This window comes from Chiloscyllium punctatum, chromosome 25, assembly GCF_047496795.1.
Source record: "Chiloscyllium punctatum isolate Juve2018m chromosome 25, sChiPun1.3, whole genome shotgun sequence".
Lineage (NCBI taxonomy): Eukaryota > Metazoa > Chordata > Chondrichthyes > Orectolobiformes > Hemiscylliidae > Chiloscyllium > Chiloscyllium punctatum.
In genome coordinates, this window is record NC_092763.1 from 8,768,272 (window position 1) to 8,840,360 (window position 72,089).

Here is a 72,089-nt window from a genome sequence, read left to right on the forward strand (position 1 = left end):
AAGGCCGAGAATTCTGGTTGATTCAGATGAGGCCTTTACAAAGGCCTTTCAAACCATTAGAATTTAGTTGCACTAATTTTGGATTTCAGCTGTTTTTGCCAATTTTTGTGAGCACAATAATGTCAAGAAGAAATATTCTTGAAGTGATTAACAAGATGCTTTTTACATTTATATTTTGTTAGACATGCATACGAAACATAAAGTAAGTACCACTTATGCTTTGATATTTCGTGGATGTGACAGTTATTTGATTGCTGTGGTACGACAGGACTCTCAATCAATCTTGAATTGAGTTAAACCTTCAGTTTGTAGTGGCTCTCAGCACCTCTGAGCAATTTGTCTTGATATCAGTGTGTTCGAGAATATATACCATAATACTCTGTCTATTGACTCACTGTGTGTGTGTGGAATCTAAGTACAAAAAGATCCCAATAATATCACATCTGTTTTTTTAGAAAAGTAATGTTTTAGATGTCATTGCCTTCAATAATACAAACAAAATGGATGGTATTTTGAGGCCTGAATGACACAGGCCAATCAACTGGGAAAATGGGGGAACATAAACAGAAATGACTTCCTTGATGTTGAAAGGAAAAAAGGTTTGATTTGATTCTGCACAGCATGATTTCTGACTAGCGAGATGAGAATTGATATACCATTTCCCATTTCTTCAACCCATTGGACAGAAACTAGACAGTGCCAATTCCTGACATGAATGTCTGAGCAGGTTTCTGATGTTAATCAGTGTTAACAATGCTTTCTTCCCACCGACGCTGCCAGACCTGGAGTTTCGTCAGCAGTTTCTGTTTTTGTCCCGGTTTCTCTCCGTCTTGAACAGCAGTCAACAACATGCCAAGGAATATTCCAAGAGCAGTTAGTACCTGAGCACACCATCCACATTGGACATGTATCAGCTACTTCAAACCCTCATGGCACATCCCTGGCCCACTGACAATACAGTTCTGCATGTCAATATTGCGCTTTGGAGGGCAGAATCTCTCATTGTAGTACTGGTGCCAGGACATTTTGCACACAGGGACATGAACTTGCTTCATGGATTCAACCAAAGTTGATTTCACGGCTCTTCCCATGCCCACTTAGCACTCATCCACTTGGATGCTCACAGCATTGCTACCTTGCCTTGTCATGCCTTTTTGAGCTTTGGTTCCTCAGCCAAAATTTAAAAGTACAGTGAACCTATGTCTGCATTAAATGTCAGTGCAAGACATAAAGCCAGGCAGATTGCCATGTTGGTCAACATTCATCAGTCAAGGTCCTAGACATTTGCTGTTAGAGACTGTGCCCTATGTCAATTTCAGAAATGTACTGTATTATGCGTAAGCAGCCTTTGTGGGAAATGTACTGCATGTACTTCAACTGATGACCATGTCCCAGCACTATTTAGGAGAATACATTGATTATCACAGGTTTGTTGACGGTGGTTGATGACTTCTGGTTAGGTTTCAACAGTAGGTTAAGTGAAGAGGCATATCCAGCCACACCCTAAAAAGAGCATACTTTATGACAGGAAATCCCCTAATTAGCATCTAAACAAAACGCACAACGGAAAACAATAACACATCAAGTTTATCCCACTCGTGGGAAAATGTTTGTCCAACGTGATCATCATTTCAACATTTAAAATATTGATTGTACTCCCACAGTCAAAGAAAGAGAAAGTTGTATTATTTATCAAGGGCATTTATCCTCTATTAATATAGGAGGAGGAAAATAGCATTTCTCGTGCAATTCTCTGAAGCACATCTCATTTCCTTTATAGACCATAACTCCATGATGCCTCATTAACAGGCATTTAATAGATGTCTCACAAAAAGGAGAACAAGCAGCAACTGCAAATCCCATATCATTTTACACAACCAGATTCACAATTGAATAAACTGTATTGCACAGATGGCTGTAATAAATACAGAAACAACTTCTATGTTGCTAGATTTTAATTTGTTCAGGCAATATTGTGTAAGTTATTTTAACCAACACTGTACCTCTGTCATTGTTCACTTGCTTGATGACAGTAACCTGGAAGTTGGACTTCTAATATTCACAAACAAATATACATTGCAATTTTGAAAATTCCTCTGGCTTTTTTTTCTTAAATTGACTTAACATCAAAGTTAAAGTCATGTGGATAGAAATGTCTTTGAGAACCCATTGGGCAAAATTTTACCAGTAAATCAACCAAGTGTCTAAGTTAACTGCATTTCATTCCATGAGCCTTTTCAAATTTTTAAAATTTATTCATGGGACGCGAGCATCATTGGCTGGCCAGCATTTATTGCCTGTCACTTGTTGCCCTCAAGAAGGTGGTGGTGAGCTGACTTCTTAATCCACTGCAGTCCTCCTGACCCACAACGTCATTAGGAAGGGAATTCCAGGATTTGACCCAGTGACAGTGAAGGAATGGCGATATATTTCTAAGTCAGGATGGTGAGTAGTTTGGAGGGGATCCTGCAGGTGTTGTACTTCCCATGTATCTACTGCCCTTGTCCTTTTAGGAAAATAGGATTTCTCATGCTATTGTCTGAAACACGTCTCATTTCCTTATATATCATAACTCCATGATGCCTCACTAACAGGCATTTAATAGGTGTCTCACAAAAGGGTAATACCCCAAATTAAGTACTTGTGCTATAGTAACATTTCAGAGAGGATTATTTAAACAGACAGGAAGAATAGAGGAGTATGGATAAATAAAGCACAAAAGGTTCTACAAAAAAGGGAAATAATGAATATTGATTAGGTTCCTAGGAAGAGTAAGCTTCTCACAATCAAGAAGGGAGATTACATCCAGAGAGTGAGAGACAGACTGTGGGAGTATATAGTTCAGAGAATGTGGAGATAATAAGGGAATGATGCACAAGGGATCAAAGCAACCTTAGCTTCCTTAGTTTTGGTTTATAGTCTGTAATTTTTTTTAAAAAACAGGATAATTTGAAGCCCAGAGTTGGGGGCCAGCACAAAAGAGTGATAACTCAGGGAAATTGTATGTTCATTGCATGGTGATAGCTACTAATTTGACTATCTATTCCAAGTTACTTTCAGATTGAAGGGTAAATATTTACAGGTTACAAACTAAAACACCGGTGCAAAAGTTTTAAAATCAAATTAAGAACCAAGTTATTAATATAGAGATGCCAGGCCAGGCAGTTTGTTGTACCTACATGATGTGGTAGCTGGTGGAACCAATTGTGGTCATTGTGACCACATCTGTTACAAGTGTTGGTTGCTTGAGGATCTGTGGCTCAGAGTTGATGAGCTGGACCCTGAGCTTCGAACACTGCAATACATCAGGGAGGGGAAAGAGTTACTTGGATGCTATGTTTCAGGAGGCAGTCATGCCCCTTAGAGTAACTGCTTCAAATTTGGTCAGTGGTTAGTGACAAGAGGGTGTGACTAAAAGTGAGGCAGGTACAGAGATTCAGGAGGTAGTGCTGAAGGAACTTCAGCACTTGAGCTTGTCTAAGGGGTTTGAGATTCTTCCTCCCTGTTTGAATGAGAACTTGGGCTGTAGGGATGACAAGAAAACTGACCAGAGCACTGTCGTACAGGCAGCCATTCAGAAGAGTAGGAGAAAAGAGGAATGTAGTTGTAATTGGTGATAGCATAGTCAGGGAAATAGACACTGTTCCCGGTGGTCAGGATCAAGAATCCCAAAGACGTGTCTGGTGCCCAGCTTCAGGATATCTCATCTGGGTTGCAGACACACCTGGAGTGGGAGGGGAAGATCCAGTTCTCTTGGTCCACCAGTTACAACATTATAGGTAGAAAGATGAAAGAGGTTCTGCTGAAGGAATATGAGCAGCTAAATTAAAAAGTAGAACCAACAAAAATATAATAGTCTCTGGATTACTGTCTAAGCAATGAACAAATTGGCACAGGGTAAACAAGACTAAAAATTAACTGTGTGGGTCAAAGACTGGTGTGAGAGAAACCTATTCGAATTCACGGGACATTGGCACCTGTACTGGGGAAGGAGGGAGCTGTTCCAATGGGATGGGCTCCAGCTGAATGATGCTGGCACCAGAGTCCTGACAAAATCACACAACTGGGCTTTGGACAAGGCTTCAAACAGAATGAAAATTGTGGAAAAAAGTTAAAAACAAGGAGGACTCAAACAGAAGTTGAAGCTCCCAGAAAAAGTAATTAGGACCAAGAGTGTTGAAAAGCTCAGGAATCTAACTTCAGGCACAGCAGATGAGGGAACTTCTATGAGAACGTGGTGGCAGTCAATGTAGGACTGAAGGTACTGTACTTCAATACATGCAGCATATGGAGCAAGGTAAATGAGCTTACAGCACAGATTGAAGTTAGCTGGACATTACCGAGACAGGGCTGTAAGGGGATCAAGGCTTGGAATTAAATATCAAGGATACATGTCCTATTGAAAGTTAAAGCAGATGGGCAGAGAGGGCAGGGGTGGTTTTTTAGTAAATGAAATGAAATCAATAGTAAGAAGCGATATAGAGTCAGAAGGCTTAGAATCTGTGTGTGGATAGAATAGAGGAACCACAAAAAACCCTGGTAGGAGTTATGTGCAGGCCTCCTGGCAATAGTCAGGATGTGGGGATGAATATAAAAAACTAGGGGACACAAATTGCACCTAAGGAAAAAGCACTATTATAACAATCGTGGCGTCTTTGACGTGCAGGTGGATTGCGAAAATCAGGTTGGTCACGGATCTCAAGGAAAGGAATTTTTGGAATGCCTTGGAGATGGTTTTTGGGAACAGCTAGAGAGAGAGAGGTAATATTGGATTTAATGATATATAAGGCAGATTAGGGAGTTTATGGGGAAGGAAACCCTCAGTAGAGACTGTAGTATACAGAGCAGTAATATGCTTGAATTCACCCTTTAGTTTGAGAGGGAGAGAGAAGCTGGAATCAGATGTAACTGTATTAGAATTAAGTAAAGGTAATGATAAAGACATGAGAGAGGAGCTGGCCAGAGTTGATTGGAAGGGGAGTCAAGCAGGGAAGACAGTGAAGCAGCAATGGCAGGGATTTCTTGGGGTTATTCAGAAGGCAGGGCAGAAATACACCTCAAAACAAAGCAGCATATTAAAGGGGAGGATGAGGCAACTATGGTTGACAAGGGAAGTCAGGGACAGTATAAAAACAAAAGAAAAGCATCCAGTGCAGTGAAGATGAATGGGAATCCAAAGGATTGGAAAGCCTTTAAAAAGCCAGCAGAGGCTAACTTTAAAAAGTAGCAATAAAGGGGAGAGATGATGAAACAGTACAGTAATTTATCTAGTAATATAAAAGGAAGATTGCAAAAATGTTTTTTTAGGTATCTAAAGAGTTAACAGAGGGAACTGAGTAGACATTGGAGAATTAGTAATGGAGAACATGGTGGAGCAATGGGATAGTTACTTTGCATTCGTTTTCACAGTGGAAGACAAGCAGCATATCAGAACGTCAAGAGAGTCAAGGTGCAGAGGCGAGTGTTGTGGCTATTGCTAAGGAGAAGGTGTTGGGAAGCTGAAAGGTTTGAAGGTGGATATATCACCCAGACTAGATAGACTACATGCCAGAGTTCTGAAGGAGGTAGCTGATGAGATTGCAGATGCATTGGCCGGCCCTGTTTTAGAAAGGTGGGAAGCAGAGGACAGGATACTATAGGTCAGTTAGCCTAATTGTAGTTGTTGGTAAGATTTTGTGTCCACTGAGGATGCGATTGCAGAGTACTTGGAAATGCATGGAAAAAAAAAAATAGGGCTGAGTCAGCACAGCTTTGTCAATGGGAAGTCATGCTTGACAAGTCTGTTCAAATTCTTTGAGGAAACAATGAGCAAGGTAAACAAAGGACAGCCAGTGGATGGGGTCTATTTGATAAAGGCCTTTTATCAAAAGGTGCCTTATAGATGCCTAAATCAGATAAGAGCCCATTGTGCTAGAGGCGAGGTACTGGCAACGGATGAGGGATTGGCTGACAGACAAGGCAGAAAGTGGGAGTAAATGGTCATTATCAGGGTGGTAGCCAGTGACGAGTGGAGCTTCACAGGGGTGAGTGTTGGGACCACAACTATTCGTGGCATACATTAACGGTCTTGTTACATTTGCAGATGGCACAAAAATAGATGGAGGGAAGAAGTATTCAGGATGCAGGAAGGCTGCAGAAGCATTTGGACAGGCTAGGAGAATGGGCAACGTAGTGACAGAAAGAATACAATATGGGAATGTATAAAGGTTATGCAATTTACTTGGAAGAATATAGGCATAAACTTTTTGAAAAAAGGGAAAGGTTTCTGATATCTGAAGCACAAATCTTTCCTGCTGTGCTACATGCACTTTCTTCTTAGCTGAAGATTTTGATAGCAACAGTTCATGTTTTGTTCATTTTCATACCCATTAAGAAATTTGGCCAATCTCCTTCTGAAGTTGTTAACCAAGAATTTGAGCATATTCTGGTCTGTGTTCTGTTCCTTGTATTGTTTTTAGTTCTCATCTGATTTGTTGCGCAAAAGAAAAATCACTACCCTCACCACCAACCCATTTCCAGTTTCATCATCAACCATTAAACAAAATTCATTGTAAACTACAAAATGTTCACTTATTCAATAGTGTTGTAAAGCAGTCCTAATTATATCCTAAATAAAACTAAAATATTTGCAGCTACATATCTCTAACACAAAAGGAAAAATCTCGTAAACTACAATCTGTAATCTCAGAATGGTCTTTGCTGTTAGCGAAGTAAGATGGCAATTATCTCAGTACTCTGTGTTCAGTCATGTACTTCTTACAAATAGGTAATGCTGTATTGACTGCATTTTCTTTCAATAAGTTTGGACACAATGCCAGCTAATAGTAATTGTGAGCAAAACTCTTCCCTATATTTAGACCTTTGAATGTAGATGTTGCCCACAGTAATATTAAATTAATATAAAGTAAACAATAGTTTACATGACCAAGATTCATGGACCATGCTCTATTCTACATTCTGAGGAGTGTTGTAGTGTATGTTTCAAGGAGAAGATTCACCCCACTCTCGTGTAAATATAGATCTTCACTTGAAATGGAGCCAGACACTGTATTCAAATAGAGACTTCAGCTTACTAACATGATTCATTGTACAATTAATGCACAGCATAGAGAAATATAGCACTTTTCCCTATGCTGAATATTGTAAGAGGCAAGTATTCATTTTCTTCAAAAAAAAAACCACCTCGGCTAGTGTTGGCACATTAAGACCAATCACTTTTTCCCCCCAAACAATATTACACTTTTAAAATCATCTGCCGCTGTGTTTTTAATTTGGAATATAAAATTCTAGTCTCAAATGAGCCGCAATTAAATAAATTCTAATGTGCTCTGTCTTTTGAAGTCCCACATGACCTTGTGTCATTAGCATGCATTCTAGTAATTAAAATCATCATACACTAATAGCATCATTTATTTAACTCTTCCCACAGCTGAAAGAATTTCCACTGATTTGCCGTTCATTATGAGTATTGATTAGAATATTGTGTTGCATGGATTTATTTGCAGAAAGTGATTTCCATGAAAATACAGGAAAACTAATTTAAGAGTCAAATTAAAGTCAACTGAATGTTGCTTATCTTTTTTGCATATGCTGTGTGGAAAAAAAAAATATAGACCTTCACCCCCATTCTGGAACAAAGCCTGTGTCCGTAAAAAAAATAATGGATTTGGGAATAAAAAACTGTGGACTCTCAGGAAAATAATAACAGGCTTTCTTGTTTATATTGACGTAGATGTCAGGCATGGCTCAAACAGAAACACACACTGCAGAAATCTCAGCACGTAGCCCAGCTGAAACTCCTGTGCAATACTGAGGGAGTCCTGGACTATTGGCAGTACTGACTTTTTTTTTTGGATGAGACAATAGACTAAGACCTGCTGGCTTTATATGTAGAGAATTTCATGACGCTGTTCTGAAGAGGCGCAGCAGCAATCTCTCCAGCATCTCAACAAATGTTTCTCCCTCAACCTTCCTCACGAATTTTGATTATCTGGTGATTAACTCATTGCAGTTTGTACGATCACAACAATGATTGAATTGTAAAAGTGCTTATTCGGCTGAGTGATTCAGGACCGCTCAAGTCCCAGCACAACAAGTCAAAGGCAACTTCTGACACCAGCCCCCAGATGTGGAAATGGTCAACCACCCTTGTCAGAGTCAGGGTGCTGTTCACATAAGGAGTGAGGAGCTCAGCACACGTTTTGCCCCATTCAGTTCTGCTTTCTGCCCCATTGTGTATTGCTTTATTCCTAGAATGAGAGAGAGGTGGGTATTTAGGGAGATGAAAGTAGGTGACAAGACCAAGTTAGTTTTGGTGATGATGGGGGAAGTGTCCCAAGCCAGTCAGCAGCACTGAAATATGCAGGCATAGTGGTGTTGGAGGTTTGGGTGGGTGACAACGAAGAAGGGAAGATGTTGGACACATTGATTAAACTGGCAGTGTATGAGCCTTTTTGGGAGATGGGTCAAGTAGCAGAGCTTGAGAGAGAATCAGTTATCAGGAAGAAAATGCTCGCACTTACATTGGTGGAAGGAAGAAGGTCATTGTAATAACTTGGGGAGAGCAATGGGAAAGGAGCATCATTTCTTGTCGAACACCAAAACAGAACCACTTCTTGTGGCATAAAGGAGCTGGTGTCAACCCAGGCCAGACAGTTTTGTAGACCCATCCCTGCATCTGCTTTAAATTTTCATGCAGAATATGTTTTTATACACAGTTGAACAGTTTTCCCCCCACATCACCAACTTTCTTTTTAAGCTGTTTTTATTCATATATTTAGAAGTGCCACCTTGTACAACTGAGCTACTTTCCCACTCCCAGAATGACCATGACTTCAATTTTCTTTCCCTTTAACTACTAACCCCCAGTAATCACCCATATAGCCTATTAAATACATACAGACAAAGGGCCGAGTAAACCATTAAAAGTGAAGGTGAAGTAGGGACAGGGGGGAAGAGGACCACAGGTCTGCTTTTACAAAAGTATATCTGGAAGCATTATTGCACAACCGAACAACTTTTTCACCACCAAATCATTGACTTTCTTTTTGTTTTTAACTATCAACCTCTACCAGTAAAGCAGTCGTACAGCTGATTAGATACTTACATGCAAACCCTGTTAGTTATCGGCAATGCAAAAAAGTGAGGGAGGAGTCAGGACAGCAGAAAGGGGATAGGTCTGCTTGAGAAAGGGCTCAGATGATGAGTTCAAACTGGGCATGCCATTGGTAAGAGGCAATGAGTTCCAACAGGAGATGAGTTAGTTATTCCACATGTACCTTGTCAAGGTTATCACAATCATTAGTCATTTTCCTACAGTGATAGGCATTCCTCCAGGTGGCTGAGGCTGCGTTACTCTGGGTGGCAACTTTGGATCAGGCTGGCATGGTCTGGTGTCGTAGCCTTTATACCTGGTCTTGGAAGACAAAGTCCTGCCTCTGGCCCACCATGAACAGAAGGGCTTCCACATGACTTGCACAGCAGGGCACTGATGTGCCCATCTTCCACATCCAGAGGAAATGTGAGGAACTTGGTGCACAGCTGGTTTCTAAAGGAGGTGCGGCATGAGGGAAATGTTGGTGAATGCCAGGATTTTCATGAGTAGTTAGTTGTTCTGCGAATGGCAGAAGTTAAGATGGATCAGAATCAAACATAAAGACACTGGTGAGGTGTGGTAGGTAATCAACTAGTTGAGATGGGTAAGATATGGCAAGAGTTGAGAAATGTGGCACTGGAAAAGCACAGCAGTCAGGCAGCAGAGGAATAAGAGAATCAACATTTCAGACATAAGCCCTTCATTGGCCCTTCCTGAAAAAGAGTTTATGAATGAAACATCAACTCTCCTGTTCCTCTGATGCTGCCTGACCCACTGTGCTTTTCCAGCACCACACTTCTCGAATCTGACTCTTCAGCATCTGCAGTCCCACTTTCTCCAAGATATGGCGAGAGAACTCGGTTAGGCCTCGTGTTGAAAAGGCCTCCAAAAAGCACAATGCAACTCGGACTAAGCCAAAAAAAGTAAGAATTAGCTATTGTGTTTCGTTTCATTCTTTTTCCAAGGCCATTAATGTGAAAACCCTTGACTGTTTTCATTGAAACAGCTTCTTTCAAACAGAAATCATTCTTTGAAAACCCAAGCTTAACTACCACACAGTTTCAAACTGTTCCATTTTCTTAACAGTTCTTTTCATCTTCTTCAATGTGGGCCTCAGCCTTGATTCCAGTTTGTCAATCGAAAAGAAGACACAAAAAATAAATAGTGCTGAACATTTTGCACATTTATCACAAGCAAAACCTTCTGAACCCCTTGCTAGAATCTGCAGCTCTCATTTAACAGATTCACAAAAAGGAAACTGCTAGCTTCATAATAATGTGACTAGATTAGAACCCCAGAATAATGCTATTTAAGTAAAAGGGGCAGAAGGTTTAGAGGAAGTGAGGCAAAACAGTTTTTACTGAGAGAGAGTGGAGGGAATGTGTAACTCACTGCACATAAGGGTGATAGAGGATTCAAGCCTCACCATTTAAGGAGGGTTTAGATGTGCACTTGAGATGCCAAAGCATACAAGGTTATGGGCACCAACAGCTGGAATTAGAATAGCGAGATGGTTGTTTTTGACATATGCAGATACAATGGGTTGAGTGTCCTTCTCCGTGCTGTAGATTTCTGTAACTCTAGGAACCTCAAGCAGGATCGCTATAAATATTTTCATGTTTCAGAGAAAATATGCACCACACTCTGAAATGATACCAAAACCAGTTACTCAGCATTACGGTCTTCAGGATTTAATTTAGGCCACTTAATCCCACGAGAAAAATCTTAGCATCCTCACTTAAAAATGATCCATCGAGATGATTTAATTTAATTGTTAACTAAATAAACTCCTAAACACTTCAAACAGGAGGGGCAAAATTTGATCACTGCCAACTTCATATGGCTTACTCATTTTCCCTGATGGTCCCCAAGACATTGCTAAATGCACTTTTGATTGACTGCACATATCAGGAGACTGTGTGAGACTAGTGTGGCTTAAAGCCAGTCTATAATCTCAGAAATTCGAGAAGCATTTGCAGAAGAGAGCCTGAGCCGGAAGAATAGATAATGGGAAAAAAAAACACAGAAGAGAGGGAGAGATGATATTTTATAATTTTCTGAAGATAATAAGCCATGGTGCTGGAGCAGGTGGAGAGGAGGAGAGAGATTTTCTGCTCAGAAGCCAAGAGTCCCTCCTGACAAGCTGTGTAGAGGCACTGAGAGCAGTTAGCCATGACCGATACCAGAAGTCAAGCCCAAAGGACTTGGATTCATTTCAATTACTTTATATAAATGGTCAAGGCCAGTGACACCACTGTCGCTGGGGAATTTAAAACTCTATTAACTAATAATTCTGGAATAGAAGGGCTTATCTTAACTGTGGTGACCATGGAGTTATAGGATTGTACTAAAGATCCATTAATTTGTGGAAGGAATTTTGCCTTCCTGATCTGTTGTGGCCTACAAGTAACTCCCAACCCTCAGCAATGTGATCAAGTCTGTACTGATCTCTCAAATGGCCTAGCAAGCCATTGAGTCAGATCAAACCACTACAGAAAAGTCAAATGAAAATAAAAATGAGATGACTTTGACCTGAATAGGCACTGGAAGTGACAAATGCACACCTTAGCAGTTATCTTGCAAATTTGCCATCGGTGTCATCCTGTGATCCATGTCCAAACTGTGAGAGCTGTCCCAAACATCAGCCCAATAAGTCAGTCACCAAATCATACCTTTCTACTAATATCCCAGACAGCTGCATCATCAACCCTGCATATATCCACTAGAGGTGGTGGTACAGATCTTTACAGTCAGGGGGAAGCGACAGTTGACTGCTCAACATTGACTCTGGAATGGCATCAGGTCAAACAGGTGAAAGAGCTGCTTGCCGGTTACAACCTACTAAACACCAAGCCCGGCCCATCCTGGGCTGAACAGTCAGTACTACTCCATGCTGAACACGAGGTGGAACAAGCAAAGAATAGGTGTGTTCCTGGGGGAAGAGGAAAAGATATTCAATTGTCATCAGCAAATTCGGGATGTTACCAGGGAATTTATTGGTCCTGTCACCAGATCAAAGGCAGGACTGACCCAATCAGGGAAGTGTTGAGACCACAGAGTCAGTTACAAGGAGGCATTCACAACCATCATCTAGTTTAGGATGGGGTCTGCCTCCCTGAGCTGACGTTCCGACGAGAATGTTTTCAATGTGGCAAGCTCAGCAATGCCACTGTTAAAAAGGTGGCCATACCTGAGGCCACAGTGTGAAGGAGGGCTAGATCCATACTCAGATGCCCTCAAAAAGGTTGAGCAAGTTTTTTTTTTGATGTTTCAGAGCCAAACAGACCCTGGCAATCAACGGAGTGAACACTCCAAAGGCAGCAGCAGACGTTTTTGCAAGGGGCCCTCTGTGAGATATTCTCAATGATGGGAGAGCCCAATACCTTGGTGCAAAAGGCAAAGCTGACTCATTTTCAATTATCTTCCTTCAGAAGTGCCATCTCAGCCATTACTGAGGCATCCTCATTGGACAGCAGCATGGTGGCTCAGTGGTTAGCACTGCTGCCTCAGCGCCAGGGATTGATTCCACCCTTGTGGTGATTTGGGGTGGCACAGTGGCTCAGTGGTTAGTACTGCTTCCTTACAGGAACAGGAATCCAGGTTCTATTCCAGCCTCGGGCGACTAGCTGTGTGGAGTTTACACATTCTCCCTGTGTCTGTGTGATTACCCTCTGGGTGCTCTGGTTTCCTCCCACTGTCCAAAGATATGCAGGTTAGACAGATTGGCCATGCTAAATTGCCTATAGTGACCACGAGTGGGTGGGATGGAGGGAGTGTACATCTGGGTGGGATGGTCTTCAGAGGAGCAGAGTGGACTCAATTGACCCAGTGTCCTGCTTCCACTCTGTAGGGGATCTATGATTCTATAATCCCTAAAATGACAGCACTGGATTCAAGGTGACAGACCCTACTCTGTATATTTCTAGCAGAGGCTCTCTGTACAATTAAAGCCTTCACCAAAATAGTATCTAGGACATTGCAAACCAGAAATGTGCACACAACAGACATGTCTTAATGAAGCCAATTTTAATTGTGGCAAACATATGGGCTCTTGGGAGCCACTTTTTAAAAAAAATATATATAGCATATAACAATAAGATACCTCAGTCATTGAACAACAAGATAGAAAACATAATTTGAAGCAAGATGGTTACACACTTATTGATGTCTGTTGCCCTAGAGCTGATATTAGCTCAGTACTCACTCATGTTAAAATTCACAACACAGATGAGCCTGTCAGTACTGCTCATACACAGTTCAGTGAGTCTTCATTTATAAAATGAAACCTCAAATCTTTTAACATCTAATTTTTCATTGTTCTATCTTTCCCATTAAAATTAATTTCTATTTGATGTGTTGCTTTCCTGAAGTAAACCTGTACGTTTGGGAAGTAAATAAGAACATTCTCATTCAAAATATATACCAAATGTGTATTTAAAAAAAAAAGAACAATTACCCTTTCCAGTGGATTGATGTTTATATGTTTCCTACACAAATCCAGTTTATTTTATCAGTAACTTGGGAAAGAACCTTTGAAAGTCAGATGGCATGATGGGTGAAACCAAAGCAAACACAACAGGAGAGTAAAGAGTTTTAAGGATAAAACATCCAATGCGGTGAGAAAAAAAAAATTGAAATGTGATAAAAATGGCTGTAAAATTCAACATTTCTTAAATAAAAATAAGGTCTAGTTCCATACATTGCTGCAAGTCAGGCAGGCAGTGGTCATAATAACATGAGGTCCACATTGATTTGGATAACATTAATAGGCATTATTGACCCTAACTACATTCTGAGGATAGCAAGAGAAATATCTTATCTGGAGCTCTGCAGATCCAGGCATGAGTTCAATGTGATTCAACAGCACTATGACAGATACTTTTGTATATGTTCAGCAGCTCTCCTCAGGTAGAATTCCTTTTACAATATTCAGGAATACCACTAATCACACCCCATTGCACCAGAAGGAGATTCCAAACATTTCCATGACCAGCCTTCATTCACATGATATTCAGAAATGTTCATAACTCAATTTAATAGGTTTAGAATAAAATTGTTCTTGTTTGAAAATAAAGCACTTTATACTTATGTATTCCATAATCTGTGCGATGGAATCAAACCACTATATACAATATGAATTTGCATCATAAAACTGGTTTATGCCCCTGGCTGCAGGGTGATAGATTTGAGTGATAGAAAATTGGGACTTTTTTTTCTTAAATAGGTAAACCATCTGTCCTCATCCAAGCCTCCAAATAAATGACATGACAGCAATCAAAAGTGGATTTGGTATGACATGGTAATGTACAAGAGGCTAAGTTACACCACAGGAGTATTGACAGCCTTTTTGTATTTGCAACTTGTGAATCTTGAAAAGGATTAACTCTGGTGACTGAGTGTATTTGCTAATAGTATAGCCCTTGGCTCAGTAATTAAGCTCTCAACACTAAAATGTGTCCCATATTTTTTAAATCCTTTCATGGGATGTGGACACAGTGTCATAAATGTCCAACGTCTGTTGTTCATTTCCAATTGATTTTTTTTTTTTTACAAAGGAGTTTGCTAGGTTATTTCAGAAATCAGCTCAGAGGTTACTAGATTGTTGTCTTTAGTGATCCATATAGGAGAGGATTCCAAATTTCCTCCTCTAAACTGATGTTAGTTAATCACATTGGATTTTCATGACAAACTGATGAAAGTTTCATGATCACCAGTGATGGAGAATAGCTTTAAATTCCAGATTTCATAAACTGAAACTGAAAGAACTCTGGATGCTGGAAATCAAAAACAAAAACAGAAATTTCCAGGAAAGCTCAGCAGGTCTGGCAACACCTGGGGAGAGAAATCAGAGTTAAATGTTTCGGGTCGAGTGACCATTCCTCAGAACTGAATTTAATTAAACTTAACTTCCATTAGCTGCTGGGATAGAACTGAAAACAGGGTGAGTATTTTCTAATGACTAGATTGTTAATGCATTAGGGAAAATTTAAAATCATATCAATAAACTACAAAATGATCATTTGAAATTGCAAAAATAGTAATGACCAATCGGCAATGATACTCAGTGCCAAACAAAATGCCATGACATGGGCATCAGCAACACAACGAATCCTGCCAATGGTAGCTTTAGGCTCTATAAACAAAAATGTCCAACACAACCATGTGTAGAAATTCATCTTAAAAATAAATATTGAATGGAAATTCCACATCAGCTAATATCCATGGCCAACAGGGTCCTTCAATTTCTAAGAACTTTTGCTGTTGCAACAAAAAAAAAATCGAAGTTCTAGCTTACCAATCATTTGTTTATCCAATCAGGGAGTGTTCAAAAACATAACAAGATGGAGTAGGGGGTAGGTCTACTCCACTTTTCAATAAGATCATGGCTGATGGGCACAGCTCCATTTTTCCCACCCGCTCACCATAACCCCCTAACTTCTTTATTGTTTAAAGAAATTTGGAATTTGAAAAGTGCTAAAGGAATTTCGGAGGAGTATGCAAATAATGCATGGAGTCCAGATTTGGTGAGCGATACAAATAAGGTTGAAGCAATCCATAGACATCCTGCATTATACTGCACAAAATCAGACTGGGAAACACACTAGTGTCACACCCTTGATCAAAGATCTTGAATGAGAATCAATACAGCAGAGGGTAGAGAAAAATAGAGTGAGCATTTTCCATAAATGGTGGATTGGACTGGTGAAAATTGACACCAGTAAATACCTGGTGCCTTATGACAAAATAAGTAGTTGCCATACAGACAAACTACAAAAGATTATTTGTTTCTGAGATAGTGTACCAACAATCTTTCTTCCCAAGAAGAATCCAACAAACAGCAGGGGACCAAAGAAATATGTTCAGTCTCATTTTTGAGAATTTAAAAAAATATTCATCCTTCAATTCTTCTCATTTATAATTCTATTCTGATTATTACCATTTCAGCAGGTTTGGCCAGTGCAACATATAACAGTGCTGTCAGAAGAAGGATATTTGCCTGTAATGTTGACATAATAGAAGCAGAGTAGACAGGCAGGAGGCTGGGAGAACACAGCAAGCCAGGCAGCATCAGGAGGTGCAGAAGTCAACGTTTCGGGTGTAACCCTTCTTCAGAACTACGGGTGGTTTTGGGGGCAGCTGCAGATAAAGTGGGTGGTGGAGGCAGGGTGGTGAAGTGGGGATAGGTGAAGATAGGTAGAGGGTATGACCTGGTTGGTCGATGGGTGGAATGAATCTGGTTGGTAGCTGGGAGCAGTGGAAGGGAGGAGATGGGGAGGGGTTGGGAAGGGAAGGGAAATTTGAAATTGGAGAACTCTGTCAAGTTCTCCAGAATGTAGGGTGCACAGGTGGAAGATATCAAACAGGCACTGTGGTTGTCTTGGTAATGGAGGAGGCCAAGGATGGTCATGTCAGAAAGGGAGTGGTTGGGGCAATTAAAATGGGTAGTGACTGGAGGTCTGGTCAGCCCTGGCTCCAGGACTGGGGTGAGTGTGGAGTTCAGGTTGCCTGGCTTGTTATGTTCCTCCAGTCTCTGGCCTGTCTACTTTGGATTCCAGCATCTGCAGTTTTTTTGTCTCTATAATAGAAGCAGAAGCTGAAAACCCCGATAAAAGCTCCAGTCTCTCTTTTCTTATTTTAGTGTCACTAATCAGCCAAATAATTAGACCTTTTAAACATTGCCAACATGTGATCTGTGCCTGCTACTGGCTCACTCTTCACATCAAAATGAAACTTGGATCTTTGGCAAAAGCACTGAAACAGCAGAGGCTACTAGCTACATAGTAAGTGCCAATGCAGTTCTAGTAGCAGGAACCATAGGCATTTATCAAAGAAGGTGCCAACTCTTTATTAGAGCAATTCAGTGCCAATCCAGCTGCTGTGCTCCCCTTATAATCCTATGAGGCATGTTTCTGAGGAGTGTCAATCATTCTGCACCTTCTGTTCTTATGCCATGATAAATTTCTAAATTTCTGAGGGGAGATTCCAGTCAGGGCTTTTTCAGAAATACAGAGCTGCACTTTCATTCTGACAGGTCCCTCGTAACACAGACCACTCAGATGGAAGGTAAACTGTACCCCTTATGCACAGCAGTCAGCCACTGTACTCTGAAGTGTAAAGATCCAGAATCACAAACAGCCACTTTGACAACTTCTGTGGGTCAAAGGACAATGATGGAGGGTATGAGGAAGGTCAGGTTACCAGCTGGGTCGGATACCAGGTGGATAAGTCACAATGCGGCAAGGGCTCCAGGTATGTGATGTACTGTAGAGGGTAGGTCAGGGAGGGCAGGCAATATGGAGTCTGGTGTGATTGGTTGAAGGGTTGGGGCTGGTGGGGGAGGTAGTGTGTTGGTATGGGCTCGGAGTTGGGTGTTGAGTCCCTGTGGCGTTGCTGGTGAACAAGGCTCTGGGGATGGGCATGAATCAGATCCAAGAAAGGGGAACGGGATGTTGGTCTGGAGTAGGAGGGGCACAGGATCTCAGGGGTTCAAGAGGTTATGTTGGCTCCAGATCAGAGGAAAGGGGTGAGAGTTGTATTCAATCAGCAGGTGAAAGGAAGTCAGGGTCTGGGAGCAAAGGAGGGGGGTTTGGGCCTGGCATATGGGAGGGGCGTCCTGTCCAACAGTGGGTCAGGGAGTGTCTGGTCCATAGTATAGAGGGGGAATTGTCAAGACAGGTACCAAGGAAGGGGGTCAGTTCCTGGGAGGAGAGCTGCATTAGCTGAGGGTCTGGGTTTTAAGGGGATGTAATGCAAGGTGGAGACTCAGTTGTATAGTTATTCAGGGGTTAGATTAGGCATTTACTAGACTAACTTTTCCAAAGTAACTATTTACTTAACTTTAGAGGACCCTCCAAAGTCTCAATACTGAATGGATACCTTTGGACAGTTCTAGATGCAGGGGAATTACCAATGGAATCTTCAATTTCCCAGGCAATTCCTTTGGAATGCACGAAAGTGAGGATTCCGCAGGATCCCCATGCGCAATTCTGATTTTACGCTTCAGAAACAGTTACCTCGCCATTGGAAAACCCAAGCAATGTGTTAACATACTGAAAACTAATTGTTTGACCTTTCTGAAACAGACACAATGTTTTCTACCGTACATAATTACATGGAAAGTATTTCCAGTTCCACTACAAAGTAACATGTAGACTAGATCAGGTAAGAAAGACAAATTTGCTTCCTTAAAAAGGATGTTTCTTAAACTTCAGATATTTTGTCACAAATTTAACAATGCTACTTTTACTGGTGCCAGGTTAATTAAATTTGATTCCCTATAGTATGGAAACAGACCCTTCGGCCCAATAAGTCCACATCGAACCTCCGAAGAATAACCTACCCAGACCCATTCCCTACATTTTAATCCCTGACAAATGCACCTACCACTATGGGCAATTTTAGCATGGCCAGTCCACCTCACCTGCACATCTTTGGATGGTGGGAGGAAACCAGAGCACCTGGAGGAAACCCACACAGACATGGGGAGAATGTGCAAACTCCACACAGACGGTTGCTAGAGGCTAAAATTGAACACGGATCCCTGGCGCTGTGAGGCAGCAGTGCTAACCACTGAACCACCATGCTGCTAGGTTCAGCATTTCAATTCCTAAAACAAAGAAAATCATTTTTTTAAAATAAAAATAATCATGGTGAGATTTGTCTATTGTCTATTGTCTATTGACCTCATTCTCTGGATGATTAGTTCAACTTTAGATCTTAAATTCATTTTAATCACCGTTACCTTTTGTTCCTGACATTCCCATCTCAGTGTCCGATTGTGACGAGAGCAGCTCTGGGGAATGAAGCACCAAGATAAAATTTGACGGCTGCTAATGCCAAAGGTAACACCAGGCATTGAAAATCTTCTGCTCTCGCTGGTGGCAAAGCTTGGAAGGCAAGACATTTAACTTGACTCAATTTTTGGCAGAGGTGCAGAAGTGGCAGATTTCAATTATGCCATTGCCAAGTTCTAGGTGAAAGCAATGGCCTATAGTCAACCAAACATCTCACTGCCAACTCACACCCTTATCTGGCCAATTAATGGGGAGGTCATACCCCAAGTCAGCTGGTACTAATGCAGCTGAAGCTGAACTGGTCTGCAGCCTCTGTGGAAGATGAGGGCAGGGGTATGTGAAAAATTCACTGCCCGATTGAAGGATGAGCTATTAGGAAAGTGAGGCCTATTAGGAACCACCCTCTTCTTCCTTTGCTACCAAATACCCTGCTCTCCCTCACTCCATGCTGCCTGTCTGGTGGCCTTCCTGGAAAGGGGCAGCACAGAGGCTTGGTTTTGTGGTGAGACCACAACTCCTCAGGAAGATCCCACCCACTGTCTCTGTCCAACTGGAATAAACTATTGGCTCTCCATCAAGTCCTGAGAAGTACGGGCCACTTAATTCAAGAGAGGAAGGAGATGACACGCCCAGGAAGATATGTCAAGGAGATGTGGAATCAATCCAGGCCTGGTGGTCACACATGTGTCATAACATGTCTGAACAAGCTAAGAAGAATCAACAGTGTTCAAGTAATCCTATCCCAAAGACATTTCAACTTCAATGCCAATTGATCATTTCAGGGAACTCCTGGGGACCTCTGTAGGATCTCATATCTGATCGCACACATGTACAGGAGGTTACCAGTGCTCTCTTTCTGAGGCTCACTTACTTGGGGTGGCACAGCGTTTAGCACTGCTGCCTCACAACACCAGGATCCCAGGTTCGATCCCAGCCTCGGGTGACTGACTGTGTGGAGTTTGCACATTCTCCCTGTGTCTGCGTGGGTTTCCTCCAGGTGCTCCGGTTTCCTCCCACAATCCAAAGATGTGCAGGTCAGGTAAATTGGCCATGATAAATTGCCCATAGTGGTAGGTGCCTTAGTCAGAGGGAAATGGGTCTGGGTGGGTTACTCCTCGGAGGGTCGGTGTGGACTGGTTGGGCTGAAGGGCATGTTTCCACACTGTCGGGAATCTAATCTATTAATTTCCTACGGGATGGCGGCAGTCAGCTTTGCTTTCATTGCAAGATTTCCATAGCACAAGATAACATCAATCATCCCATGTAGCCTTCAGAGTGCAACAGTAAAAAAAAAGTATCAACAGCAATAAAATAACAGCAACAACAATAAAAGAGACTTCTTCTCCATGCATGCACAAATCCTGTCAGCACAGCAGTCAGAGCTGACACAGACTGTGACCATAGCAGCACACGTTATGCAGTCATTCCAGATGCCTGGATCCTGAAATGCAGAAACACCAGGTAGAATGTTCCACAGCAAAAGTGGCTTGCTGTACCCTCCACTCCCCAACCTAACAACAGGTATTAATGAGTCCATCAACAGCAAATGTGGGAGACTGAATGTCACTGTTCACTCCATCCACACCCCTTACAAAAAAAAATGGAGGGGCATGAATAGGATGAATAGCCAGGTCTTTTTCCCCAGGGGAGGGCTGTCAAAAACCAGAGGACATAGGTTAAAGGTGAGGCAGAGAGAATCAAAAGGGATCTGAGGGGCAACCTTTTCATGCAGAGGGTGATGAGTGCCTGGAATAAGCTGCTAGAAGAAGTGATGGAGGTGGGTACAATTACAGCATTCAAAAGGCATCTGGGTGGGTGTAGCAATAGGAAAGGTTGAGGGATATGTGCCAAATACTGGCAAATGGACTAGATTAATTCAGGATATCTGGTTGGTGTGGATGAGCTGGATTGAAAGGTTTGTTTCCATGCTGTACAGCTCTAGGACTCTGATTGGAACTGCAGTGTGCGGAGGAGCTACATATAACTTCATTCAGCCAGAGGCCTGAGCACTGGGAGTGGCTAAAAGGAAGTGGGGTGTCTGCTGGGAGGCCAAAATGGGGAGAGAAACTGCAAAGAAATTGGATATCTGAGTGTCACTATGAAGGGTAAATTGCTTAGAGTTGCTGAGCAACCGCAAGGAAATGGTGTGCCAAGCAGCCTGGCGGATGTGAGGAAGATAGGAGCAGGTCAGAGAGAAAAGCCTGTGGGAGAAGACAAGACTTGCTCCTTAACTGGTCTCGTGAAGGAGGCAGTGACGATGGCAGAGCAGGACCAGCGAGAGAGAATGGGTGAGAGAGGGAGACAGGGTGGGGTGAGTGAGTGAGTGAGCGAACATGTGCATGTGAGAGTGAGCTTGGATTGAATATATTTTAAATGGTTTAAGAGAATTGGTCAGTTGCACTCATTTGAAGATAGGGGTCTCCAATTTTCTTGTTCCTGTACAGGCTGACTCCAATCTCTTGGTTTTGGAGTTTTGAGAGTACAGATATGTAAATATTCAGCCATCTTATAAATTGCTGTTTCAAGTCACAATAAACACTGCTGTTCAGTTTCTAAAACCGAACAATACTTTCAGTCCACTCAATGAATAAAGTCATTTTCAATTTAAAACATGACTTTATAAAAACTGCAAATCACAAACGGGCATCAAGTTTATTCTTCCCTTTCCAGTTATTAATGAGTTGGACTGGCCTTTACTTTGTGTGCTGATGTGAACGAATCTCTACCATTTACAGAATAATTAAAATAAACCTGTAACATCATCAAATAAACCCTTCGCAAAGTGGTCGCTTTTAGTACCATAGCTTCCTTTGCCATTTCTATGAGATTTTTCAATAATATTGTACTGCTCAGTCTCTTTTGCACCTCAGATCAGCTGAGCGAGATGACGCAGCCAGCAGCACCACACAAAGGACTGCACAAAGGATTTTAAATGCCATTGATGATTTAAAAGGTTGCAGACTGTCCACGTGTGCGTGCATATAAAAGGAAAACTTTTACAAGAAGATCAATACTGGAAGAGCTAAGCGTTGACTATGTATATATCTTAAGCAGAGGAATTTACATTCCTTATGACAAGTCCAATCCTCTCGTGGAGTATACGCCTAATGCACATACACTTCTGTGAACTCAATTCATTATTTCACTCTTAACATAAATCTAATATTTTTAGCTGGTCTCCGGTGACATTTTTAAATGGTATGTAGGATGATGCACCATTTTATAAGGTCAGAAGCATATTGCTGTCTAATGCCCAGCACAGGATTTGTTTGTAAGGCTGATTGGAACCTTAAAGCTGGTTGCATGGCCAAAGTATAATGGCTAGAAATCTTAAATCAGTAAACAAAGCTAGTTCTTTGATGATTTCAATACACCTGTAAAGGAATGGCCCCAAGTCAGAAGACGTCAGTAGCAAATCACTATATATCCTTCCAGTTAAAAAGAAAGCTGCCATGAACTCATCCCAGTCTCTTCCCTCCCACAACAGCAATAAGGTCCCCCTTGTCCTCACCTACCATACCACCAGCATCAACATCCGTATGATCATTAGTCGGCTTTTCCTCCGTCTGATGGATATTCCCCTCCCCTCCCTTGTCTGCCCTCCACAGGAACTGTTCCCTCTGGGACATCTGGTCCACTCCTTCACTCCCAACCACTGCCCCTCCATCCCATACCTCCACTCCCCACTCCACTTCCTCCCACCCACAGCCTCATGGCAGCTTCCTGTGCAACCACAGAAGGTGGATCACTCACCCATTTACTTCCTGCCTCCTTGCCATCCAAGGCCCCAAACACACATTCCAGGTGAAGCAATGAAATACCTGCACTTTACTCGATCTAGTCTACTGTACATGCTACTCACGATGTGGTCCCCTCTACATTGGGGGAAATGAACTGTAGGCTGGGTGACTACTTTGCTGAATATTTACGTTCTGACGGCCTAAAAGTCCCTGAGCTTCCAGTTGCCTGCCATTTCAACACACCATCATGTTCCCTGGCCGACATCTCTGTCTCAGGCTTGCTGCAGTGCTGGAAGAACCATACCTAATTTTCCACTAAGGAACTCTAAAGGTTTCTGACTTAATTTCAATTTTAAGAATTTTAGGACTTGAGACTATGTTCTTACCCCAACCCCGCCACACTAGGCCTTCTCATACATAGGCTGCTGCCACACACAAGGTATTGTCAGCTACCTATAGTCCCCATTAACAGCTATTAATTCTCTCAGACTGACCTTTAACCACTCTTTTGTCTGTTCAACTGTTTTTCTGTCTCATTGGATTCTATCCCCATCCATCTTTTACACCCCACACTCTTCCCATCCCATTTTCTGAATTAATATCAACCTTTTCCTCTCTACCATCAGTTCTGAAAAAGTGTGACTAAATCCAAAACATTAGCTCTACTTTCCCATCACAAATGCTGCTAGACCTGCTGAGATTTTTCAGAAAATTCTGTTTTTGTTGCATTGAAGGGTGTAAGGCAAGGTGGAATGGATACATAGAAAGTTAGAGAAAATATTTAAATAGGGTAATGAGAGCAAATGGATCGTACATTCAATTTAGAAACAAAGCATGGTCACCAAAGGATTAAATAATTCCTGCTGTTAAATAATTGATCATTCTTTTCTTGATACTCTGAATTTTTCATTGCTTTTTAAAAAGAGTACTGGGAAAAATGTGCTATAAAGCCAGAAACCTACCAGGGACTGTATAGTCAACAATTTCACTAAAAGTTAATAATTAGCCAAGGCTTCAGATTCCTGTTTGGGCAATACAAGTTTCAGATCATCTTAAATCAAAAACAATGACTGAAAATCATTGACCAGTCCATGAAATAGGGAAAGAAATACTTTCCCAGATAGTATGAGAAGATTAAACATCATCGCCACAGAAGGAACAGATAAATAAGCCATAGACAATAAAGCAAATAACAGAAGCTCAAGGCTGTTTCAAACTATCATAGTATTTCTTTTACTCACATGCTCTCTTTAAAGAGCCTTCAATCCATGTTGGAAATAACCTGAGCTTTGTGCATTTTAAAAAGGACATTTATGATCAGCACACCTGCTAGAAGTTCAAACAAGGGATTTATTTTGAAGCTCATCTTTTAATCTTCATTGGATATTCAATTACCCAAATGAAACAAAACGGTAGGTAAATTAGTCACTTGTAGTTAAAAAAAACTGCTGAAAAGAGCTCTGCTTAATCGATTCAAATTAGCACAAGTACCAATGTCTATTTACCTTAAAGCTTTCACCTTCTTATTTGCACAAACTGTGCATTATTATTTGCAAACCTCTTCAAATTGCCTAATCAAATCAATTTACTTTTAGCAGGAAGTTAGACAGTTTTATAAATAGAATCTCAGTTCGTGTCAAAATATATTCTAAGGAATCTATTAAGCATTAAAGATAAAAGGCTCTTAAAATTAATTTTCATTATCTTAATATTTTGGTAACTTCCCAAAAGCCATCTATAATTATTCAAATTGCAGTACGGCTTGTTTGTTCATACAAAAGATTGGTTTTACATGATTGCTTTCCCACATAGTCATTCAGATGGATTTAGCAAGATGTCTGATTCTCACACTACGGTTACACCCAATTTTTTTTAACACATGAATTCAATTAAAGTGAAAATTCCCTTAAAGTGGAAGAATTTGAGTACCAGTTTGTTTTTTTTACATCAAGTTCAATTAAAACAATGAATGTGTGATATTGTACATTTGAAAAATCACTAAGCTTATTACATTAATTTAATTTACCAGCATCAAAACCTTTGAAGTGAACACACTAAATAAAGTTATATTTATCAGGTAAATTATATTTAATGAATTAACAAAGTCGAAGAGTAAACATTTTCTGACTACTGCTGGTGTCAATGCCTTAAGTTTATGTGAGTGTAGTTTGCAGAATCCACCTGTTATTTTATAGTGACCTATGTCAGCTGTGCCTCAGTGGGCAGCGCACTTGTCTTCAATATGAATATGAAAGGCTCTATATTCACCTGCACCTCTACACACATCATTTACTGCATCCGCTGCACCTGATGTGGCCTCCTCTATATTGGGGAGACAGGCCGCCTACTTGCGGAACGTTTCAGAGAACACCTCTGGGACACCCGGACCAACCAACCCAACCACCCCGTGGCTCAACACTTCAACCCCCCCTCCCACTTCACCAAGGACATGCAGGTCCTTGGACTCCTCCATTGCCAGACCATAGCAACACGACGGTTGGAGGAAGAGCGCCTCATCTTCTGCCTAGGAACCCTCCAACCACAAGGGATGAACTCAGATTTCTCCAGTTTCCTCATTTCCCCTCCCCCCACCTTGTCTCAGTCAAATCCCTTGAACTCAGCACTGCCTTCCTAACCTGCAATCTTCTTCCTGACCTCTCCGCCCCCACCCGCACTCCGGCCTATCACCCTCACCTTGACCTCCTTCCACCTATCGCATTTCCAACTCCCCCCCCCCCAAGTCCCTCCTCCCTACCTTTTATCTTAGCCTGCTGGACACACTTTCCTCATTCCTGAAGAAGGGCTCATGCCCGAAACGTCGATTCTCCTGCTCCTTGGATGCTGCCTGACCTGCTGCGCTTTTCCAGCAACACATTTTCAGCTCTGATCTCCAGCATCTGCAGTCCTCACTTTCTCCAAATCCCAATCCAAGGTTTAAGAACAAAAATGATCTTCCCAATGAGAAACCAGGTCCTGCACGGTTGGAGGTGCTGCCCTTTGGATAAAGCTTTAAAATGAGGCTTTGACCACCATCTCATGGTGGATGTAAAAGGTCCTGTTGCATGTTTAAAAGAACAAACAAGATATCCCTGCTGACCTTGCCAATATTGGTTCTTCAATCAATGTCACAAAAAACATTCTCATCTGTTACATCATTGGAGTTTATGGGAACTTGCAGCACACAAATTGGCTGTTGCTACATTTCAATAACAAGTTATTAAGTAATTGAAGGTGCTTTGGGATGTTCAGTGATCATGAAAGGTGCTACATAAATGCAAGTCTTACTTCTTTATGAAGATATCCGCAACCTTTCTTTAACCATTCAAAACACCACATTAGAAATACAGAAACATTGAATTTACCCAACGGAGTAATGTCCTCTCCTCTGGAGAAAGAAACAAAAATGATGAGAGATAAAATATATCAATTATATGTCATCCAGTTTGCATTGCAGCCCAAGTACAGTGTTATGCCAAATGTAACCAATGCATAAAGAAACTCTAAGTTTGAGCAAATTCCATGTGTAAGGCTAAAACCATTGTGCAGCGATCATGATAGCAGGATGGAATCTGATTGGGGTTCGAGTGACGGGTTATGTGTGACAGAATCAGGCAAGGTGTCTGGTTTGATGAGGTCCATCTCAACATTAAACTCACCTCTCTATCTTTTGTGTGTTTCACAACCAGCAGTACAAGATTCTCACTAGGCAATGCAAGATACCAATTGACTGACATTCACTGCTTTGCTGACAGCACAAACCCACTTCAATTTTCCTTCTTACCAAAACATGTGAAACAAGCAAAATGTTGTGAAAACTCATGAAGGAAGCTAGAGTGAGCACCTGGTGGATTCTGTTTGCTCAAAATTACCTCCATGCTGGTCACTGGGTGGTAACAGCTCAGGGCAAAATCCAGTCACATGCACACCCTTCGCCTACGACCTTTGGCATCCAGCATCTGTGAATGCACCATGACTAAATCGGCACCTCTCTGATACACAGGCTGTGTGCTCTTGAAGTACAGACTTGGAATCCGGGGTGCACCTGCAATAAGCATTAAATTGGCTGCAGCAGGAACATTTTGCACATAGCAACAGGTACTCAGCTCACACTTACTTGCACTCTTAGCACTCATTTATTTTGTGCATTGCTGCGTGCTCATACCATCCATGCCAAGTCTTGCTATTCTCTTAGCATACTGGCATTCAAGACAAAAGGCCGCCATTTTAAAGGTGGGCGTTTAATGCAGGCACAAGGACAGGCGGGATGTCATGCTTATCAATATTACATTATCATGAGTAGGGATGGAGGGGGGGGTCGGGAAACAGCTTTGTGAATGATACACAAATGTCAATCAAATGGCCGTGTCAGCTCTCTGCTGTTGATCAAGGGATCCCAAACCCTCAGTCAGGGGCCACAGGCCACAGCCCAAACCCAATCAGGAGGCTCACAGTCAGGGGATCTATTCCAGTACCGTCCAGGGGGTTGTTCAGTGGTCACTCCTGAAGGGCAAGCACCAGCAGTCAGGGGAAAACATGTAACTCAGGGAGGTGTACACATAATCTCAGGATTCTGGATTAGTGGTGCTAGAAGAGCACAGCAGTTCAGGCAGCATCTGAGGAGCAGTAAAATTGATGTTTTGGGCTAAAGCCCTTCATCAGGAATAAAGGCAGAGAGCCTGAAGGGTGGAGAGATAGGCTAGAGGAGGGTGGGGATGGGGAGAAAGTAGCATAGAGTACAATGGGTGAGTGGGGGAGGGGATGAAGGTGATAGGTCAGGGAGGAGGGTGGAGTGGATAGGTGGAAAAGAAGATAGGCAGGTAGGACAAGTCATGGGGACAGCGCTGAGCTGGAAGTTTGGAACTAGAGTGAGGTGGGGGAAGGGGAAATGAGGAAACTGTTGAACTCCACCTTGATGCCCTGGGGTTGAAGTGTTCCAAGGCGGAAGATGAGACGTTCTTCCTCCAGGCTTCTGGTGGTGAGGGAGCGGCGGTGAAGGAGGCCCAGGACCTCCATGTCCTCGGCAGAGTGGGAGGGGGAGTTGAAATGTTGGGCCACGGGGCGGTGTGGTTGATTGGTGCGGGTGTCCCGGAGATGTTCCCTAAAGCATTCTGCTAGGAGGCGTCCCCGTTGTAGAGGAGACCGCATCGGGAGCAACAGATATAATAAATCTCAGGAGTTTGGTCAATCATGTCGGTCGAAGATCTGGGATGAATACAGTCTGTTGTCATTTGTTGGGCTCAAGTGGTGTTGGGAGAAGTTTGCAGGGAGTGGGAACTCCCTTTACACTGACATCTGGTGGTAATTCAGATGGTATGGCACCTTCATCAAGTTGCAAAAGGTACTGAGGTGGAACGTTGATATCTAATGCAGAAGTGCCCCACCCCCCATCTCACCATTATCCATGCTTATGTAACCCCATATTATGTTAACACACATTGAACCCTGGTGTAGGGCTGAAGACTGCACCAAGCAAACTTTAACTGAGGCTTTGATAATGCCAGACCGTCTGTATATTTAAAAATTATACAGTTTTAATAATTCAATATAAAATATTTTTTATTCATTGTCATGACATTTTTACCCATGAACAAGTGAATATATGCACAGCTGAGGGTGGGAATGTTGGCAGTAAATGTTCCAATGTTTCATAAGGATTCCACGTGTAAGCACAGCAGTTCATTAAAAATGCACACTGAAGTAAAATGCTTTTACTTTGATATGTGAAAACTGGAGAGCTGTCTTTTGCCATTATACTAACATGATGTGAGGACTAATCACACAGCACCACTGATGGTAGGTGGTGAGGTGTCTGAAGCTGAGATAACAGCACCTGCCTCAGGAAGGAGATTGGCGGAAACCCAAAGGCCCTTATGGAGGGATATAAAAACTGAAAGGAATATGTATTGTGAATGCAAATATTCTCACATACTTAAATAAACCATATAACTCAATCAAGCATTCAAAATCAACTTTATTACATGGCAGTCAAATGAAACACACAGCTTCTTATACAATGGAACAACTCTTTTCCAGCCTTAATACCCATATTCGATGGTGAATGAAAGACTGCTCGTATTTGTAGGTTGACTACGCTGTCCAGGATTTCTGAACCAAATTTTCTATTCTCAACAATCGCTAACCTTTTCACTTTTGTTTTTAATATTCTGCTGTCCCACTGTGTCCTTTTTTATCCCCCTCTTTGATTATTGTTCTCTGCAACACAGCCAAGGTCCTTCTGTTAATGCATTTCCGTATCACCCATTATTGAAGCTTTACCCATATCAGTTCAACTTTTTTATTTTTCAGCAACATCATTTTTTGACCAACTGCTACAGAAATGAAAGGAGTGGCCAGCCATTGGTGTAATCAAATAGCAATATCTCATTTATAACCGAAAGAATTGTGTAGCCAACAAACATTACACGTTCAGTCAAGTTGTAATGAGTAAAACTTTTCTTTTAGTTTTCTTGATTTATTGGAATCAATCACAAGTTCCTCTCAATATAATGATTGGACAACCTATCCACTGAATGGATATTATTTAGAAATATGGCCATTGCCGCCCATGAGATTATCTGATCTCCAGACATTAACCGTCTAAGTGAATTTAAAATCAGATTAACAATTCACTCAGAAAAAAACTCTAAGACAATAACTACCAAATTTTGAAAAATCTACATATGATTTCCTGTTGGACATAATGAAAAGATGGCTTCATTTTTTTTCTAATTATTAGTCCTATTATAATCCCATGACATAGGTTATTAATCCCATGATGTAGGTCAGAGCTTTATTTCAATTGAGTGAAGTCCTCCAAACAATAATATTTAACGTTGAGCTGACTGCTTGGTCCAGTTTTAAAGAAAACATTGCTTTCTCCCACAGTTCAAAGATGTGCAGGTTAGATGAATTGGCGAAGCTAACTTATCCATAGTGTTCAGGGATGTGTAGATTAGGTGATTTGTCAGGGCTAAATGTAGAGCAATAGGGTAGGGAACTGAGTCTGGATGGGATAGTCTTCAGAGGGTCAGTGTGGACTTGTTGGGCCGAAGGGCCTGTTTCCACATTATAGGGATTCTATGGTTGTATGACTCATACATCTTCACCATGTAACATCCACTGTTACAGTTAACTGGAAGAATATTTTCCAAGATTTCCCAGATATTTTTGTGAAGCAGAATGTTCTCTCAATTTACTCAGCCCCTTCTGATTTTTGAACATGTCTATCAATTCTCCTCTCAAATTGCTGTTGTTATCTATGCAAAACAGCTCCTAATCTATTCATGTGGCTGAAATTTCTCGACCCTAAAACCACTCAAATAAACCCTTTCTGCAAATGTTTTAACATCTTCCTATCCTTTCTTAAATGTAGTGCCTAGTAGTATTAAACTTAATACTCTAGTTTAGGCTGAACCTTCCTAAAGGGCTTGTATGTTTGGACAGGTTGGGCCAAAGGGCCTTTTTTCCATGCTGTAAAAACTCAAAGAGCATTTTCTTTTCCCTTTGGAGAGAAGATACACATACATCACATGAGGGATGATTTCCTACACCTGCAATCTCAGGTCTGTGATTTTCTAAGTGATTTGGTAGGATCTTGAACTGAAAGGGTGGAGAAATGTGAAAGCCAGGTCAATTACTGGGGCTGGGACAAAGTGAGGACTGCAGATGCTGGAAATCAGAGTCTAGATTAGAGTGGTGCTGGAAAAGCACAGCAGATCAGGCAGAATCCGAGGAGCAGGAGAGTCGACGTTTCAGGCATAAGTCGGCTGAGCAAAAGATGTAGCAATTTTCATTCATGTAGCACCTAGACATGGTGAAGCATCTCAAAGTACTTCACAGGAGTGTTTCTCACACAATAAATCACCGCTGAGGCCAACAAACTGATGTACAAGCAGACAATCAAATTCTTAGTCAAAGACATAAGTTTTAAGGTATATCTTAAAAGCATAGAGAGGTAGATTGGCAGAAAGATTTATGGAAGGCTTTCTACACCCAGGACTTTATGAGCCAAAGCAATTTGATTGGATGAAGAGAGAAATGGCACAAACAACTGTTAAGAATGATAAAATAAATCATCATCCAACTCAAGTAAAATGCCAAGAAAGGTATGGCATGATAATGTTTCCTGATGTCAGCTACTGTTAACGATGGACTGATATATATTTGGTGCTGCTGCCTTTGTAACTTAAATGGTACTGGGGCACTCAAATGTTTCAACTTTGGCCGAAGTTCTGGATAGGCACAAAAACAGGGTTTCTGCAGAGGTCATGACAGTATTCAGAGGCTCCACCAAACATCAAGCCTGACTCCTCATTTAGGTGAGAAAAAACACTGAGCAATGCACGAACCATTATAAGTAATGATAACAACTCCAAACAGCATGAAAGTTGCAGGCTGTCAATGGCATCCAGGATCCTACAATATACTGCTTGTGCAATAGTATATTCATTTTAAAATTTAGTTTTACTCAGTTCAGACAACCCAAAAGTACATTAAATGTAGCAAACATTTAACAAGTACAATTCAGAGACTACATTATGGAGGTATGCACTTCCATTCATGAAGATGAATTTGCAAACTATGCGCAGAATTCACAGCATAGAACAGGTTATTCGATATAACTGGTCAATCATTTTTGTTAAGGTCGACATGAGTCACTATACTTTAAAAAAGATATTATATTGGATTAACCTCAACATTACATTCTCTCTACATTTTTAAAAACTTTTACAACCTTTGGTTTTGAGGCTGCTTGAATTTGGATCCATGAGAAAGGGTGGGGATGTTCCTCGTGTCTCCTTTATTGTAGTTTATGCCTTTTAAGATTAAAAGTGATGAAACAATATTTCAAACTGGGAGCAAATATGTCATGCTATTTTGGGACAATATGTTGCAGGGTTTTGCTTTAACTAACTTATTGCTAACCAAGCACAATGAAAAGAAAATGTGCATACAGCTACCCCTAGTGATTATTTTGGAGAAAGCAAAGTTGAAGACCTTCACAGAATAACTACTAAACAAGCAGGAAGTTGAAATTTTGTATCGAGCTTTAACTGCCAAGGATAAGCACTTCAATTTTGTTTTTTCTGAATGTTTAATCACATTTTAGTCTTGTTAGATTAGATTAGAAAATCTACAGTGTGGAAACAGGCCATTCGGCCCAACAAATCCACACGGACCCTCTGAAGCGTAACCCACCCAGACCCATTTCCCCATGACTAATGCACCAGCACTATGGGCAATTGAGCATGGCCAATCCACCTGGCTTGCACATCTTTGGACTGTGCACCCGGAGCACCCAGAGGAAACCCAAGCAGACACAGGGAGAATGTGCAAACTCCACACAGTCACCTGAGCTGGGATTATTTTCTTTCTCACAGTACATTCGGTTTTGCATTACCTCCCCTCTATTCTGATAATTATTGTTGTGAGCATTGAAGATAAAATTACACAGAATGGCAGAAATATCGTCTTAAAAAGTATTTTCAATCCAGGAATGTAGTTTCTTTATAAATCAAAGAAAAGTTGATCAAGTTGTAAAAACAAACTGCCTAAGCAAAATAGATGGCTCGAAGTCTCTGAATAGATGCAATATAAAAGCAAAGTTTGTGAGAAGATTTGTAGCTCTGGTGCTCATTGTTGTGGTTCTGTTCGCTGAGCTGGGAATTTGTGTTACAGACGTTTTGTCCCTGGTCTAGGTTACATCCTCAGTGCTTGGGAGCCTCCTGTGAAGCGCTTCTGTGATGTTTCCTCCGGCATTTATAGTGGTTTGTATCTGCCGCTTCCGGTTGTCAGTTCCAGCTGTCCGCTGCAGTGGCCGGTATATTGGGTCCAGGTCGATGTGCTTATTGATTGAATCTGTGGATGATACCATGCCTCTAGGAATTCCCTGGCTGTTCTCTGTTTGGCTTGTCCTATAATAGTAGTGTTGTCCCAGTCAAGTTCATGTTGATTGTCATCTGCGTGTGTGGCTCCTAAGGATAGCTGGTCATGTCGTTTCGTGGCGAGTTGATGTTCATGGATGCGGATTGTTAGCTGTCTTCCTGTTTGTCCTATGTAGTGTTTTGTGCAGTCCTTGCATGGGATTTTGTACACTTCGTTGGTTTTGCTCATGCTGGGTATCGGGTCCTTCGTGTTGGTGAGTTGTTGTCTGAGAGTGGCTGTTGGTTTGTGTGCTGTTATGAGTCCTTGTGAACACCAACTAACCATGAAACGACACGACCAGCTATCCTTAGTAGCCACACACGCAGATGACAAGCAACATGAGTTCGACTGGGACAACACTACTATTATAGGACAAGCCAAACAGAGAACAGCCAGGGAATTCCTAGAGGCATGGCACTCATCCACAGATTCAATCAATAAGCACATCGACCTGGACCCAATATACCGGCCACTGCAGCGGATGGCTGGAACTGACAACCGGAAGCTGCAGAGACAGGCCACTATAAATGCCGGAGGAAACATCACAGAAGCGCTTCACAGGAAGCTCCCAAGCACTGAGGATGTCACCTAGACAGGGGACGAAACGTCTGCAACACAAATTCCCAGCTTGGCGAACAGAACCACAACATATAAAAGCAAAGGAGAAAAATTCAAAGAAAGCACAATAATTTAGATATTTATTGTACATGTCATCCATAAATTCAACTCACCAGTTGTAAAACTGCATTTGATAAATTAGATAATTTATATGCTGGTACCTGCAAAAATGATTATTAAAGGAAAATATTGGGTATAAACCATATCCTTCCACTAGTCAGCATCAAGTATAATTTGGACTATTGCTGAAAGCTGAAAGATCTTAGCCCTGATAAAAGCTTGAAGTTGATTCAACCCATACCAGCTGGATGCAACTTTCCACAAAGATATTGGGGAATTCTGTTTCTCAGGGAAATGAGATCACATTTTAATTAATTACCCTTGATTCACTTTTCCCAGAATGTGAATAGTTATTGGAACGTAAAGAATGTTCTTCCCTATGTTATATTTCTTTCATTATTTGATTTAAAAACAATCCACTATGTTTTACACTATGATAATTAGCCCTAGTGATGGCTTTCACCCACCTAAAAATCACTAAGAAACTCATTTAGCCGACATTATATTATGATTGGATAGTCTAATGCATGAAAGCAGATAAAGCTTGCTTCACATGTAAAATAATTACAGGGTTGCAACAAATAGATTTTGAGTTCTTTCTCAACAGTACAATGAAACCATGTATCATAATAATCAATATGCATGCAGAAATTGTATTTATTGCTATGAGCTAAACAGGTGTAATAATTAAAAATATTCTCCCTGTTGTACTATCTTAATGGAATGTGTTGATTTTATCAGGTTCTGTCTCCTCAACAGACATTTGTATCCCAAAAAACAGACAGACAATGAGACCTTTGAAAACACAGATGAACACATATTAAACATTATTGCAAAGATGTGTCAGCCTTTTATTTTCTGTCTTTAGCCTGCCGGAAGCTAATGATTTTCTTAGAGCATAGATACTGCAGGCTTTGTTGGAAGTCTGAACAAGATGTTATCTCTTAATAGAAAAAGCCTCCTTTTGCCATTTGCAAAACCAATTACGTTGGCTTAGAAGATAATTGTTCATGTAACATTCAAGGAAATAACAAGCCTGTGTTCAATGAAATTAATGACATGCTATATTACCTTTTTTAAAAATCAGAAGGAATTTGAAGTCAATAAGGAAAGTAAAGCATCAAATTTGACCATGATTTCAGTATTTTTCTCTGACTTCAGTTCTGATGACCTTGAACCAATTCCCTGTAAGCCTGAACAAACATAGCACTGAACTGGGATTTAGTATTTTGAGCTAATCATACGGTATTTGCTATGTATCAAAAACCTTGCCAATCAATGTGACACTCACCTGTTCACAACTAATGCCCTGTACTAATGTTTATTTTGATGGAATGAAAAGATGTTCTCTAAAGGTGAAATCTCACGGACAGGCAAAATTAACACACTGGCTCCAAGTCTTCTTAAATACACTTTGCAGAATTATGCATGATGTGGAGGGGCCAGTGTTGGACTGGGGTGGACAAAGTCAGATGTCACAGTAACCACATTATAGACCAACAGGTTTATTTGAAATCACAAGCTTTCAGAGTACTGCCTCTTTGTCAGCTGTTCCTTTGTTCACCTGACAATGGTGCAGTGCTCCGAAAACTTATGATTACAAATAAACCTATTGGACTATAACCTGGTGTTTTGTAACTTCTGACAAGGATTATGCAGCTAGACTAAAATACCAATCATCAAGGTGAGCTTTGTTAAACGGTCAGAAGTGTTCTTCTTAGACAGTTGTAGGGAGTGAGGGTGACTTGCCTCTGCTTTGGTTCAATGATAAGTCCAATGCATGATCTGCAGATAATGTCCCTAATTGAGCAGGTTGTGCTTGATGGGTTAGATGTATGAGTTGTTTTGAGATTAGTGTACACTTTCCAATGCCACTGTATATTCCCAAAATATTTTTGATGTGTTTGCTGCCTTTTCAAATGAGTTTCTCCATTTTTATTGGTCACAAGCCATAGTGTCCCATGAGTCAATGGGGATCTTAGACCGCTTCAGGGACACTACCTAAAAGCAAGGTGTTTCTGCTGTCCTCTTGGAAGTCTCTTATACAACCAAGTTCTCAGTAAAGCTGGTGTCTCAGAGTGTGGATATGTTCAACATTCACTCAGCAAAGTTGGTTTGAACAATTAGCACCTCAGGTGCTGCTATTGGAGAGACATTGCTGCTTTTGGACTGTCCTATTGCTGGTAGACTTAAACAACCTTGTGAAGATACCACTGCTGGCACCTCCCCAGTGTTTGAGGTGTCGTCTGTAGGTTGTTCCCATCTCTGAAGCATGCAGGGCTGCAATGATTATTGTTTCTCAGTTAACTCATAATGTTAGTTTCAAAATCTTTCCCCCTCAGTTGACCAGAGGTTGAGATGGAAAATTAGTGGCAATGATGATGTTGATCTTTGTCATCTATTTTTGCCTTTGTTGAGAGCAAGTCCCCAAGGTTCAGAAAATGGCGCACCAATTCCCTTCTCCAACTGAGCTTCCAGTTGCCTGCCACTTCAACACACCACCCTGTTCGCTGGCCAACATCTCTCTTAGGATTGCTGCAGTGCTTCAACAAAGCTCAGTGCAAGCTGGAATGACAGCACTTCACTTTCTGCTTGGGGACCCTGCAGCCTTCTGTACTCAATACTGAGTTCAACAGTTTTAGGGCTTGAGGCATCTTGCCCATGTCCTTACCCAAAACACCACACACCAGGCCTTGTTATCACATCTGCTATCTTACACAACCAATTGTTAGCTGGTAATTATCCCCATTAGAAGACAGATTTTCCAAAATGGCAGCAGCAGAAGAGAGTCATAGAGACATAGAGTGTACATAGAAATAGACCATTTAGCTCAACTTGTCCATGCTGACCAGATATCTTAAACTAATCTCGTTCCATTTCCCACCATTTTGCCCATATCACTCTAAACCCTTCCTATTCATATACTCATCCAGATATCTTTTAAAATTTGTATTTGTACCTGCCTCCACCACTTCCTCTGGCTGCTCATTCTACATTTGCACCTCACTCTGTGTGAAAAAGTTGCCCGTTAGGTCCCTTTTAAATCTATCCCCTCTCACTTTAAACCTATGTCCCCTAATTTTGACTCTCACACCAGAGGGAAAAGACCTTGTCTATTTATCCTATTCATGCCCTTCATGATTTTATAAACCTCTATAAGGTCACCTCTCATCCTCCAAAGCTCAGGGAAAACAGACCCAGCCTACTCAGCCTCTCCTTATAGCTCAAATCCTCCAAACCTGTCATCATCCTTGTAAATCTTTTCTGAACCCTTTCAAGTTTCACAACATCCTACCGATAGGAGGGAGATCAGAATTGCACACAATATTCTAAAAGTAGCCTAAGCAATATCCTGTACAGCCGCCATATGCAGAATATTAGATTAGATTAGATTACTTACAGTGTGGAAACAGGCCCTTCGGCCCAACAAGTCCACACCGCCCCGCCGAAGCGTAACCCACCCATACCCCTACATCTACATCTACCCCTTACCTCACACTACGGGCAATTTAGCATGGCCAATTCACCTGACCTGCACATCTTTGGAGTGTGGGAGGAAACCGGAGCACCCGGAGGAAACCCACGCAGACACGGGGAGAACGTGCAAACTCCACACAGTCAGTCGCCTTGATCCTGGATCTCGTCCATTCTATCTGTTTTTCTTTGTTGTCATCTTTTCTCAATATTTTTGCCCCTCTTCTCTCCAGCTTTTTGGTGCATTTTAACTGACCTTCTGGAGACAGCTCAGTCATGGAGGCATGGCAGCAGTGAAGGATGGCAGCAACTGGGGCCCAGCACAGGCTACAATGGCGGTCAGCGGTGAAGTGTTTGGCAAGCAAAGCATCGGTCAACAAAGAAGCAGTGGTTGGCAAAGTGGCTAGCGGGCCTGGGCAGTAGTTCACCCAGCGTGGGGGGATAGGAGGTTTGGGAAAGAGTGAACCCTCATGGGCAAAGCCCAGCATGGACAGACTCTAGGCCCATGGATTAAGGACAGACTATAACGTTTAGCTTCTAACTTTTATTTCTTAACGTTGTTACTTCATACTAAAAGGAACTGTAGTGATGAACTTTTTAAAAAAACTTTTGTATTGTTGTACCTAAGATTGTGTACTTAGGAACTTTTGGACCTATGATTCCATCAGGAATGGAGACACTATAACTCTTCATGGTACTCCTGAGCTTGAGTACATGTGACAATCAAACCTAAACCTAAAAGAATAATTCATTTCCCAGGCTGATCATTATCTACTTCTTTGTCTGTCCAACCATTCTTCACTCTCTTTGGGCTCTTTCTGCACCTATCATCTAATCCATACCCCTACCCCCACCCTATCTTCTGTATTTAAAAAAAAACAACCTTTTCTTAGCTACCACTGGTTTTATGGAAGTATCTCAGGACCCAAAATGCTAACTCTGATTTCTCTCCACAGATGCTGCCAGACCCGCTGAGTTTTCCCAACCATCTCTTGTTTTTGCCTCTTCTTCATTTTCTTTGCTGCAATATTGTTCCTAATCTTCTGCAAATTACCTACAAGCATGGAAATACTTCACAGAATAGATGCACGATCTATACAATTTTATGTCACCTTTAATGTAACACAAAGGTCACTATCGCTTCAGTCACAGATTATGGTTTTGTACGGGTTCACACGATGTGAGCTGCAGGGTGTTGTTGACCCTTCACTGAAACAATGAGAAAATGAGCCTTTCACTAAACAGCTGGAGGGCCTCTTCTAACCAACTCTCACAGAAAAACACTCGCACTATGCCACCCTGAGAATTAATTCTGACCGTGCTGGTTTTTGTTGACAATTATGACGTTACAATTTAATTTATTCAGCTGCTTCGTTAACAGCGAAAGAAAGACAAATACAAAACCAGAAGAGAATCATTGGGGGGTTCTAAATAAGAAAAAGATTGGATTTTAGGCAATAACCAATATAATGCATTACTTTAATTTACAACAAGGTGAAATTCACTAGTTCATGCGTTAAAGCAACTTTGCTCTTATGGTCCTGTCAAGTTCTGTTGAAGAATTCTAAATGAGTTAGAACAATTTGTTGATCAGGATTTCAAACCAATGTATAACACTGAATAAAAACTAATATTCTCACGTGCCATATTTTCAGCATTGTCTCCAATCTAGAAAGTACAGCCTGGATTTTCAGACATACTAAATTACAGATGTTGCATTGCAAGCCCAGTATGCTGTGTGTTGTAACATTGTGCCACTGGTTGTAAGGGTGTGCTTATTTTGATGATAGTTTCCTGCTAGAATTTGCACACTGGTGTAATTCAGGGTAGTAGCATTTGTGATCTCCCAGTGTGCTGGGTTTAAACCCTTCTGAAAGAGTAGAATAGAATTTCTGATCAGTGAAATGGGTATATTGGAACAGGAAAAATATTAATTCTGTCAGATTATTACATACTTAGGGCTTCATATTCAACCTGGTTGGGAATTTTGAATGGAATATAATGTTAATAAGAATAAGTGACCCAGATCATTTCATCAAGACATCCATACAGTTTTTGATGTTCTAACAAGAAGTCAAAATAATCTTTCTTTGGTCTCCTTGAGATTTTCTTATGAACTACTTTCTTCTATTCAAGAGCTTCAAGACTCAAGCAGAAACAAAAATTAGTAGAGTTAATCAATATCCTCAATAATTAATATTTTAAACTGTAAAACCACAATGCACAAGGAAAAAAATAATTTCCTAGCTGACACAGTATTTACAATGACACAAGACAATGGGCATAAACTAGCAAACAGTTTCAAAATAACTGTTTTTTCTCCAGTCAGAAGTCATTATCTCAAACATACTTTCAGCAGACTGAGGAGGTCACAGCCAATATGTTTCCATCATATCCACACAAAGGTGGACCGTTTTAACCAGGCAGCTAATATCCTGACTAGTCTTTCTCAGATCACAATCTCAGACTTTAAACAGTTAAACAGCACTTGTTAAAAATAGCCTTCACTATATTTTTTCTCCATACAGTAAGTCCTGACCTTATGCAGTTTTAAGCTAGAGATTCCACATTTATTTACAAGGAGTTAATTAATTCAATTATTTCATTTTTTCTGAGCTCCTAGCTGACTTTTTATGGATAGATTTAAAGTTGTTCTCTTTTTGAAGCATACCTCTCCTACCTGGTAACTTTTCCCCATTTGCAATCTCATTTTCCTGACTCCCCTCTTACAGCTATGATTTAGCCTCCCATTTGTCTTTTCAGGAACACTTCATCCTTCCATTGAAACACTCTCTGTGTATTTATGTCACATAGTCAGTATTTAATACACCTTTAAGAAATATGCTACTGAAATCATCATCAAGACTGTGGCTTGAAGGTATAAAAAGACTCAGGCTCTATTTTAACTGATGGCTGTGTATTTAAGGCTGAGGAAGACAGTTTTTTTAATAATTAAGAGCATCAAAGATTATGTGGATATGGAAGACAAGTGGACTTGAGGACTATCTGATCAGCCACAATCTCACTGAATAACAGAGCATCCTCATTGGGATGAATCCAACTTTTGTCCCATCATCTTATGTTCTCATTTGAAGCATGGCAATTTTATGAAAGGATGCTACATTTTGAATTGAATATCTTATTATTAGCTTTGACAATGAAGTACCTGAGAGCTGTAATAAATGTCTGTTGACTCTTGACCTGAAGATGAGGTATCAACCTGATGAAGCCACCATACAGGACAAATTGCATACCAGAGTAAGCAGTAAGTGATAGACAGAGCTAAGCATTCCAAATCCAACAGATCAGACCTAAGCTCTGCAGTCCTGCCACATCCACTCATGAATGGTGGTGGACAATTAAATGACTCACTGGTGGAGGAGGTTCTACAAATATCTCCATCCTCAATGATGGAAGAACCTGCACATCAGTGCAATCAACAAGGCTGAAGCTTTCACAGCAATCTTCACCCGGAGTGCTAAGTGGATGATCCATCTCAGCCTCCTCTAATTGTCCTCAGCATTACGGATACCAGTCTTCAACCAATTTGATTCACTCCATGTGATCTCAAAAAATGGTTAGAGACACTGAATACTGCAAAGGCTGTGGGCCCTGACAACATTCCAGCAATAATACTGAAGACTTGTGCTCCCAAAGTTGCCGCTCCCCTAGCCAAGCCATTCCAGTAATGGTTACAACACTGGCATCCACTCAACAATGTGGAAAATTGCCCAAGGATGTCCTGTACATAAAAAGCAAGACAAATCCAAGCTGGCCAATTACCATTTTATTAATCTACTCTCGATCATCAGTAAAGTGACGAAAAGTGCCATCAAGCAACACCTGCTCAGCAATAACCTGCTCAGTGACGCCCAGTTTGGCTTCCACTAGGGCCACTCAGCTCCTGACCTCATTACAGCCTTGGCTCAAACAAGGACAGAAGTGCTGAACTCTAGAGACGAGGTGAAAGTAACAACCCTTGACATCAAGCTGCATTCAACCCAGTGTGGCATCAAGGAGCCCTAGCAAAACTGGAATCAATGGGAATGCAGGGGCAAACTCTCTAGTGGTTACCGTCATACCTAACACATAGGAAGGTGGTCGTGGTTGTTGGAGGTCAGTCACCTCAGCTCCAGGACAACTCTGCAGGAGTTCCTCAGGGTAGTGTCATAGACCAAATCATCTTCAGCTACTTCATCAATGACCATCCCTCCATCACAAGGTCCGAAGTGGGGATATTCGCTGATGACTGCACAATGTTTAGTACTATTCACAACTCCGCAGATACTGAAGAGGTCTGTGTCCAAATGCAACAAGATCTGGACAATATCCAGGCTTGGGCTGACAAATGGCAAATAACACACAAATACCAGGCTATGACCACCACCAATAAGAAACAATCTAATGTCTGCCCCTTGATATTCAATGGTGTTACCATCTCTGCATCCTCCACTGTCTTGGGGTTTATCATGAACCAGAAATTCAACATAAACACAATGGCTACAAGAGCAGGTCAGAGACTCGAAATACTGCAGCAAGTAACACACCTCGTAACTCCCCATACATCTACAAAGGCACAATCAGGAGTGTGGTGGAATAATCCCACTTACCTGGATGAGTGAAGTCCCAACAACACTCCAAGCTTGACACCATCCAGGATAAAGCAACCTGCTTGATTGGCACTACATTTACAAGCATCCACTCCCTCCACCACCAATACTCAATAGCAACAATATGTCCTATCTACAAGATGCACTGGAAAAATTCACCAAAGATCCTCAGACACACCTTGCAAACTTCTTTCATCTAGAAGGACAAGAGCAGCAGATAAATGGGACGACCACCACCTTCAAGTTGTCCTCCAAACCATTCACCATCCTGACTTGAAAATATATCATTTGTTAGGACTGTCCCATAACAATACAGCAAAAATGGCCGATGATAGCCCAACAAGCTTTGCAGTATGTGTTTAACAGAGATTGTAAAGTGTGAAAAACACTTGTTTACTGTGTTCTCAGCACAAAGGACAATAGCAGTCTGTTCCTCAATAATATTGAATGTTCAGCCTTCTTCACTAAACAAAAGATAGGAACATTTTATCCCAATTAGCTATTTCTTTTAAGTCTTTTTTGAATCAGTTATCATACGACAAGTAGGTTTTAATTAAGATTCTTTAAGATAATTACAGATGTAGATGCTGAGATGTTATAGAAAGATGTATACTAATCACAGGCAACTGGAAGATCAGGGTCATTTTTGCAGGCAGAATATAGGTGTTCTGTTGGACAATCACCCAATCTATGCTTCGTTGCCCCAATCTACAGGACACCACAGTATGACAAGTGAAGTTCAGTCTATCTAACAAATAGCACTGATTTTGACAACTTATAATCATTTTGAATTGCTAGATTTCTGATACATCTTCATCTAGCCCCTGCACTGAAATATGGTCTCTTAGCTCATCTCTCAGTGCTCCTTCTTGGTAACTTTTGGGAAGGTGGCACAAGTCATTCATCAAAGAATCAATAGTTTCCCCTTGATCCTGGCTGAGTCAATCAAACTTTATCTGGTCTAATATAAGACTGCATCATTACAATGAAATAAGAATCAAAGGCCTGAATGAGGTCTTCATATTTGGTGGAGACTTTTTCAATCCCTTGGCTAAATCAGAAAATAGTTGACATGGCTGCTGTTTGCTTACAGCAGTACACCAACCTGAAACTTGTCAGGTTTCTGAACATGTCCAGAGATAGTCTGGTATCTGTTAAAACGGCGATTCCAACTGATCCCGTGTGTGGTTTGGTCAAGGCCCTCTGTGTGGCCTAAAGGCTCAGGAACAGAGAAATGTTTTATTTTTCCATTAGTATAATAAAAGTGAAATACTGTAGATCTGAAATAAAAACAAAAAAGTACGAGAGAAACTCAGCAGGTCTGCTGGCATCTGCAGAATGTGTATTGTTCTGTGCAGTTCCCTTTAATTGTTTGGAAACAGTGAGTTGGTTGGCAATATTCTGAAGTGCAGTCTGCCAACTTGAAGGCCTTTCACTCTCCCTCCTTTATCAGCACTGGCTGGGACCCTTTGTAAATGACTCACAGAATAGTCACCATCACCGAATACGAATAACATGACACAAGTTCCAGATGCTTTCAACAGACAAGGACGAGATACCAAACTAGTACAAAATGAACATTTTTTTAAAACTATTAACTTGATACAGAGACATTCTACAGCAGGAGTTCACTTGAAACTTTCTCCACTCAGTTCCTAGTTCCATGTGATCTAATATTAGCTAACGTCACTGATGAGATTTATGAGTCTACCTACAACATGTGAACTGCAGTAGTTCAAGGTGACAGCTCACCAACACCATCACTACCAGGGCAACTAGAAATGGGTAAGAAATGCTAGCTCAACTGGCAATGCCCACAACCCCAATAATTTATTTAAAATGCAGTCTAGCTGTTAGCATAGTTATTAATCCCATCTACAAGATGAAGTGAAAGAAGTATTTGTGCAAGGTGTGACACGACCATTTTATGTTTGCAAAGGCAATTGTCGCACAATAAGTTTTCCTGGGGGAATCTGCCTGTAATCCGCCTATGAATAATCATTTGCATAAAAAGAGAAAAAAAAAGGAAAGAGAGGGTTAATAGAATGATACCTGGAAGGTCAAATTAAGTTACAAATGAGTAACCACGCACATTTACAGAGAGAGATATGCATGTACCAGACTCTGTCAAGGAAGTCAGAGGCTTCTTCAGTTTCTTAGAAGATAATGATTGCAGCACTGATTGCATGAGCAAAACACTAAGCCCTGGTTAATCTTTATGATTTAGTGATCTTTGCAAGCTCTGAACTAATAATATTTTGTGCTTGGTGTGACATTAAATGAGCACAGACAGTGAGTAAGAAGTCAACAAGCAGAAGTGCCAAGCTGACCACTAAATACAACTGAAGCCAAAAGGCACATATGGCTCTCACTGATCATGGGGACCAGTCTTCACAAGTTCTGTGTCAATGGGGAGCCCCTAAAGGCAGGGTTGTGCCATCTGCTGAAATGACACCTGGTGCTGGCATGTATGTGCCATAGGACTAACACTGCCAGTGGCAACAACAGTCAACTGAATTCTGATTGCGAGTATGTTAAAATGTTGTCCTCGGAGAAGGATGCCCTGACTCACCAACAGCACTAGCATCTTCGTCACCACCTTGTGAATTCCTGTCAACTAGTATTGAGTAGCAAACTGCTACATCATTTACCCACAAATTTCATTTTGTGTATCTCTGATTCTTTTGCACTCCATTTTGCAGAGAAAAAAAAAATCAGTTCTTCTCTTCCTTCTGCTTTGACAAAGGTTGTATACCTTTGCAAAAACTTAAACTGTTGAAAACATTTCCAACTCCATATCAGTACGTTTAAACCTAAACATGATGCAGCACCTGACAGGGAAGTGCTCTCTTGGTGGGATGGCAATGGCTTTGCTGTATACAGACCTATCTGGAGAGCAAAGAGTTAACCCTTGAGCATATATGTCAGCAGGCATATCAATGCCGATGTCATGATCACAGAATGATGAGCAACTGTGAAGAGAGATGACCTTGGTCTTAGCTAGAATTCACACATTTATATAATGTAAGTTAAAATTTATCTTGAAAGGTCCTTGGTTCCTCGCCACATCTGTCTCAGAGTGGTGTTCTTTGCAGAGGCTTGTGGCAGCAGACTACCTTCTGTCAGCATTTGGAATTTATTCTTCTGTCATGCTCATTCCACTAGTATTGGAACTCTATCAACCAGCCAAACCAAGCAGGTGCCATGTCACAATGGTAGAGTCTGAAGCCTGAACCTTGGGGTCCAGAGTTGAAGAGAGTGGTGCTGGAAAAACGCAGCTGATCAGGCAACATCCAAGGAGCATTCCCTCAGAGTCCATAGCTGCTTTAGGTTATCTGAAAGGCCATCAGATGTTTCTGCACATTGAATGTCAACAGTTTCCCATCAGCCATGCTGCCATCATTGGAGCAACACTGCATAGGGGCAATAGATCAGGCAAAGGCACTGCAAGGATCTAAAGAAATGCACAAGGGTGAATGCGTTCTGTTTAGTATGTATTAATGGCTAGTTTAAATGGTTGTTTTGGGAAATCATTTGTTTCAGGTTTTCTGCAAAGACCCCATTGTACAGGCCTGGAACAGAAACATCAAAGGTCTGGAAGTTTGGAGTGATCTGTGGACTCTTGTCACAGGGAACTAGAATCTGATGAGAACCTCACAAAAAGAGCAGTGTGTCACTGCTTCCCTCCTTCCACCTTTTCTTCCAGAGTTGGTGCTAAAGACACAGTAGTAAGGGCTGAGTCCTCGTGATTCAGGAATGTGGAGGATGCAATGAGCCATCACCAAGGTGATTATAAAAGCTGTCCCTGATCAGACCAACCAGCCAATCCATTGTTTCAGTTCATTGATGCTCTGCTCTGAAATATTCTTAGTTATTACATTACTCACATTGTAGAGGTGCACTGGTTTAGTTAAATGACCTGTTATTATTCCATATATCATTTGCATTAATTTGAAGTTAATTTGTGTTACTTTTGCAACAGAAAGAAAATTAAAGTTGATATTCAATTGAGCCAAATTTTCCTAAATGAATCTTAAAGACTTTTGCTAAGAAGATAATATTTCATTAACATTTTTAGTCAGTCACCTTCCTATCTGTTAATATGTTAGCCCTGTTTAGTCTTGTACAACTTCACTCGTTGATCATTCTAGTTAATTGAGTATCAAGGGTTACAGGGAGAAAGCGGGAAAATGGGTTTGAGAAACTTATCAGCCATGATTGAGCGGTGGAGCAGACTCGATGGGCTAAGTGGCATAATTTCTGCTCCTATGTCTTATTACGGTCTTATGAATTCATTCCCAAGAGCTTGCCACCAGCACCATCTATACCGGTCCCCTTTGACCTGCTTTTGGACAGATGTCCTGTCACATGGTCTGTCACTTGGCCTGGTAAGCTAATAATCCTTGCTGCAAACGTTAATGATATTCTTTCCTGGGCAGAGATTCCACAGAATTATAACTTGCATTTCAGCAGACTTGCGTCCATCCATATATTGTATTTGGTTTTGCATAGGCTCTATGCAATAGTTTCCACATAAAATTCATAACAAATGTGCAGGTGATTGCACAGTCATCTTTTGTGTAAAGCAGAGGGGTAATTATGGCAACATGCAGAAATAGTTTCTTTCTATATTGGCATAAGCTTTGACGTTTTCCTTCATGATACTTTAGCTTTCAGTATTTCAACTGCACGCACATTAGATTTAGAATAGATTCCCTACAGTGTGGAAACAGGCCATTTGGCCCAACCAGTCCTCCTAAGAGTAACCCACCCAGACCCATTTCCCACTGAATGATGTGTCTAACACTATGGGCAGTTTAGCATGGCCAATCTACCTGGCCTGCACATCTTTGTGACTGCAGGAGGAAACCAGAGCACCCAGAGGAAACCCACGCAGACACAGGGAGAAGGTGCAAACTCCACACAGACAGTTGCTCAAGGTTGGAATCGAACCTGGGACCCTGGTGCTGTGAGGCAGCAGTGCTAACTACTGAGCCACCGTGCCTCCCTATGTTGTGCTCTGTTCCATACTCAGAAAACAAAACAGAAAATTTTATGAAAAAAGGTCCTTGATTAATCTCAGTGGAATGTTTTCATTATTACAGTGTTAATGTCATCTACAAAAAGAAGCAAATTCTTGTATATTCTTCTACTGTCACACCTTGCTGAGGTAATGCACTAGAAATCAAGTCCCACTCTTCCTGGAGTTACCACAGATGTGACAAATGACCACACTGCTGAATCGCCCAATTGTCCCTCATTGTCTAATTCAGGTTTTCTCAGTAACAAGATAATAACTGATTATTGTAATCAAACTATTTTTAGCCAGAAAGAAACAGGAGGAGCTAACTTCATGGCATCATTAAAATTATTTAATGCAAGTGGACACTAAAAGAGACAAGACAAAAGAGAAACAGTGTGGGTGGAGAAGAAAAAGGACTCTTAGAAACATTGTTCTCGCTCAAATTTGGATTGTGGACACCAATGTGCTTTTTAAAAAGATTAGATTCCCTACAGTGTGTAAACAGGCCCTTCAGCCCAACAAGTCCACACCAACCCCACCCAGACCCATTTCCCTCTGACTAATGCACCTAACACTACGGGCAATTTAGCATGGCCAATTCACCTGACCTGCACATCTTTGGACTGTGAGAGGAAACCCACACAGTCACTCAAAGCTGGAATTGAACCCAGGACCCTGGTGTTGTGAGGCAGCAGTGCTAATCACTGAGCCACCGTGTTGCCCCATTGTTTCCTTTCAACTACTAACTCTGATATTGACACAAGGCTGATGGTACACTGATTATCTATCTTTCATTCACTAGTTGAGGAACCACCCTATCAGTACCTCTGATGGTACTTCAACAGAACACTTGCAGAGATAACAAGTTACCAAAAAAGGTGAGGGAGAGTAGCAAATAGGGAAGTTATTTTATTTTACCCCCACTCACAGAGGAGAGAGTGGAAGTATTCACTGTGTTGTGTTTGTTAGTCCAGTTAGTCTGGCTTTAATTATTGAGAAAGAGAGACAGAAAGTAAACTGAAGACTTGAGCTGAAGTAATCTTTTTCTTGAAACAGATTTTGTAACAAAGTCCTTTTCACACATGGAACTTGATATGTCACATTTGAAACCTCAGATACAAAACACAATATCAAAGCCAAGGTGAGTGGCATGCTGCTACGACCTTGGCAATGTGAAATTTGTGTTATTTAACTTCTGGGCATTGTGTGAAATCACCAGATTGTCACCTGCCTGAAACTGTCAAACAGATATGATCGTGGCTGGTTTGTTGATAGAAAAGTGTCCATATCCATATTAGTAAACATCAATAAACTTGATTAAGTATATTCACAACATACAGAAGATGGCAAGACAGGACTATTTAAAACACGACACACTTGCTTCCCAGTTGTATGTACTTGGATGTCATCAGTAGCTATTGAGTGTGAATGTAGTTCAGACCAAAGTCAAACTGCACTGGAGGATTTTTCTGCTCACTCATTGGTCCCATTATGGAGGTAGGGGCAGCTTGATGGAGTCAGGGGTGGTGAGGTTTAATGCCAGGCAAATTTAACATTGAATGGTTGAGGAAGGGATTCAGTCTTTATTGGAGGCAGTGATTTCAATGTAAGGGAGGCAACTAAAGGAAACAATATTGTTTTTCACTGTAACCCTGTAGTACTTTTGAATTCAATCACTGTCGATTGTAATACAAAACAGGATAACTTCATTGTACAAGATCCAAAACAAGAATAAATCTAGAACTGAGGGTAATGAACTCTGGCAAGTAATTTAAAAATGAGTTATTTAAAAATTCTTATGGCATTTGAAATTTGCCAAGATTTCTTTCTTACTCTGTCCTGATAATGCTTCATTGTTCATGATTCAGCAATGAGACAGCCAGCAATCATTCTCCCAGGCCTGCTTCGAAACAGTAGGAATTGGGTGACCTCAGTGGAGCATAATATTGGCAGCTTTAAGCAATTGTATGAGGACAGCTGGTCAGAATTGGTTACATGTTTTAGCCATCTTCCTCTGTCAAGTACTTCGAAATTTTGTAGATAAAATAAGAAACTTACAGTCAGAAAGACAGTGGCGTTCACATCAATTTTCATGAATGAGTCAGTGTTAGAATTCACCATCACAACTGGACAAGAACGCAATTACACAGAACTGCTTCAATGCTTTCCTTCATGTCATGGGGAAACATAAAAAATAATATTAGAACAAGGTCTTTAAACACTCCAAATAATGCCTAGACTTCAAGCTTTGGCCTTCTATATTCAAATGTATTTCAAGTTTTAAATTAAAAGGGCTGCTGTCATAATACACATTTTTCCTTCCATTACTTGTGTAGCAACTGTTTTCCACACCATCCACTCTGTTCCTCGGAGGAATAATAACTTCATATATTAAATGTCTCCACGTTGCATAATTTCATTCTTGTTTTGAATCACAGAAAAATGAACTTATTCATTTCATTTAGAAGCAGTCAAAGAAGTTGACTGTAATCTCACCCTGCTTTATTAAAAACAAATATTACAGGAATCAAGGACAGGGGGAAAAGAAAATCTAAGATCATAGAGGATCATATATCGTGGGAATTGAGGATTATAGAAGATTGACCTTCAGAGACGAACTCAGTCGGGCAAAGATTGGTTCAAACAAATTGACGGGATGAATGTCGTAGTGGAATAACCTGCCCATAATGAATGCAATAAACACACTGACCTCATGAGTCCTGAACTACTTTTAATTGTTCACTTTCCTGAAGCTCAAGAAATCAGATCTGCACTATTTAAAAACAAGGCATTAGTTCAAATGGATATCCATAACTATTTTAGTGACCAAAGCATCCTTGGAAGCAGACTTGCCTCTACACCTGGAACCCATCGGCTGAGATCTGATTCATTTCCTTACCCTTCAGCCAGTGACACCTGCCAGAGACCAGATTTGCTGTCCCCCATTGTCCCCACCCCCTCGCTCTCAGCTATGAAATTCTCTTGAAACCAAAGCCATTTTCAACAATGTGGTCAGTTCAGCATATGAATCATAGTCTCAGTTTTCAAACATTAAGCACCAAGTCACCTTGGCAACGTCCTCCACTATTTTGTGCATACCCAGTGACAGAAATGCCCATCACTACCTGAGCTTCTGGCATTTCCAATGCTGGCACCATATTTAAAACCTTGCTGTGCATCAGGTCCATCACTGCCAGCCATGAATTCCTTAACATTATTTATATCCTGCCATATGCACAAAAAGGCTTGAGGGCACAAAGGTGGCATGGGTGGCACTTCTTTGCAAATGGAAACTCACACATGTAAATATAATGCTACTTTAGCATTGTCACCCATTTCACTGTCATTGCAGCTGCAGCAAGATTCAAACTACCATGTTTAATCTCTAAGAGAGTGCTACTATTTCCCCAACACCCAGCACAGCATAATATCTTGTTAATCATTTAGAATGATTGGAATTCGAACACTCACATATCCAATTCCCACACCATCTAACAAAATACCATCCTCAGAATGACTCACGACGCAGTAGGGAATTGACAGGATGTTTGGCACCAGTGCTAACTCAAAGGTTGTTTTACACCCACATGAGCAGAATCAGTCCAGAACAACACTGCACACCTCAAGACATTTGTCCAGGATATAGTGGACAGGCAAATATTGGCACTTCACTTTGTTGCGTGTGTCCCGAATTTCCTGTTGGATGGGACAGTGCAGAGGCAGGACCAGCAAGTGGAGGCTTTGTCACCAGACTCTGCCTGGCTAGTCTGAGATTTGCATACAGGTTAGAGCAGTCTCAGCCATCTGGAGGAATACACAGCGTGGTGGGGAAGAAGCTTGGCGATGTCTTCCACAGCAGCCGTGTAAGCACAACTATCTTCTTTTTTGATAACTTTCAAATCCATGTTGAATGTTTGAAGTTTTTAATAACAATAGACCACCAGTGGGATCACCGGTATCAGGATTAATGGCAGAAGCTGAAATGCAAAGATAGAATGGACAGCCCTTCTCACTGTACAGTCTAAACTTGGATCCTTTATGTGGATGACACCTTTGGCACTACCAAATGTGCTCAACTGGAAGAAATCCATCAACTTATAAACAATATCTGCACTGGCATAAAATTCACCAACGAAGAAGAGAACAACAACCGACTTTCCTTCCTGAATGTAATGATCAAACGCAAGGCCATTGGGGAGCTCCAGACCAGCCAGGAAGCCCACCCACACAGACCAAGTACTCAGCTACAACAACAACCATTCCAACACCCATAAACAGAGCTGCATCAGAATGTTATTCAAGCGAGTCACAACACACTGCAGCACCATGGGGCTGCGCAAAGCCAAAGAAGGATGCCAATACGGCGTCTTCAAAAACAAGTTACCCAAAAAGCATAGTCTGCCAATACCTATGCAACAGACTGCAACAGGAAGACACAATACTTCTAGATACACTGGTCACACTGCCACACATCAAGGACATCTCAAATGAGCACCAGACTTCTCTGAACCCTATATATGATGGTAGCCCACAAATGAACAACCACACTATGACAGCTACTGATAAGTATAAGCAGTCTCAGATCCACAACTAACAATGTAATATACAAAATACCATCTAAAGACTACCACAAACATTACTTAGGGCAAAATGGAAGAAAACTAAGCATCAGGATACACAAACAACAATTAGCCACCAAGAAACATGACCAAATATCACTTGTGTCCATACACACAAACAAAGAAGGACACCAACTCAACTGGGAGAACGTGTCTATCCTAGGACAAGGCAAACAAAGACATGTATGGGAATACTGGAGACCTGGCACTCAACCTGGAACTCCATCAACAAACATGTGGAGTTAGACCCCATGTACCAACCACTAAGAAACAAAATCATCAATGATATCACATACCTCAGCAAGCAGGGACACATAACTAGCAAGCAGGACAGAACACCAACACTTCACTGGAGGCATACTGATGCTGTGACCTAGCATGGTGATTAAACGTATGCAAACAAATTTACCAGTTCAGTGAGCAAGTCAACAACCCTATGTTAAGTGTACCTGATGGATAGTTTGTATGGCATGATTGCAACCTGAGCATTAACAAGGAGTAATAACTGCTAATTGGGAATTTGCTGCAGCCATGTTGCATGAAAAGAAAAAGATGCAGTGGCATGGTCTTGATATCAGGATGGGCTTCACCAAACATCTCAGTAGATTCTAATCACTGGTCTCGCCATAGTCCATATCACACAGAGCCTGGCAGGATTCCATTAATTTTCTTTATGGTAGCAATATCTGAGTACTCTGAAATATCCTCTTAGAGATCTTACTCTGTGTCTATAGCTAGCTCAGCTTTATTGCCCAAATAATGGCCTTTATTTCATTTAAAATATAATCTTCGACCCAATCTTCTCCATTTCAAATTGAATGTTAAAATTCAATCATACTGTTTTCACTGCTACCAAGTGATAGCTCTGCTCTGAGAATGTTAATTAGTCTGGCACGTTACACAATACTTACTTTAGTATAATCTGCCCTCTGATTGGTTCCAAAACATGCTGGTCTCAGAATCTAAGCATTCTATGAACTTCTCATCTTATTGTCCCAGGTCAAGATCACCCATGATTACTGCCATCACTTAATCACAAGTACCCACTATTGCTTTTAAATGTCTTGTCTAAAATTATGGTTAATAATAGGGAGCCTGTAGAACACTTCCACTAGTGACTTCTTTTCCTACTATTCCTTAACTATACTCAAATCTTTTCCATATCATGATACAAGATCATCTTGACAGATTGCTCAAAGGTCACCCTTAATTAACATTAGGATGTGGGGGAGATGACGTTGGACTGGATGGACAAAATTAAAAATCATACAATGCCAGTTCATAGTCCAACAGATTTATTTGGAAGCACTCGCTTTCCGTGTGCTGCTCCTTCATCAGGTGGTTGTGGAGAATAAGATCATAAGACACAGAACTTATAGCAAAAGATTACAGAGTTACACAGTGATATATTGAACAAATCTGGATTGTTAAGTCTTTCATCTTTTAGAATGAGTTGGAGTTTCAGTTCATTAATATGTCAATCCCAGAACTTCTTTTAAGTCACCTTCTTGAGATAATATAAGGTTTGATAACAAAAGGTGACATCTCAGCTCGGACAATGCATTGAAGGTGTGAGGTTGGAGTCTGTCTTATCCCAATCTTGAGTCAGAATGGTTCTGTTTCCAAAGTGGAATTTATAAAATATTACATGGATTGACTGCCTCCATTGACTGCCTGCAGTTTGTACATTTTTTAAGAAAATAAAATGTATCTGCAAATATAATCCTGCAAATACAAATTCACCCCAAAGATTTACATGTATATGTGCATGCATGAGAGAAAGAGAGAGTGCGAACGTGTGCATATACGTGTGTGCATGTGAGTGTGAGTGCATGTGAGAGAGTGTGTTTGTGTGTGTGAAAGGTTGATAAAGTGTGTGCGTGGGTGTGATGGAATATAAGTCTCTCTCTCTTTCTCTCTCTCATGCACGCACACACACTTAAGTCTCTATGGGGTGAATTCGTATTTGCAGATACATTCGATTTTCCTCAATAAACACAGAACCTGCTGGCAGTCAATACATGTAATATTTTATAGATTCCACTTTGGAAATAGAACCATTCTGACTCAAGATTAGGATCCAGCCAGACTCTAACCTCACACCTTTAATACATTGTCTGAGCTGAGATGTCACCTTTTGTTATAAAACCCTAAGCTGTCCCAAGAAGGTGTCTTAAAAGAAGTTGTGGGATTAACATATTAATAATATGAAACCTACAGCCTATTCTAAAAGATGAAAGACATAACAATCCAGGTTTGTTCAATATGTAACCGTATGACACTGTAATCTTTTGCTATAAATTCTGTGTCTTATGATCTTATACTCCACAACCACCTGATAAAGGAGCGGCACTCCAAAAGCTAGTGCTTCCAAATAAAGCTGTTGGACTGGTGTTGTGTGATTCTTAACTTGCAATGTCTCCCCTTTCTTCTTTTACTTGATAGTCATACACTCCTCAACATGCAGGATCAATCCTTGTCATTCTGAAGTCATGTCACTATAATGGTTGTCAAATCATACTTACTTGAAAGTGCACTATCAATTTGGTGTGAATGTTATGCACAAATAGAGAGTGTACCCCTTTGCCTATTAGTCCTCTTTTTAACATCCAGTCTGGATCACTCGTGGATTCTTAAATTAGTTTTACCACACTGCCCTTCTGGCTATTCTCATTTCTCATAGGACTATGTTCTTCACTGCACTCTACTCTTTGATATATCACATTTTTTGCACATTTAATGCCATATGCCATGCTCCAGTTTAGAATCCTCTCTTTCTCTAGTTACACAGTTTATTAGAATACTGGCCAAAACATGCTGCAGCAATAGACTGTCTTAACCTTAATGTATCCACCTTCCCTAGGACTGGTTCCAAAGACCCACAAACTGGACCCCATTCAACCTACACCAGTCTTTGAGCTAGGAATTTATCTCCACTTTTGTCTACCCTGAGCAAATTTGCATGTGGCTCAGATAGCATTCGAGAGATTATAATCTTTAAGATTCTGCTCGTCAATTTTGTGTCCAACTCCTCACACATTCTATGCAGAATGTATTTCCTAATTCTATCCATGTTGTTGGCACTTGCATGGCCCACAACCAGTCAGGTGTTTCTGGGATTATATGTTGGAAATTATGCCCCACTATTCCTCAAGTCCTCACAAAAGTAATATATTTCATAAAAGTATGTAAAATACCCCCAATTTACTTATCTTTTTGATCCTGGTTGATAGAAATTATGGATCAGGTTTCTGTGCTTAACAAGGATGACTATTACAAAAAAGTAGGTTTTAACTCCATGGCTAAACAGTCAACATATCATTTGACTTGTTAAAACTTTAGCATCCATATAAAAACTTGCTGCTACACACAAAACTAGAGAAATTCAGGAAGAAAAACATGGATGTTATGGGCAGAGGGCAGATGGGCAGTTCAGTGGTCTGTGAGTTTGGAGACGACTTGTAGCTCAGGTTGAGGTTCTGGATGTAAGTTTGCTCACTGAGCTGGAAGGTTCATTTTCAGTGGTTTCCTCATCCACAGGCTTTTGCTGAGATGATTATTGTGGTGGCCAGAACACTGCTTCTCAACCTTCCTTCTCCAGGGTCCTAGGTCATGGCATGCCTGTAGCAAGGGGAACGTGTGACACTACCGGCCACTGGGGGAACTGCAACCTGGTCTCATACCCGCTCCCTGTGGGCATCAGATCAGAACATCCTGCTCATACATTGTGAGCTAAAGCTACCAGCCCTCACACAGGTTAACCCCAGATCACAATAGCATCCCAGAGATTTCAAATACTGCAGTCTTAACAAATCACCTGATTGTCATCCTTAATGAGTTCAAATTGCATTATTCATTTGTTAATGCTGCTATTTAAAATATTTTAGTAAAATTACTTTTTCTTCACATTAGGTTAAAATGTAAGAATAGAAGCAATCTTAACCATTTGCCAGAGACTCATCAAATAGCTAACTCACTTCTCAACTTTGTTTTTATCTCAAAAATATACTTCATTCATAAAATAATTTGATGGTCTGTACAGTTGGTCATGCCATACATACGTAAATATTTGCATACAGAGATCAGAATTTATCATTCATATGTACAGGTCATTTATCTCAAGAGGGTTGGAATATAAAAGCACCATTGTGCTTCTGAGACTTTATAAAGCTCTGGTTAGGCCCCATTTGGAGTACCGTGTCCAGTTTTGGTCCCCACACCTCAATGTCTTCAAGGCAGAGATTGATAAATTCTTGATGTCACAAGAAATTAAAGGCTACGGGGAGAATGCGGGTAAGTGGAGTTGAAATGCCCATCAGCCATGATTGAATGGCAGAGTGGACTCGATGGGCCAAATGGCCTTACTTCCACTCCTATGTCTTATGGTCTTAGGTCTGTACATTTATCAATCATATATCCATATATTTAGCTGAGACGTCAGCGGAGCCCAAATGACTGGGTGGGCCCCTGTTCTTCTTAGGCAGGCAGATGTTACACGGTGGTCTTTCCCCACCACGACCTGGCGGCAGCTGCCCCAAGCTTCAGCCCGTCTCTCAATGCGTAGTCCTGGACCTTGGAATGTGCCAGTCTGCAACACTCAGTCGGGGTCAACTCAGCTGGAAGATCAACAGGTTTCAGACAGACCAAAGAGTGTCTTTCACCGAGTTAATGATCCTCCAGGCACAGTCGATGTTCATCTCAGTGTGTGTCCCAGTGAACAGACTGTCGAGCATGGAGTCCCGCGTCATGGCGCTGCTTGGGACAAACCTCGACAAACACCACTGCATTTCTCTCCAGACTTCTTCTGCATAGGCACATTCCAGAAGGAGGTGTGTGACAGTCTTGTCCCCCCCTGCAGCCACTTCGAGGGCACCGTACAGTGTGGCAGAGATTCCTGGCGTGCATAAAGGATCTCACAGGCAGAGCCCTTCTCACCACCAGCCAAGCTTGGTGCTTGTTGGAAAGTTCTGGCGATGAGGCATTCTGCCAAATGGCTTTGACAGTCTGCTCAGGGAACCGCTCGATAGGATCCACCCTCTCCTTTTCCCGAAGGGTCTCAAGGATACTACGTGCTGACCACTTCCTGATGGACTTGTGGTCAAAGGTGTTTTTCTTCATAAACTTCTCCACGAAGGACAGGTGATACAGAATGGTCCAACTACTCAGAGCATTCCGCAGCAGCGGGGCCAGACCCATCCTTCGCAACACTAGGGACAGGTAGAACCTCAAAACATAGTGACACTTGGTTCTCAACAGTAGGTCAAGAAATAAAGCCAATCAACTCCAATAAACCTAGCTCTATCTATAACTACCTCTAGGCCATCAACTCACCAGTGCCTCATGGTGATACTGACTGCCTGCTTTGTGGTCCACACCTGGTCTACCTCTCTGTTACAAACAGATAAGTATCTAAGCCATCTGGGTGTAGATCTGAGATATAAAAAATACAAAACAATCGTGATACAATTGTACAGAACATGAGTGCTGCTGACAGCCATTCACTGGTTCATTTCTCAGGGCAATGCCCTGATCAATTAGTGCCAATCACCATTAATTGAAATAATCTCCATTGCAATGCCTCTTCCAATCAGTGTCCACTGGCCAACCAATCATCACTCTCCATTCGTGCCTTACAAATTTTGGTTATTCCTTGAATTTGGGTCCTTGCGAAATGTCCTGATGAGTGCAAGATGAAGAGCTTTGACAACAGAAATTTTTGTCCAATAATACTTAAAAACTACAATAAACGGGGTTCAAGGTGACCTCATGCTTCTTTCCACCATTTTTGAATTTTTTCAGGCTAACATGACCTCACCCAGCCCAGTGCTTCAAATTGGTCTCTGATAAAATGCAGAGAACTTGTAGTTGGGGTGCTTTTTGGAATTGTAACGCGATGTGATATTTTATCAAATGATACTTATGCTTGACCACCCTTCATAAACATAAAGATGCAACACATAAAATTAATTGGACCAATTAAAAAAACGAATGCCAAAACCTTCATTCCATATGTAGCTAGTCAATTCAGCAGGTTGATATGAAACTAAGTAATTTAAAATATACAGAGCAGCACAACCTCATCTATGTGGACCAGAGTTACAAAATAATACAAATAACACAAGATAAACACAAAACACAATCCACTCACCTGTCAACACATTCCAGTGACTGCCAATAGAGGCTCAGCAAGTGGGGAAGCATACACATTTCTGGATTGGTCTTGATAAAATGTCATATCATATAGGAATACTGGGAAAATAATAGCAAAATCGCTTAAGGCAGATGTGTGCAGCTGTTATTTGTTTTCAACGAAAGCTTTCCAAATCTGAATGAGCCAAATTCATACAGCGACTTAGATTTCAATTTGGGTTGACAATCTATCACTGATAAGTGCATAGTGCAGGTGGCTTTCATACTAACATTGTTTTCCCAATGTCAAAATACGGTAAGATCATATTGGTAGCTATTAATCACACATTGTACAAAATAACCTTCCCCCCCCATTCCAACAAGTGATTTAACAGATTTTCTTTCGACCCTCCATGCTGAAATGGATGAGGATTTTTTTTCTTTAACCACAGAATATCTAATTGCCTGAATAAATGCATCAATTGATTTTTTTTTCTCATTATGACACTCAAATTACTGGAGATTATAACTAAGACCTTGCTGCAAGATCAGAAAACATATAGTTTTTTTTACTCTAGATAGGAATGTCACATCAAAATGTGAAGTAGTTGAAAACCCAACCCTCAGAACATTTTCTGTATCAAGAACAGAACACAAGTGCAACATACATTACTTATTAGGGGGACATAATAAACTGTGATCAAACATTAGAGCATATTTAATGTGAACTATTGATCAGTACTTCTGTCACATACAGAACTCGAGTATTCACTTTGAACCAGAACCTAGTGTCAAAATGGTCAAAGTCTTTACATTTTATTTTCGTTAGGTTACCTCTTACTATTAAGTTTGTATTCTCTTCATAATATCTTCCTCAACAAGAGTGGGCTAACTGCATGTATCTTTGAAAATTACCTCTCAAATTCTTTGACTAGGCAATTTTGTCTGATGAATAATTATCCTTGAGTAATGTCATTTTGTTAATCAGATTTCAAAAGGCAGCAGCAAGATTCAATGACTTCGCATGCTGGCTTGTTGGGAGACAATATTCTGAATCTTCTGGGGAACAGTTCACAGCTTGTTCCACAACTCACTCCTTTCAACTTGTCCTGCATTGGCCTCAGTTTCTGTCCTCAACTTGTGATCCAGCCCTCTTTGGAAAACAGAGCAAACTTGTTCATGGAACCTCCCAAACAACCCTGAATCAGTTTGCAAGACCTCTATTTACAGCAGTAACTGTGGTATTCTGAGTGTTAAAGGTCCAAAGTCCTTGTGAGCAAGAGAGAAAATAAATGTGTAAGCTATTTAGAATGGGTAGGATGGGAGATGGATGGGTGAGAGGGTAATATGGCAGGTGAGTGCAATTAGGGTAGGATAGCAGGTGGAAAGGTGACGGGGTGGGTGGCAGGTGGGTGCCTGAAGGGACATTGTGGTGGGTAATGGAGGGGTACATTGTGGCTGATAGAAAATGTGTTGTCAGAAGGGGTGCTTAGTCAGGAGTTGGGGTATGATGTCCATGGGTACTTGACGGTTAGATTCCCAGGAGAAAGTGAGGACTGCAGATGCTGGAGATCAGAGTCAGAAAATGTGGTGCTGGAAAAGCACAGCAGGTCAGACAGCATCCGAGGAGCAGGATGTTTCGGGTATAAGCCCTTCATCAGGAATCAGTTAGATTCCGAGGCAAGGCACATTTGGGGTAGGGCTGGAGGTTAGGTATTGGAATATTAGGCGGGTTAGTCAAGTGCCCAGAGGGGATCAAGATGGAGGTCATGTGTGCAGCGAAATGGTGAGTAAATGTGAACAGGGTACAAAGCTGGGTGATGAGCTATGATCATATGAAATGGTAAGACAGGCTCAAGAGGGCAATTGGCCTACTCCTGCTTTTATAATCAATGTTTCTATGTTTTAATTCCTCTCACTTTTCCTTACTAACTATTCAGGGAAGCAAGTCAGAACCATCTGACATCTTCAGTTTAAACTCAAAGTTAGGGATTTCTTGGAGGGTTCCAGATGTCAGAAAATTGCCCAACAAAGATTTTTCTTTACATTTCTGAGCAATAGTTAGTGCATCAAGGCTCCCAAGGGGTCCCATAGCACATCTGAAATATAGAAAATGTGAGCCAATGAGTTGAGAATGAATATGAAGAATAAAGTGATGGATTATTCCAAATATTGATGTCAATCTTAACTTCTGAGTAGCCATTTTCTGCGTCAAGAATAGATGACAAGTGCAACATACATTACTACATAGGGAACCCGATAATTTGAACCAGAACCTAGTGTCAAAGGCAGAGCAGACCTCCCACGCACCTTGTACCATCCCCCATCTCATTGAAATTAAGCCAAAAGCCGAGGGTAACAAATGTTGCTCCTAATGCAGCCCAACTGGTGATGGTAGTCCACTTTTGGACGTCAAATAAGTCACTAGGATGTCAGCAACGTCTGGCAAGAAGAGATCTGGGAGATTGTGTTTGTGAGATAGAGGAAGTGGTATCCCAAGATGCCAGCCAGCCATCAGAATTATTTCTGCAAGGCTTGAATCACCTGAGCGCCTGCTGATCCTACAGAAGTCATTTGAAATGCCAGCTTCCAAGACATCTTCAGCACAATCATCCATGAGTGGAACGGAAGTGTACACGCTGAAGTGTTCTACATTAGAACAGCAATCATGATCCTATGCAAATGCAAAGTCTATGATTTTTTTCTAAAGGGAGCAGCCATGGAGTAAAATAGGCAAGTGTTTTCATCATCTAGTGACCAGCCTCTCTGAAAATTGTAGCAGACTATTAACACTGAATAACGAGGCAGTAAATCTAACATTCCCAGTCTGAAGTCCTTACAGCCTAGTTACGACCAATTTTGGTTGGTTAAAGTCAATTCCATCATCACTTATATAATTGAATCAAATTAGATTGCAGGCAATTTTATGAAAAAAATCACTGCCAATTAAATATTTTCTCAGCATTCACAAACTGGGTTTTTTAAGTTCATATTTTAAACCAGGAAACATTTTCCTCTGAACATTCAAAAATTGCATGATTACGACATTGCATGCACATCCTATATTTACTTCATACCTTACAGTTTGACTGGCATCATTCCAAAATGTTCAGCTGCAAGATGATTACTGGTAACTACAATGCGTCTCTTAAAATGGAATTACTAAAGCTGTACTTTATCAATGATAGCAGTAGGAACCAAACCATTTACAAAGTTAGTTCATTGTCCACAAACCATCAGGAACTATACCCACTCACAGTTTGTACAGCTTTTAAGAAAGGGGTATCTACCCAATTAAGAGTCTTGGGGATGCCAGTATCTTATTGAGAAACAAATCCTCTATCTATTTATTATTAAGGAACTCAAAAAATCTGAGCACTGTAAGAGACAGGTTCTAAATATTTCTAAAGAGACATATTAACGAGCAGAAGGGAGACAGCTCAAGCAATCTTGACTTTAAGGTATCAAGATATGACAGCTACATTTAGTACTAATGGAACATTTAGTACTGTAATGCACCTTTATGGCTAAAAAAGGCTTTTGTTGGTAACATGTATGACCTGAAGACAAACCATTGTGTAATAGGCTTCTTACTTCTATTTTTCATACTGAAGATTCTTTTATCAACAATAACAAATGATCTACTAGCTTTGCCCACTTGCTGAAAATAAATATCTCTCATGTGCCAAAATAATGAGGTAAACGAGCTGCTTAAGAGTTAATTAGACAGCCTTTGCCAATGAAGTGCTATTGACCTAATTTGCTTTAATACTGTACAATTCTATCTTGAAGTCTTCAAAGACATTTATAAATATTTGAGCAAGGTGTTATTTTAGAGCTTTATGCAATAAGTCTAGATATTTGTTATTATACATTTTGTTGCTTAGTACAATTTTAGGAAAGCAAGAATAGATTTTTGGTTGGAACTGATCCATACCCTTTCCATTTCAAAGCTTTAGTATTGCAACATATATCTTGCCAGTCTGCCCACTTCCACTGTCCACAAGGTTGTTAACAGTTCTACTAAACATGAAAAAGCTTGCATTAAGGCCCAGTGACTAATCAAACCAGTGCCGACTACATAAATTAGCTTCTGGTCAAGGAATGCCTTGATTTTAAATCCAGGTCTTAACATCCCTCTCTCTGTATTTCTTCCAGTCCTGCAACCTTCCAGGATCTCCATGCTCCTCTTATTCCGGCTTTGTGTGTCATTCTGATTTTAATCACTGGTAGTCACATGTACAGTGGACAAGGTCCTAGGTTATGAAATTTCCTCCCTAAGTCTCTTAGCTTCTTTATGTAATTTTCCTCCTTTAAGATGCTTTTTAACATCTACCTCTTTAATAACACTTTTAGTCATCTATCCCAATATTTCATAAATGGTTGCCAAATTCTCTTGGAAAACTCCTTGGGACATTTGACCACAATAAAGACACCATGTGAATGTAACTTATTATTCTTGAAATAGGTTTCAAATTATGCCCAGTCCCATCCATTAATTTTCAACCGTACTGGTGAAATCATTATCAGAATATAATTATTCTCTGGTAATCAGCTGAGAACATTGAATAATTTGAATGATTTAATTTAAATCACACACCATTCAATAGCATTGGTCTTCTGTTTAATTCCAGTGAAATAGTCAAAGGATTATTCTGTGTCTTCGTAAACAAACTTCATGTGGCAACGTATTGGCAATTAAATTAATTGAAGCAGCAGCAGAATTTTTGTTGAACACTCAGAAAGTCTGAAGTGAATCTGGTGGAGATCAGGATATCACTTCAATTTGAAATGCAAGTCATGCTTTAGATTTTGAATTGTTGAAGTGGGCAGAACCAGAGATGAGAAGGTTACCGATGTAGTCCACAGACAGATGAAATTTATGTTAGCAATTAGAGCAAGGAGACAGAGGATCATTAGGAACATAACATCAAATTCTCGAAAAATAAATGATCCACTATGGATAAAACTTAAAAGTTCTGAATGCTCCAAGATGGATGAAAATTCCAGTCACTTGAATAGAGATCTACAGTACAGTAACAATTAAGGACAGGAGGCCACTCAAGGCTTGTGCCAATTGACACAAGATCAACTAATTTAAAGAGGCAAGCACAATTTGGTTATGCAAATACTGCCTCTGTGAGACAACACATTGACTGATGCATCTGTAGCATACAGCTGTGACTGCCAGAATAACAATTCCATATAAATTATGCACAAAATGCCCTTATCATGAACTCATTACAAGTTATTCACATTTAACAGGTTTCAGGCAATTGCTAAGCTGCCAAATGTCTTATTTATAAAACTACAAGCAATTAACAAAACCCTTCATAATTGTGCATCAGTTGTGATGATTATGATTGCTCTAACTTGCAAAATAATGCTGTCACAGTGATCGTAACCAGGATCTGGTAGATCAATACTGGTGTATATTCGTGAAAACATTTTGCAATACCAAAATCACTTTGCTATGTTTTGTCATTCAAAACAGTTTCACTACACAGAGTAATGAGAATGCAACAATTGCTCAATTCATTTGTAACAGAATGGGAGAACTAAATGGTGATCTTGTTTCTTTCTTAATTCAAGTGCAGAAATAAGAACACTTGTCAGCACATCTAGGTTGGAATATAGCAAAATATAATAGGTGATGAGAGGTAGAACATTGATTTTTTTTTAGTTATGCACTTTTTTTAATTAGCAAGATACAGCTAACATTTCATTTCTCATTGTCTGTAATTCTGGTCCCCCACATATGAGAATTCTGCAAAACGTACAAACAATTCAATAATTTATTTTTGAACAAAAACTACCTTTAAACTTTGCATTGGTATGGCCTCAAAACACAATGACCCTATTTTCCAGGCCCTGCTTTAATAGGTCAACACAGCTAAGCTTTCAATGCATACTGTTGGTGGAATATTCCTATCTCAGAGAAGCTGAGGACAATAGGGTAGGTCAATTCAATTGGGTGACAGCCAAAAGTTCAGATGCTTATCAGTGGGATAAACTTTTGTGATTAAGTACGTAGACTAGGCTCATGTCCTTCCCAGCTACAGGAAAATTGTCTGCATGCATTTTCATCTTATTTAAAGCACAATTCACGGGAATTAAGTGGTCATTCTCAATTATCATCTGCCAATTAAAGAATCCATCTCTTCAGATACCTGACCTCAAATAAGAGGCATGTACTGGCAACCTTCATTTCTTCCAGGACTTCAGGGGTCAAACTTGCTGTTTTGTCCTGATTGAGATATAGCTGTAAATGATTGTTGCCTTGAACCACATTAAAGTTCGAAATTTGGAGCAGGGATAAGCAATTCTCCCTTCATGATTAGAGTGGTGCTGGAAAAGCACAGCAGGTCAGGCAGCATCTGAGGAGTGGGAAAATCGATGTTTCGGGCAAAAGCCCTTCATCATTCTGCCTTCATGCCTGCTCTGAATTTCAACATGATCATAATTAATCATGCATGGTGGCTCAGTGGTTAGCATGGCTGCCTTATAGTTCCAAGGACTTGGGTTCAATTCCAGTCTTGGGTGATTATCTATGTGGATTATTCACATTCTCTTTGTGGGTTTCCATCATGTACACTGGTTTCCTCCCACATTCTAAAGACATGCAGACAGATAAGACATGAGAATAGGGTGAGGGACTGGATTTGGGTGGGATGCTGTTTGGAAGGTTAGTGCAGACTTGATGGGCTAACTGGTCTCTTTCTTGGCATTCTTTGATTTTAAGAGCAGAGCATATATAAATACATAATTCTGAATGGAAAATCATGCCTAACAAATTTATTTGAATTCTTTGAGGAGTTAACAAATGGGATAGTTATTGGGGAACAAGTAGATGTAATATATTTGGATTTATAAAAGGTGTTCAATAAGGTATCACACATAATGCTATTTAATAAGATAAGAGCTCACAGGGTAGTAAATTAGCATGGATAGAGGATTGGCTAACTAATAGAAGACAGAGTTTGGATAATGGGAGTGTTTCAGGCTGGCCAACTTTAACTAGCAGAGTGCCAATGGGATCAGAATTGGAAACATAGGTTTTTTTCACAATATATATTGAAGACTTGGATGGCGGAAATGGATGTGCTATCACCAGGTTTGTGGATCTCACAAAAACAGATGGCAAGGTAAGCAGTGAGAATGATACAGGTTAAGTGAATGTGTTGAGACTTAGCAGCAGGCGTATAATATTGGGAAAATATGAGGTTATGCATTTTGGCAGGAAGAATATCCAATTGAGGGAGAGAAAACTGCAGAAATCTGCAGCACAGAAAAATTTGGAATCCTTGTGTTGACATACCAAAACATTGGCATACAAGTTCAACAAGTAAAAAGGGTTGGCAATGTAATATTGATCTTTATTTCAAAGGGAATGGATTACAAAAGAAAGTAGTTTGCTAAAACTGCAAAGCAATAGTTGGGCCACAGCTAGAGTATAGAAACACACATATAAGACAGGGATGAGGATTTCTTCTTTAAGAGGGTAGTGAAGAAGGCTTAAGTGTAGTCAATGCTGAGATTGACCGGTAACCTAAAAATCAGTCTTGTGAACCTTTACTGCAATTCCCACATGTTGAGCCTATACTTCAGTGGGTCATGAGGACTCCTTTTGACACACAGAGGTGATTCACCCAGCCTCTGGGTGTCACTGCGTGTGGAGGTGAAATAGATCTCTCAGCCTCTGTTGATTGTCGATGATGTGAGGCAATAAAAGATGACAAGTGAAAGGACAGCATCTCCTTGTGATGGTGGAAGTTGCTCTGCTGCTTTCACTTCAGACAACTATGTCAGCACCCAGCAGTGTAACAAAACTACAACAAAAAATGATAGCTCTGAAAAAGGTTACAGGTCGTTCTGCAAAACGTGAACTGTGTTAACGAGAATTCAGTGTAATGCAATTGACAAATTGGGGACACTGTTTCTCAAACACAAACTTTTAAAACATGTTTGCTGTAACGGGATGACATCACTAAAACTTTAAGCGCTGTTTCTAAAGTGCAATTTTTCTATAACATGGAGTTGCACAAGAATGCAACCATTGCGTTATAGAAGAATATCTGTATTTATTTACTGAAATGCAAATTAGATACAGTAATAAATGTCTGTTCCACCCATGTGCCCTGAAGCCATTTTCTGCCCTCTTTGTCAACCACGGTGTCTAAGTACTGTCCCAATATCCACAGCTGAGATGGGTTTAGCCAATTGACTTCTAAGCCCAAGTAGCTGTGATAACTTCAGTAGATATCCTTTGGGGACTTGGGGCCTAGAAGGCGCTGGCCAGCCTAGAGTCTTTGCACTAGTGCAGAGTCAACCGCCTCAGTGTGAGGAGTCCTGTCTTTTCAACCCTTATACTTTCCAGTGCTGTCATCTCCCTTCCCCAAGTGTGAGAGTAATGCCTTATCTACTCATCAGCGTAATAAAGGCTCTGACCAATTTGCCCCACTCCTAAAATGGGCATACTGTAAAAGTGCATCAAAACAGAGCGGTTTTTGTCATTCTTACTATGCTTCTATCCAACATTTGCTTACCGATAAAATCTTTTTCCATGGTTTTCCAGCACATCTGAAGGTTTAACAATGATTTTTGAGATTTAGTTTGCCCCTCCTTCTTCGTATGGTCATTGTGATATCATTTCCTTTTCTTAGCTCTTTATATGTCTATTTTCTGAAATATTCCAAGGACTTATTCATCTCAGCAACACATCACAGACTTATATGCACATGTTTATGTGTCAATATTCCTAGATTTACTTTTCCATATTTTGTAATTAATATGTGAATATCATGTTTCATAAATAAATGTAGTCTTCAGGCTTTATCACCAGTTGTGATAAAGGACCTGAAAATAATTGGGTTCTCACACTGCCAGAAACAGGCAGGTAGAAAAGCATTGTCTGAAAGCCTTCCAGACCTTAGTGTCCCAAGCCAAACGTTTTGCAGCACTCAGCCAGAACTGGGAAACAACAATCAATTTTTTGAATTAAATGCCTGTAATACAATAAAGATAAGGTTCCTGCTCAGTTTGTTTTCACTATTTTGGAAGCGTCAAAGGTGGTTGAGTATGGGATTGCAACACAGAAATTAATAAGGAAAGGTTGACCATTGAATTTGAAAACAATTCTCAAAAATGGCTGCTTTCCTTTTCATGTCAATGAAAAGGTAAGACTTGCATTTATATCGTGCCAACCTCAGGATGTCCTGATGGTAACTTTTGCTGAGTAGCTTTTTACTGTCACATATGCATTATCATCTAAGTATTAACACATTGTTTCATTTTGAATTATCTGCTTCTCCAGGTGAATATGAGCTGTTCGGATATACAATGGCAGCTTCTGACACAAGAAAGATAGGAAACTGGGAGTACAGGAAATCTTAAATAATCATAGAAACACTCACAAGAGAGATTGGAAGATCATTCCTTTCACCTTATGCATGTCCACTCTTCCAATACTCAACATCCCTGCTCTGCTGGTAGCATCAACCCATGCAAACATATGGGATGCAATACATGCTCATTTATCTCTTTCTTCACAGCACCTAGGGCTAACCCTTCATTTAAGATGGAGCAGTAATTCACTTGTCCTTCTTTCACTTTACTACATTAAATAGACTACTCACAACGCAGTCTCCACTACGCTGGGGAAACCAAACTTCAGAATAATTGATCTCCTTAACACCTCGAGTTCAGTCTTCAAGCACAGTGCTGAGTTTTCAATCATTTGTCATTTTAATTCCCTAACTCACTTTGACTCATTTTGTTCTCATCTCCTACACTTACCAGTGAAAGCTGGAGGACAATTTCTTCGCTATAAATGGAAACAGTCACCTGCCTTTTCTCTCACCCATCCTTACTTACCTTGCAGCACTTTCCATTCCTGCTTATATGTTCAAGCACTTAATATGCTCTTTGGGCAATAACTGTGATGTCAAAAAAAAACCTGACATGGAAAAGAGAAAGACTTGCATTTATGTGGCACTTTTCATGACTACTCAATGTACTGAAGTGTTTTATTGCCAGTGAAGTACTTTTGAAATGCAAAGGTAAAATTGCCATAGTCCCTGAGCACTACAGAGCTGCTGTCTCATTAGGGAAGGATGACTGGTGGTAGTTTATCCTCAGGGTCACCACTCAGGCAAAGGAAGTGGCTGAGAAAGGAGCCCTTCATGGTAGCTCAGGAATCCACACTATTGGCATCACTCTGCATCGCAAACCAGTCATGGTATGATGTTGGAAACAAGGCAGGCAAACTGCAATGTGATAATGACCATATAATCTATTTTAATGATGTCAATTGAGGGATAGGTGTTGATTATTACATCATGGATAACTCCCTTGTTCTTCTTCATCTTCACAAATAGTTCTGTGAGTTCTTTGACAAATAAGCAGATGGGCCTTGGTATAACATCAAGTCTAAAAGACAGCATCTTCAGCCCTACCTCCTTATAACACTGGAGCCAGCCATCATTTTGATATGCAAAAGTTGGCATAAAGAAAAAGAATTCTCATCTATTTACAGGTTTTTAATGAAAACATAGCTTTCAACACATTTCTTGGATCTAATCAATTGTCCGCAGGAATAATCCAGATGGAGCATAAATGCAGTAGCAACAATAAATATTTGGCTTTTTATTTAACATTTAATTGTCAGGAAAATCTCCAGCATGATCATAATTGCAAGTTGAATGGTCCTCTGCTCTGTGTGGTTAGACCCTGAGGATGTGAATTGCAGGACATTTTTAAAGAGTGTCTGCTCTGCCTCTGTAAATTGTTTGTCCAGATTTACACTCATTTTAGATGTTGTCATATTCTATTGGGATTGGTATTTTTACACACTGACAGAAATTAGCATAAGATTGGGTGCATTGCTGGGTTCTCAGAAGAATTACCAGGCCATAATCTTTCTGCAGGGAGTCAGGTAACAATACTGCACAAAAAATTCATCCAAGCCTGTGAATATAATTTCTAGAGTATAGTTAAAATTGGAACAGAATACTCTCAGAATCAACCATCCACAACTGATGAATTTCACCGATATTTTTGTAGCATAAACTTCTCAGGTACTAATTAGTAGAATAAAGTATAGCTCAATTCATCCAAGGCATCTTACACTGATTTATGGAAACAATTAAATAAAAGCATTAAATTCAATTCTTTATCTAACTCCACCTTTCAAAAAGTAATATTAATAATCTTGGCAAAATAAAGTAACAATGAATAAAATTTTCATTTGTCTAATAAGTGAGAAATGTATACTACAGCATTTTTATTACACATCTGTAGGAATAATGTAAAACATGCACATTTTTCGTTTCATTTGTGACACTATTAGTGATTCAACACTGCCCTCTTCAGCAACATACTTCGCATGGCAGAATTTCCATTATTTGAAATCAGAGATGTAGCTTCATACCAGGAACACAAATACAAATTCACATATTTATATTATAGTGGTATTGTATCTTTCAAAAGATTGGAAATTGTAATTCTACGTTACTTGAGCTCTTCAGCCATCAAGCTGCTCCTAACCCAGCAATCTTGGCACTTCTTGAAGGGGCATTGTCAATGATGTATTCCATTCTGATCTTTGGCGACTGTATATAAAACAGGAGAGAAGTAAATTTCAGATGCCAATGGAGATGTCCATTTTTGTGCAGAGCCAGATCGCTGTCCTTTTCAACTATTGACTTCACAACTCTGGCCTCTATAACCTATTACCTTGATGGTGCCATAAAGGTAGATGAAGGACAAGAGACCAGCACAAAGTGATCATCTAGATCTTCACCTTAAAAAGAAAAACTTGCACTAACATAGCACCCTTCATGATTATCAAACCTCCCTTGGGACCAATGAAATACTTCTGAAGTGTGGTCAATATTGCAATGTAGGAAATGCAGCAGCCAGTTTAGAACACACAAGGCTCTACAAAAAGCAATTTGGGAACAATCTGATAACTTACTTTTGTGAAGTCAATTGGGAGTTAAATATTGGCCTACACATGGGTTGTAGCTTCACTGGTCTCCTTCAAGAAATGCTATAGGATCTTTTTTCATCTACATGAGGGGGCTGATGGAACCTCAATTTTATATTTCATTCCTAACATATCCTCGTCAACATTGCAGCACTGGAGAGTAAACCCAGAGTTTGTTTGGATTGAAAAGCAATTGTGTAAAATCTTCTTTCCAAGTTTGTTGTGAGCTCATGCGAGCTCTACTGTGATGTACACACACTATAGGTAGACATTTTAAGTTCACCTCATGAAATTCTTGTGTTGAACACACTGCTGTGTTGTATGCTTGAAACATGGTGACAGAAGTGGCAGTATGCTGACTGTTGCAGAACAGTAGGAAAGAACAACTGCTGTCAGGGAGACACAGTACACACAGTGCTGTGAGCTACCACTAAACAAAGAAGAAAAAAATAGAAGAACAATGAAAAAACCCAAAGACAAAACACTTGTTCAGATAAAATGGCTGCGGTTATTTATTCCCTATCAGCCCCTGTTCAAATGGCAGGGAATTTGAAGCAAAACTGCATGCATTTCTTTCATGCATCATGGGAAAAAGTACAAAATAGCAACGGATCAGTTAAACAAGCAAGAACAGACACAAGTTGCTACACTCTTATCACCCTTGGGAAAAGTGCGTTTCAAAAATATGCTCCACCCCCCAGATCTAACTGAATAGCAAAAAAAAAAGAAATTTGAACTACTTCACAAATACTAGATCTAGTTACAAAACTGCAATTTCACCTCCGCAGGTCTCTTACACCTTGCAGACCTGGACATAGCACCTATCCGGACCTGATACCCTCCTCCCAGATGGTTCCTACAGTCCCTCCCCCAGGGACCTGACAACTCCCTCCCAAAGACTCAACACGCCCCAGCCAGGACCCAACATCTGACAACCTAACATAACAAACCCATCCCTCCCCTGTGGACCTGACACATTGTACTGGAAAATTAACAAGTCAAGTCAATTTAACTTCTACCGACATTAAACTTGGGGGCTCGTCCCGGGACCCCGCGACTGGGTGAGATTCTGAGGATTCCCAGGAGGCGCAGGAGCCAGTGCCTTGAAGGACTTTCACTTCATCTCGAGCACTGAATTGGCCCTTTTGTGTGAGAGCACTGGGAATCTGTGGATCGCCCCAGCGCCCCAGGTTCGAATCGAATAGGATCGGGGAAAGAGTCGTGGCTTAAGTAATCCTACATAGAGACTCATTCTAAGAGAATAAATGAAGCAGGAAAAGGTTTCAGTAAACTCTCACATGGTATTTGAGCAAAACCCAAGGGAAGGTGATTGCTGTCTCTAGAGTGTTTAAGAGACAGCAAGTTTAAGGGTGGTTTTAGACTTGGAACCACCACTGGCTGAGTTGCAATCGCCAAATGCGTACCAGGTATGTGGTGTCTTGGTTGACAAAAACCAAAGCATTGAGGTGGACGTGCCCAATGCGAGAGGGGACCTCAGGAGGTAAAAGCAAGTCAAAGGGATAAGGTAATGGTACCACGCGAGAGAGAGAGAGAGAGAGAGCTGAACACTTTTCCAGATACACTAAAATGGGGTCCGACAAGATCAAACAAAAGGAGAGTCCACACAGGACTTGGAATGACCAACCAAAAATATAGCACATGCTAAATAATTACAGCCCAGAGTCTGTAAAGCAGTTAGAATTGTGGATTAAGGAATGTGGTTTTCCAGAGGGAGGAAGTTTTAGTAAAAGGCAGCTGGAAATATTGAGGTCGAGGTTGGAGGAGAGAGAGAAGGAGAAATGGAAGGGAAAAATAGAACCTGTGGATTGGAGTGCTTATAACATGTGGAAGGCTGAGGCTGATATCAGGGAAAGGAAATCTCAAGTAAAAGATAGATCAAATACATGTACAAACACCAGCACACAGCAGACACACGCGGAAAACAACCTAACAAAGCTGTACAGTGTCTTAAGTCTGTTTCAGATCCTGACCTTGATGACTGCCCTCCGAGACCTACAGCCCCCCCATGAGATCCACCTGGTGAAGGTTCCATGTCAGCGGTGGCCGCCTGAGGTAGCATCTCATACCCACAACAGATCGAAGCAATGACAATGGCTTTTCAAAGATTGTGAGAAGATTTGTAGCTCGGGTGCTCATTGTTGTGGTTCTGTTCGCTGAGCTGGGAATTTGTGTTGCAGACGTTACGTCCCTTGTCTAGGTGACATCTTCAGTGCTTGGGAGCCTCCTGTGAAACACTTCTGTGATGTTCCCTCTGGCATTTATACTGGTTTGTCTCTGCTTCTGTCAGTTCCAGCTGTCAGCTGGAAACACATTGACCTGGGCCCAATATACCGACCACTGCAGCGGTTCCGCGGCAACACAAATTCCCAGCTCGGTGAACAGAACCACAACAACTTTAATGCTTTTGTTGTAGCGCTGGCAACTGCCTGTAGGGAGGCATTCCCAGTGCAAATGGACATGACCAAAATAGCAATGTGTAAACAATGAGAAGATGAGACAGTGTCCCAGTACCTTACGTGCCTCACTGAAGTCCATAATGCCCATAGTGGACTGAGACCACTGGAAGACATAACGGCGGCAGAAATCACGCCATATAAAGCACACCTGAGGAACAGCTTCATCAATGGAATGAAGGATGAAATAGCGAAAAAGGTAAAAGACACCTGTATTACCTGGGACACGGGAAAGCTGAATTTGATAGAATAACATGCGATACATGCTGAAAAATTGCTTACCCAAGAGAAGGATAAGCGGAAATTGAAGATGGAACAGCAAGCACATAAAGCTCAGCTTACCATGACGCCCAGCCATTGGAGGGAGGTGCTGCAGAAAAGAGAGCGGAAGAGGCACTGGCAGAGGTAGATCTGGCGGGTGCTTTGTTTGAGGAGCAATGGAACACTGGGCAAGGCAGTGCCTGAACAGACAGTCCCAATCAGCCCTGGAGGCTGGACGGCAGGGTGACTGACAGGGGAAGGCTGAGGTGGGGGTGGGCAGCCC